Consider the following 72,089-nt stretch of genomic DNA (forward strand, 5'->3'; position numbering starts at 1 on the left):
CTCACCCGTCAACTGAGCTTTGGCCTTACATATCATTGTATTAGTCACAATCAATTCACCTCCTTCAACTTTTCATATTTTCAACATTTATAAAATTTCATGCATATATATATATCATTTTTCTTTTAAACCAAGCATGAAAATGTCTTTTGGCATTAACGTTTTATCATAAAATTTCATAAACATTTTAACATTTATTACAGCATTCAAGGCACTGCAGGGACGTCTAACATTTTACAGGTGTAAAATAACTGTATTGCCCCTGAAACCCTAACTTTCCAAATTTATCCTTAGACTTAAAACGACGACCCAATTCATTCCAAACTTATCATAAAACCTTAAAATACACCCATAAATATTTTTCAGACGTACTTAAGCTCTTCAGCTAATTTCTCAATTCGTATTTAGTACTTAGACGTACATCCGGTTTTAACCCGAATTGGCTCGAAACTTAACCAAACCTTACCAAACTTGAATGAAAGATTAATAACACCTAACCATACCATGTACAACCCAAACCAATCCCATTAAAGACTTTGAACAACCTAGAAGAGCTGCTGGAAAATTCTGCTCTAACATGACAAAACCTAACCATCATAACCATGCACCCTTCGGCCCTAGCCACTAACCATCCAAAGCAAACCCTAGCTGACCATCCTAGGACCGTGAACGAAACCTAGGGACCCTACAGGGCCGAGCTTAAAAGACCTAGAAGCCACATCTCCCAAACTCGTTCGCTCATGCCATGTGCGGCTCCATACCCTCACGCGATCACACAAGCCTTCGAGCCAAGCCTCATGCGACCACCCTATGACCATCCTGTCATCCCCTTAGGTCTCTTGGTCATGCCCTAACAGCAGCTAAGGTCGTTCCCTTGTAAAACTACGAGTCGTGCCCTAGCATGCCCTTAAACCCTAGGTTTTCCTTCAGCCTTTCCCTAGCTCTTGTCCAGCCCTTAGTCATGTCTCTTGTGACCTTTAAACCTATTGAAGAACGTTCCTTATGATTCCCCAACCATGGCAGCCCCTTTGTGCAATGTTATCATAAGTTTTGGATCACAAAAACACAAGTTTTATGCATGTATAGCCATAAAAAAGAAAATATACCATGTTTATCATGTTTTTGCATGCAAGCATATATCAAGCATATACTATGGTGTGAAGGATGAGAAAATGGAGATTAAGGCGTGTCTTTGCATTTATTACGTATGAAAACAACTTGCGATGCGAGCAACGTCGGCGGAGAAAAGGTCCTTGCTGAATTTTCTTCAACAAAACTCACGTGTTTTCCCTTGGATGTGCTGGTGTGCATGTATCATTGCTGATGAGGAGTCCTAGTATTTCTTTAAGGTGCGGGGCATGTGGTTATGGGGTTTGTGGGTGGGATTTTAGAGCTTTTATTTTAATTAAAACATATGGTGCAATCTTAGGCCCATTAGCCTAGTATATAAGCCCACTAAGCCAGTTAATGTTTAAAATATTTGTTTAGGAATGTTTGTGAAAATAATAGTCGAGTTCTCAAAAAGTCCATACTTTTCTCGTAAATCGATTACCAGCTTAAAATACGACTCAGCGTATAAAAACACCTCAAAACACCATATTTTCGAAAATTTCATTTAAAATACACCACAAATTTAACAAATAAAAAAATTATTTAATAAAATATTTTCCCTCACATGGTCCCCGGTCTCCGTTTTTCGATCGCGTCTCGAATCACTTTTAAAACATAGTTTATTGTATTCTAGTAGAAAACCCTATTTTAAACATGTAAACATGCATACCACATTTAATTAATACAGTTAAAATAAATTGATTAAAAAACATAAGAAATTTGACAAGTTGCATTCATGTGATTCATGTGGACCTTCAAATTTTCGAAACGTCACATTATTACTTGTTATTTACAGTTTATGTATGATGAGTCATTACACAAGACTTGATCGATGTGGATTGTAACGTCCCAAAAATTTAAAGGTTCACGCAAACCTCATGCATGCGATTATTAAATTCTCTTGGATTTTAATTATATGTTTTAATTGTATAAATTAATTATGTTGTGCATATTTGCATGTTTAAAATATATTCTTCTACATGGTTGCATTAAAATGTAATTTTTAAAGGTTATTCGAGTTGCGATCGAGGAACGGAAACCGATGGCTGAAAATAGAAAAAATATTTTTATTAAATAATTGTTTTTGATTATTTAAATATGGGTGATACTTTTTATTATTTTTGAAAATTAGGGGTTTTGAGGTGAATTTATACGTCGGGACGTAATTTTTATCGGTGTTGATTTTTCAACAAAAATACGAACGTTTTGGCAACCCGACTAATAAATTCACAAACTTTATTAAACAAAATTAATTTTTATGTTTTAATTAAACACTAATGGGTCAAATGGGCTTAATTAAGTTTGTTAATGGGCCTAAGCCTTGTTAAGGGATTAATTAAGTATATAATATACTAAACCTACCCTTAACCTCACAAAACCCCACGCCCACTTTCCCCAAACAATACAAACTCTTTTCCTCCCAAAAACACCACATGCACACACAAGAGCAAGAAGGATAAAGCATCAAGTTGCTAGAGTTTATCAAGCCATCGTCTCATCGTCATCGTTCTTCAATCGCCAACGTTAAATCGTGCGTTTAATACGCAAAGGCACGCCTTAATCTTTTTCTTCTCATCTTTCACACCATATTATGTGTTTGATACATGATTGCATGAAAAACATGATACAACTTTTATATTTTCGTTTTTATGGCTATACATGCACAAAACAAGAGTTTCTTTTTTAAAACTCCTCCTATTGATGCATAAAGGGGCTTCCATGGTAGGAAAACTTGAAGGGATGTTTTTCCATATGTTTGAGGGTCCATAGATGAAGGTTTAAGGGCTGGAAATTAGGGTGAAGTATGATGAACGAAAATTGGAGATGCATGGGCTTAGGGTTTCGATTTTTCTTACTAGGGGAACAAGGCTGCTGTTGGTGTGTTAGCGTCTGTCCAGGAGATTACCTAGGGTTCGCCGAGGGTCCTAAGAGGGTGGCCAAGGGTCTGGTCGTGCGGCTAAGGGGCTGGGGTCGAAGCTAGGCTAGGTTTGAATCACACTAGAACTAGGACTCTTTGTGCAGAAATTTCAGTTGCTGATAGGGGTGTGTTCAAGGGTTCTAATTAGCTTATTTTGGTTGAAAAAGGTTTAGTTATGTGTGAGGAAGCTTTGGTTCAAGTTTGGTAAAGTTTGGTTATGTTTTGAGTCCATACGAGTCAAAATCGGGAAGTATGTCCAAGTTTAAAAAAACGAATTGGGAAAAGCCTAGTTTTAAGCTCTATAAAATTATGGAAAATTATATTTAAGCTTAAATAACTATTAAAAGTTTAAGTTTTTAATTTGGGAATTTTATATTAAGGTTTGGTTTAATTCGAGATTAAAACGCATTAATATGTCACATTTAAAGATTAATTTACAAGTCCTCGATTTAAGCTAAATAAAAATATGGGAAAATTCATGTAGGTTTAAATAATTATTTGGGACATTTTAGAGTCATTGAATTCAAAAAAAAGTCAAAAACGTGAAATTTTACGTCCAGGGGTAAAATGGTCTTTTTATTCCTAAAAATTAGTAAACGTCATGGCAGTGCCCTGAATGCTGTTTTATGTGATAATATGATTATTTTCTATAGTTATGGATGTTTATTGAATTTTTTGTTAAAATGATATTTTAAACGTTTATGGGATTTTATATGTTAAAATGTCATTTTAAATGTTTATGAAATGTTCATGATTAAATTATGATTTTTAAATGTCCATTAAGATTTTTATGAATTAAGGAAGACATTTAAAAGACATGTTGCATGCTTGGTTTCAAAACAAAATGTTATGTTATGTATGATTTTTATAAAGTGATGAGAATGTAAATGTTGAAGGAAGTGAAGTGATTGTGACTAATTCGTTAATGTTGGCGACGTCGTGAGGGTTATGGTCCCAGTGGGAGCCCAACGATCGTGTTTCCCTCATTACGAATATGTGGTAACGGTTATGTGGTAACGATTTTGTGGTAACGGTAAAAATGGGTATATCGTGAGGGGAAAAGGCTCCAGAGGGAGCCCATTTATGGGAAAAGGCCCCAGAGGGAGCCCCGACGATCGTATTTATATTCGAAAAATGATAGGCCAGGGCCCAGTTGACCGGTGAGAGTGTTGCTGGTGTCCCCCGCCGCCCAGTACTGTGGTTACATATAGATGGATCCATCGATTTATGATCATGATCAAGAAAGTCACAATTAACGATCTGAATTCAACAAAGGAAAAAGAAAAGGAAAAGGAAAAACGTTTATGATCATGAAAAAATGTTTTATGTAATGTCATGTTGAGGCAAAAAAAAGAAAAAGGTTAAGGTTTATGTTATGCATGTCATAAAAATGTTTATGCTTAAAGTTGATGCATCATTTTGAAAATGTTTCTATCTAAAGTTCATGCATCATAAAAGGTTTACGAAAAATGATCATGTTTAAAGTTTATGCATCTTCATGAAAACGATATTTTAAGTACAAGAATTTTTCACTGTTATATGTTGACTGTATTACGTATTATTTGTTATAAATATTATGGTGTGTTGAGTCTTTAGACTCACTAGGTGTGATGGATGCAGGTGAGGTTGAGGGAGGTCTTGACGGATGATTTGACTGGACTGATGGCGCACACAACCCGAGGACCAGCGCTTCTATCTTTCCGCATTTACGATTATGACTCATGATTTATGTTAGAGATTTTTAAGATTATTTATTTATGCTTTTGAGAGATTTTTGAGAGGTTTAGTATGGGCTATTCTTTTCAAATTATTGCTTTCTTTAGGTTTGGTAAAACAGTAGACGATTTCATTTTGTGACTATTTCACTTGATTTTTAAATGCTAGTTGGCTGATGTTTTATTTTAAAAGGGGCAAAATATTTAAAAATATTTTCATGTGTTATATGTCAGGGCCGAAAATCGAGTGTTTATATAAAAAAAATTTTCTAGTACTTTTAAAGCAATTAAGAGGGTAGACGTTTCAGTTGGTATCAGAGCAAAGGTCCTGTAAAGTGTTGTGCCACCATCAGCGCCGGAAATATCATTCGTCAAGCCTCAGTCTGTAAGTTTACACGTTTTATATGATTTTATGATGCTACCTGCATAAGTACATGAATATTATGTTTACGCCACATGTTTAATAGCTTTATGATAATATATGATTTTTATGCTTTAGAATTTTTTATACGTGTTACGATATGAGTTAAGAAATTACTTTATTTCAACGCATGTTGTTTTGGTAGTGGAATTGGACGATGTTGATTTTCGGGTTTTAGTATTGACGTTCTACTTTTTGGGGTATAGGTTAATCGTGAATATTATGAATGCTTTATGGGACACGTAGATTTTCTAAGAAAATATTTATGATTCATGGTTACTAGTTGAATTAATTTTTGTGAATTACTCATAAGTAATAATGATTCGAGGATTTACAACGACATTGGGAGTATAGAAATGTATAAATTGGGATTTTGAGTTTTGACGAAAGGTAAGATTGAATATAGGAATTGATTTTTGGGTAAATAAGTTTGAATTTATCGAAATTATGCTATGGGAAACCTGTAGAAGAAAATTAAGAATGCCAAAAATTTATGGGTTAATTAAGGAATTTTTAAAATAAGGATCAATTAAGATAATTTTTGAGGAAATTAAGAAATGATTTTTGCAAATATTAAGGAATTTGGGGACTAATGTAGCAATAAGTGATAATTGAATGGGTTAAATGATAAGAATTTTGATAATTTAGATTGTTAAGAATATTTGAAACTTTGGGATATCTCGGTTATAATGTTATAAGGAATGTTAATCAAAGGTTTTTAAGATTGAATCAATATTAGGCTTGAAAATCTAAGCGTTAGCAGATGCGTTTGGGATTCTAGGATTAAAATATTATAAGTTGACGAACATTTTGGGTATAAATTAAGGAAAAGTAATATACGATAAGTATGGTCATCCATATTTTTATTGAGAATTATAAGAAAAGTTGAAATTCGAGATTATAATAGTAATAGTAATAAGTTATTGTGGGTCTTTTTAAGTTGCAATTCGAAAATAAGGATTTAGAAGGAAAATTTAATTGGGATCAAGGAGACGTAAGGACATTCTAGAACTTAAGTTTTATCAGAGTGGCGCAGCGGAAGCGTGGATTTTTGGAATACTAGAACTGAATCTAAACTTTGGGTTATTAAGGATAAGCGAATTTCGAGGACGAAATTCAATTTAAGGAGGGAAGATTGGAACGTCCCAAAAATTTAAAGGTTCACGCAAACCTCATGCATGCAATTATTAAATTCTCTTGGATTTTAATTATATAATTTAATTGCATAAATTAATTATGTTGTGCATATTTGCATATTTAAAATATATTCTTCTACATGGTTGCATTAAAATGTAATTTTTAAAGGTTATTCGAGTTGCGATCGAGGAACGGAGACCGATGGCTGAAAATAGAAAAAATGTTTTTATTAAATAATTGCTTTTGATTGTTTAAATATGAGTGATGCTTTTTATTATTTTTGAAAATTAGGGGTTTTGAGGTGAATTTATACGTCGAGACGTAATTTTTATCGGTGTTGGTTTTTCAACAAAAATACGAACGTTTTGGCAACCCGACTAATAAATTCACAAACTTTATTAAACAAAATTAATTTTTATGTTTTAATTAAACATTAATGGGTCAAATGAGCTTAATTAAGTTTGTTAATGGGCCTAAGCCTTGTTAAGGGATTAATTAAGTATATAATATACTAAACCTACCCTTAACCTCACAAAACCCCACGCCCACTTTCCCCAAACAATAAAAACTCTTTTCCTCCCAAAAACAGTACCACACGCACACACAAGAGCAAGAAGGATAAAGCATCAAGTTGCTAGAGTTTATCAAGCCATCGTCTCAATGTCATCATTCATCAATCGCCAACGTTAAATCGTGCGTTTAATACGCAAAGGCACGCCTTAATCTTTTTTTTCTCATCCTTCACACCATATTATGTGTTTGATACATGATTGCATGAAAAACATGATACAACTTTTATATTTTCGTTTTTATGGCTATACATGCACAAAACAAGAGTTTTTCTTTTTTAAAACTCCTCCTGTTGATGCATAAAGGGGCTGCCATGGTAGGAAAACTTGAAGGGATGTTTTTCCATATGTTTGAGGGTCCATAGATGAAGGTTTAAGGGCTGGAAATTAGGGTGAAGTATGATGAACGAAAATTGGAGATGCATGGGCTTAGGGTTTCGATTTTTCTTACTAGGGGAACACGGCTGCTGTTGGTGTGTTAGCGTCTGTCCAGGAGATTACCTAGGGTTCGCTGAGGGTCCTAAGAGGGTGGCCAAGGGTCTAGTCGTGCGGCTAAGGGGCTGGGGTCGAAGCTAGTCTAGGTTTGAATCACACTAGAACTAGAACTCTTTGTGCAGAAATTTCAGTAGCAGATAGGGGTATGTTCAAGGGTTCTAATTAGCTTATTTTGGTTGAAAAAGGTTTAGTTATGTGTGAGGAAGCTTTGGTTCAAGTTTGGTAAAGTTTGGTTATGTTTCGAGTCCATACGAGTCAAAATCGGGAAGTATGTCCAAGTTTAAAAAAACGAATTGGGAAAAGCCTAGTTTTAAGCTCTATAAAATTATGGAAAATTATATTTAAGCTTAAATAACTATTAAAAGTTTAAGTTTTTAATTTTGAAATTTTAATTAAGGTTTGGTTTAATTCGAGATTAAAACGCATTAATATGTCACATTTAAAGATTAATTTACAAGTCCTCGATTTAAGGTAAATAAAATTATGGGAAAATTCATGTATGCTTAAATAATTATTTGGGACATTTTAGAGTCAATGAATTCAAAAAAAAGTCAAAAATGTGAAATTTTACGTCCAGGGGTAAAACGGTCTTTTTACACCTAAAAATTAGTAAACGTCATGGCAGTGCCCTGAATGCTGTTTTATGTGCTAATATGATTATTTTCTATAGTTATGGATGTTTATGGAATTTTTATGTTAAAATGATATTTTAAACGTTTATGGGATTTTATATGTTAAAATGTCATTTTAAATGTTTATGAAATGTTCATGATTAAATTATGATTTTTAAATGTCCATTAAGATTTTTATGAATTAAGGAAGACATTTAAAAGACATGTTGCATGCTTGGTTTCAAAACAAAATGTTATGTTATGCATGATTTTTATAAAGTGACGAGAATGTAAATGTTGAAGGAAGTGAAGTGATTGTGACTAATTCATTAATGTTGGCGACGTCGTGAGGGTTATGGTCCCAGTGGGAGCCCGACGATCGTGTTTCCCTCATTACGAATATGTGGTAACGGTTTTGTGGTAACGGTAAGAATGGGAATATCGTGAGGGGAAAAGGCTCCAGAGGGAGCCCATTTATGGGAAAAGGCCCCAGAGGGAGCCCCGACGATCGTATTTCTATTCGAAAAATGATAGGCCAGGGCCCAGTTGACCGGTGAGAGTGTTGCTGGTGTCCCCCGCCGCCCAGTACTGTGGTTACATGTAGATGGATCCATCGATTTATGATCATGATCAAGAAAGTCACAATTAACGATCTGAATTCAACAAAGGAAAAAGAAAAGGAAAAGGAAAAACGTTTATGATCATGAAAAAATGTTATATGTCATGTCATGTTGAGGAAAAAAAAAGAAAAAGGTTAAGGTTTATGTTATGCATGTCATGAAAATGCTTATGCTTAAAGTTGATGCATAATTTTGAAAATGTTTCTATCTAAAGTTCATGCATCATAAAAGGTTTACGAAAATGTTCATGTTTAAAGTTTATGCATCTTCATGAAAATGATATTTTAAGTATAAATATTTTTCACTGTTATATGTTGACTGTATTACGTATTATTTGTTATAAATATTATGGTGTGTTGAGTCTTTAGACTCACTAGGTGTGATGGATGCAGGTGAGGTTGAGGGAGGTCTTGACGGATGATTTGACTGGACTGATGGCGCACACAACCCGAGGACCAGCGCTTCTATCTTTCCGCATTTACGATTATGACTCATGATTTATGTTAGAGATTTTTAAGATTATTTATTTATGCTTTTGAGAGATTTTTGAGAGGTTTAGTATGACTATTCTTTTCAAATTATTGCTTTCTTTAGGTTTTGTAAACAGTAGACGATTTCATTTTGTGACTATTTCACTTAATTTTTAAATGCTAGTTGGCTGATGTTTTATTTTAAAAGAGGCAAAATATTTTATAAAAATATTTTCATGTGTTATATGTCAGGGCCGAAAATCGAGTTTTTATATATAAAAAAAATTTCTAGTACTTTTAAAGCAATTAAGAGGGCAGAAGTTTCATGGATGATGTAGTTGAGGAGACGGGAGGCGCTGACCAGTGAGCAGGCTCGGACTAGTGACAGTGCAAACCCGAGGACCTTGTAGCTTACGAGATTTATTTATGCACGTTTTAAAAATTATTTACTCTGATTTTATTGCACTGGTTTCGGTGATTAGTAAGTGGATATATTTCTTAGTATGTTGGAATTTTCAAATTATGGTGAGTGTTTTTAACTTGGATTTTTTGTTGGGGTTTTCAAATGATGAAGGTTTAATATTAACTTGATTTTTAGTACGAGCGGTGATCGTGATTTATTTTACGAGTTATATTTATAAAAAATATTTAAATTTATGCAAATATTAAAGTAGTAGTATTTTAAGACATGGTTCCTCACACATCCGACATTGTTAATCAATTAAATTGAAAACTATAAGCCTCGAAGCAAATAGCCAAAATTAGTATAATTCATAAAAATTCAGCGTCTTTACATATAAAAATGCAAATAATGCGGAAGTTGTTTCTTACAAAATAAATCGCAAAATACGGAAACTAATACAAATAATTAGTATTCTTCCCCAAGGACTTGGTCTTCAAGTCTTTGTTGTTCTTAACCAGCCTCAGAATTTTCTCATGTTCCTTTTCTTCCACCAGTTCCTCATTATTATCTGGGGAGGGACGTAAAATGGGTGAGTGTTTTGAAAAAACACTTAGCAAGTGGGAGCCGATCGAGTACGATAATAACATATTATACATATTTTTGTAAATGATTTTTGGACATAACATAATCCAACAGAACTGAATAAACAGAATCAAGAACTAATTGAATCATACATAAAGAATGTAAAAAATCTTATCAGATCAGAACGTATTAGAACAGAAACTTATTAGATCTTATCAGACATATCTCATTATAATGATCATAGGCTATCCTTGATATTGGGCTCCCTCTGGGAATTTTCCTGTAAATTGGCTTTCTTTAGGACCTTTCCCATCATCCGAGCTCCCTTTGGAGCCTTCTTCCTTAGACAGGCTCCCTTTGGGGTTTTTCTCTCCTAGGCTTTCTCGATGCACCATTATTCAAATCATAAACTTATCATTTGGGACAAAGCAGAAAGATTGAACAAAGCGATTGGAACGAAAAAGGAAAAGATGGATAGTAAAAAAATTCATAATGGAGCATATAGCAATACATACATAAGCAAGCATAGAGCAATCGATCAAAATTTAAAACAGAAATAAATGTTTAAAACATATATATAAACTCACTTACACTTGGTTCAAATGTGCGGTTCGAACTTTATTGAAACTTGGACGAAACCTTAGCCGAACTTGGACAAAACTTGAGAACGGTTTAGATGGCAACTGGATATGGCCTTGGAATGTTGATCAAATACTGCTCAATTTTGAAGAGCATGGACCGAAGATGGCGTCTTGTTTTTTATAGGAAGAAGGCCGAGAATTCGGAAACTTGTGGAGAGATTTTGGAATGCAAATGTTGGAGCTTAGTGAGGTATTTATAGGCTAAGTTCTTGGAGCCCGAATAAGTGCATGAAGGTGGTCAAAACTCTATTCATAGTCAAAATCTATCCACACTCTATAGATGTAGAGCCCAAAATCAGTACACGTATAACCCATGCATTTATTTAATAGTTAAATTATTTATTTAAGTTTAAAATGATTTATAGCGATGCATGATCTATTTTAAATTATTTATGTTTCTGTGATGCACGCTAAATGTTTTCTTGAGTTTCATGTTTCAGGCGATTATTCGATGTGGGATCGAGGAAAAGATACCGGCGACGATTTTGGCAATTTTAAAACGTGGTATTCTATTTTAAGTTAATAATGGGGCATTTTAAAAGATTTATTAAGTTTTAGCATTTTTTAAAGCCTAATTTAATTTATTAGGTGATTTTAAGATTTTTAAACTTTTAAAGTTTAAGACATGTGCATTTTATTTCAAATTTAGGGATGCTAGTAATTTAGTGGAGAATTGGTATTTTAATTATCATGTAAATTGCTTATTATTTATTTAATTGAGCTAATTAGCCCCAATTAATCACACACACACATACGTTACACACACTCACACACACTTACATGTTTTTACACACACCATCAGCACACGCATTTCATTCCATCTTATTTCATATTTTTGAGAGCAAAATAAAACCTAGGGTTCTAAGAAAACTCAGCAGCCGCCCCCTCCCTTCACATATTTCAGCAATTCTCGCCACTTTTCTTCAAGAAAATCGTGTCACGTTCGTCCCGGATCGTCCCTCGCATCTTTCCCGCTTTGGTATCGTCGGTTCGGTAATTTTAAAGATCAAAGGCATGTATATTCTTTCATTCTTACATCGATCTTGTCATATTATTCATGTGATTGTTTATTATGCGTAAAAATCCATGTATGTTGTAAAAAGTTTGAGCAAAAATTTGTTGGATCGATTTTGAAACGATTTTAGATCTGAAAACACGAAATTTGCTGTCATTTTAAATACTGCGACTTTTCTGTCAATTTTCTGGAAAAACTTTCAACATATAAATCTTAGAACTTTTCGATATATTCGATTTGACAGTAAATTCAAAATATATCGATAAGAAATGAGTGAGTTATGATTGTTTTCGTGGGACTGCTCAAACTGCATTTTTTCAAATATGCGTTCTTGATGTGTTCTTGAAGTTTTTGAGTTGCAGGCTTCGTTGGGCACCGCCGGGCTTGTGCTACTGCATTTAGATATGTTATGGGATGTATTTAGGTGTTATTTGGTGGTCGTTTGGGTCGGGAATGGCTTGGGATATAATAGAAATCGTAGGAAGCGAAATGATATCGAATTACGGGTTATTGTTGTATTGAAGTTTCTTGTCGATTTTTGGGGACGTTTGTGGTTTTGTACGGGTTTGAATCAATGTAATAACATCCTAGGATGAGTCTCAAGGTGTAGGTTCATGGTCCCTAGGCTTGGATTGGAAGAATGAATCAATAAGTTAGTGAATTTTCACAAGTTTTCAAGTCCAGAGGCTACCCGGACCCCTTCTCGGACCCCTACACGGAGTTCGTGTCCATTTTTCCTTCAAAATGCGATTTTCCAGCTTCTACACGGACCCCGACACGGACCCTTACACGGAGTCCATGTCATTTCAAAAAAATTTTTTTTTTAAAAATTTATTTTTTTTATTTTTATTTTTTTGGATTGTTTTGGGGTTTGATGTTAAGATTTAGTACAATGATTAAAGGAGGTCTAGTCCCGAGAGATTTAGAACGTTTTGTCACTTTTGGGTGTAAGCATGACTATACGTCTAAGTTATGCAAGATAAGGGTTTGAATTCATGTTAGTATGTGCAGCAGTGGCCCCAAGCGAGATCCAACGAATCCCTAAACGCCAAGTATGTTCGACTTGCAAAAGAAAATATTTTTATGTTTTTGAGGTATGCTAAATGTCTTGTGACCAAATTATGAACGTGTTTGGAAGTCGGTGAACGTGGTCGAGGACCTTTTTACCCCGGTAAAGTATGACCGGGTTTATATCAGGATTGGGAAGCGGTAAAGTATGACCTGGGACCAATCCACCCGTTAAATTATGAACGGAGATCTCATTTATGTGGTAGTGGACTTTTCCTGCCAGCCCAGTACTGTGGTTTAGTCTGATCAGGCACATTTATGTATGGGTCACTTGCTTTAAAATATATCTCTACGCAAAATGATGTTATGTATGCTCAAGTATGTATGATACAAGTATGTTTAAGAAAAGTCTTATGGTGATGGCACGTCTACGTTTATGCTACTACGTTCAAGTTTCAAGTATGTTTATGCTTTTACGTTCAAGTTTCAAGTATGTAAGCCATACTTTAAAGATGCATGTGATTTTATTATGTAGTACTTGTTATCTCCAGTTTATACATGTTGAGTTTTTAGACTCACTAGACTTGATCGATGCAGGTGAGGATGAATTGGAGGAGGCGAGGGGTGGGGACCAGTGAGCCGTCTCGGACTGAGCGGGAGGCTAAACCCGAGGACCGCCAATGTTATAAGTTTTTATGCCATGTTTCAACTAATCTGATTTCACGTTTTATTTACAATGTTTAAACAAGTATTGTTCTTTAGCAAATTTTATTGGTGATCTCTTTTAACGGAAATATTATTGGATAAACAATTAATTTATGAACGAAAATTGAAAGTTTATTTTGTATTTAAGAAAATTTTTATTTTTCCGCAAATTTTAAATAGTTTAAAATACGGTACGTTACAGTTGGTATCAGAGCGGTGTTCTTGTAAAGGGTTATGCCTACCGCCAGTTGCGAGGAGCTCAAAAGTCACACCTCAAGTCTGTAAGTTTTAACGTTTTAAATTCATTCATCTAATATGTATCCAGTCACGATTTTAGCATGTGCATGTTTAAGTTCAAATTACGTGCATCTTATGATATTAGTAGTATGTTAATGAATGTTGGGTTTACGTGTTGGGTAAATGTTGGAAAAGTATGCCTCCCGGACGTCGGATTGTGCGTGAGGCGGGCGATGAGACTAGGGAAGCTCAGGATGGGGAGAGGATCACTCCTCCTCGTCCACCCCCAGATATGCAGGCTCAGATGCTTGCAGGGATGACCCAGTTCTTCGCACAGTTTGCGGGGAACCAGACTGCAGTAGACATAGGGGCGAGGCCCAAATCGGAGGCAGTCTATGAGAGGTTTAAGAGGATGGATCCGAAGGATTTCTCGGGGACTACTGACCCGATGATAGCGGACTGATGGATTAAGTCCATCGAAGTAATCTTTGCGTTTATGGAGCTGCAGGATGCAGACATAGTTAGATGTGCCACCTTCTTGTTGACTGGAGACGCCAGGATTTGGTGGGAAAGCGCGTTAGTGTCGGTGAACTTACAATCACTAGGGTTCAAGGAGGTTTTCTTGTAACGTCTACTCATTTTAAAAAGTGCGGAAATATTTTTTTTTAAAGCTCGCATTTTCGAAATATCATTTAAAATAATCGTCTTTATTTTACAATAAAAATATCACAAGTTAAAATGACCAACATCAAACGTAAACGTAAAGGAGTAAAAATCGTAATAGAAAAATATAACATTTAAAAAATGATCTTAAATATTTGTCAGTAAAAATAGCGCATGTTAAAATAACCCAACTCGTCTAAAATCATACTTAAACATAAATGTATAAAATTCTTAAAATCATCAACGTATGAAAATATTCATCTCCTCTCAATCTCATAAATCGTAATGCGGAAAACATGTGGTCCTCGGGTCGTGTAACCTTACCAGGTCTGCCTACTCAGAGTTCAGCACCTCTAGTCTCCTCATCATTAAGCTCACCTGCATCACACACGCCAAGTGAGTCTAAAGACTCAACACACCTGCACCGTTAATAACAAATACATATACCTAGCACGCAGCACTGAAAAATATCATACTCAACATATCTTTCATGAAATTAAAAGCATAATGTAAACGTGTTGTGTAAAATCATGTCATGTCAAATCATGTCATCTCATATCATCATATATGTAAACATATCTTTCATAAACTTTAAAAGCATGAACATCAACGTTTCGTGTAAAATCATGTCGTGTCAAAGCATGTCATCTCATATCATCATATACGTAAACATATATTTCATGAACTTTAAAAGCATAACGTAAACGTGTCATATGAAATCGTGGCGTGTCAACACATTTCATCGTTAATCATCGTTCATCATTCATCATTCATCCTTCATCATTCATCGTTCATCATTTATCATTCATCGTTCATCATTTATCATTGGTGAATTCAGTTCATTAGAGGTGACTATCGTACATCATTAATCATTTACGATGGATCCATCATAATAGAACCGCGGTACACGGCGGCTGTCGGACATCAGTGACAGGATTACCCATCCACTGTGCCTAGGCCTCATCATCATCATCAGCATTTACATATACGTCTTAAACATTTACATATACTTCGATAGCCACAACTAATTCCCGTCATTCAAAACATTATCATTTTCATCACTTATAAAAATCATGAATAAATGCATTTTTTCTTAAATCCAAGCATGCGACGTATATCTTCATAAAATCTTAAAATCGTGATCATGATGCATAAACATTTAAAATATAGTAAATTTGTGCTCAGGCGCTGCCAGGACCAACATCTCACCCCAGGTGCAAAATGACTATTTTGCCCCGGGATACCCAAAAATTACCATTTTGCCCAAAGACGTAAAATTTTACTTCTTTTACATTTTTTTTAATTCCATTGACTCTAATACGTCCCAAATAATTATTTAAGCTTACAAGAACTTTTTCATATTTTTATTTGGCTTAAATCTATGACTTTTAAATTAATCTTTAAATATAACCTATTAATGCGTTTTAATCTCGAATTAAACCAAACCTTAGCATAAAATTCCCAAATTAAAAACTTAGACTTCTCATAATTATTTGAGCTTAAATAAAGTTTTCCATAATTTTATTAAGTATAATCTATGCGTTTCAATTAATTCTTTAATTAACATTTCGTGCGGCGACTAAATCCCTGATAAATCTCAAAACTCATTATTTTGATCCGAAACTTACCAAACTCTTAAAAAATCCCAAAACATATTAAAAAGCATCTCTAGACATAAACTCGAGCTCATTTCAAAACATAACCGAATTGTTTTTAAATATTGGACCGGGTCTCGGTTTTAACCCGAACCGACCCGAAACTCAACCAAATTTTCCCAAACTTTTACCATACTTTCAACGCATCCTAACAGCTCCTAGACCACTCCTTCCAGCCCCCAAAGACCCACGAAAACAGCCCCAATAACCGCTGGAATTTCCAGCAGCTCCCTTCGAACCCTAAGCCTCATATTTTCCAATAATACACTCCTAGCCTTCAACCATCGGTTCCAGCCACGAACCGACCTCCCCTTGACCATCTTGGGACCCTACTTGACACCTTAGACTCACGGCCCCAGCCCCATACAAGCTGAACAAAGCCCACGACCGCTAGACACCAAGGAACACAACCGCAACCATTTCATCACCCACTAGCTCGATCGCGCTTGGGGGCTGTTCCAGCAGGTGCCGAGCCCTTCCAGGCCCTGTCTCAGACCCATCAGGGTCTAGTCCATGGCACGGTTTAGTCCTTGCACTGCTGGTCGAACCCTTGCACGCAATCTTCCCCAAAGCCGAACCAAAATGAGACACCACACTAGATCTACACCAATCTTCAACCAGCACCGACTCCAGCCTGATTTCCCTCTATATTATGACATGTCTCGGTCCTAAACACCAGCAACCGACAGTCCCCTTGCACAGAAACAAGAAAACCGTGAGGATTGAAGCACAAAAATGCAATGTTCACATGAAACCCGAAAATCTTACTCACACATGGTTGGATCGAAAGTTTCACAACAAATAAACATAATACAGCATGTATATAACGTGTATGATGCAGCAATAAAAGTACATGGCGTGCCTTGGTGTTATTCGAACGAAAACTTGAAGTATTCCAGGTCGGGAAGGCGCCGGGGAGCGGGGAAGAAGACTTGTTGCAAGAAGAATGAAGCACCGAAGCTTTCAGCTGGAATTCTCGTGAAAATGGATGATGAAGGAGAGGAATGTCGGCTGGTGGGTGCATAATTAAGTTTTGTGGGTCCTTAGTTATTTATTAAATAGTTAATTAATAGATAATTGGCTCGAAATTGCTAATTAAGAGTTTCAAAAGAATTTTAAGTCCAATAAGCTTAAAAGTAGGCCCATTAAATCCAAACATACTCCCGAAAAATATTTCGTGTTGTAAAATTTTTGAAAATAGTAGCCGAACCCCCAAAAAGTTCCCCGATTCGCTAAAATTTGCGTACCGGGTAAAAATAAAATCATGGGGGGTAAAAATACCCAATAAATCCCATTTTTGCAAAACACACTTAAAAACACCTTAAATTAATTAATAAAAATTAAACTTGTAATAAAATAATTTTCCTGATAATTCTCCGATCCCAGTTCCTCGTTCGAGCGCGAAATGCTACTTAAAAAAAAAATCTAATACATGAACTTATAAAATGTATGGAATAAATTATAACATGCATGAATTATGCATAAAATGCATAAAAATAATTAAACACAAATTAATGAAATAAAAATGGATTTAAAACTTTAAAACAATTTAATAAAATACCAAAGAAATTTAATAACTTGCATGTATGTGGTTGACATGGACCTTCAGACATTCGGAACGTTACAATCTTCCCCCCTTAAATTGAATTTCGTCCCCGAAATTCGCTTATCCTTGATAATCAAAAAGTTTAGATTTAGTTCTATTATCTCAATAATCCACGCTTCCGCTGCGCTACTCTGATAAAATAACTGTAAGTTGTCCTTACGTCTCTTCAGTCCTAATTAAATTGCCTACCAAAATCCTCGTTTGCGAATCTCAACTTATAACGATCCATGGTAACCTATTTTCATTTTTCTATAACCTCAAATTTCAACTTTTCTTAAATTTCCCAATATTAGAAATGACAGTCCGAATTTTATTGTGTCTTACTTTTCTTATATTATACCTATAATGTTCATTGACCTATTACATTTTTATTTATGCAGTTTGACCTAAGAAACCTTAGCACCAAAATTACTGATCGACTTCTAACCTCTGTAATACACTTAAAAATTAAACCTTATTTCAGCCCCATAATAATATTAGCCTAAGATCCTTGAATGGAATATTTATCTTACGGCACCATACTTACATAACCTAACTATTTAGAAGTACATCCCAATATAACGTTGTCGCAAATCTTAAGTTCGAGTATTGTTAATCCATAAAACCCAAGATATACGATACCGAACTTCTACCTAAATAATAAAATCATTCTAACACCAATTACATGCTTAAACTATTTCCTTTCCAATTACAATAAAGTTAAGACCTAAGACCTTTTGACTTTCCTCATTGAAGCGAATGTCTCATACTTGCGTATCCTCAATACTTAATTACTTCTAACGTATAAAACTTACTAAGTTATCTCATGTTAATGTTGGACTAACTCTAATAAATCAACTTTAATTATAACACATAGAATTCTAGAATTTCCATATTAAGGTTTTAGATTTCTTACTCGGTAAAAATCTTAATATTTGTTTATTGGCAACCTATGTTGAACACAACTAATTCCCTTTTTTTTTATTTTACCCAAAATTTTCGTATGAACATCTATCTCCTAAACTTGAAATTCAAGCTTACGCATCCCAAATGATAATAGATAACATAATTCTCACACACATAATCGCTTGTTCCCAAGTTTCTTAATGACTTCCAAGAATTCTCAAGACAAGATGTCTACCTCAATTCTTACATGCGTCTATCAAGTAACCTAACCATCAATCATACCCAACTTTCTAGAAAAATTTAAATTCCAACAAAGGTATAATCTTAACTGTTAAGATCATGATTAAAACTTATAACACATCAAACTTAAGTTCCCAAAAATTTTGCTAACTAAATGTTTATTCTTATAACTTAATCTAACCGATTAACTTTACCTTAAACCGTCATCACTTTAAATTCTCAATTTGCCACAATATTATTTCACCAACGCTTAAATTTTCAAGCACAATGTTGATTTATCTTACAATGTCCTTGATTATCATTTCTTATAACATTATAACTCAGATGTTTCAAGGTTCTAAATATCCCTTCAAGCCTAAATCATCGAAAATTCATATCCTTTAAACCATTCGATTCTCCCTTACTTCTGAACTAGTTCCCCCAAATTTCTTAAAAATTGTAAACTTAATTTTTACTTTCCTCAAATATTATCCAATTTGTCCTAAAGCTCTAAAATTCCACAATTACCCATAAGTTCTTGGCGTTCCTAATTCGATTTTATAGGTTTCTCGTAACATAAATTTCAATAATTTTAACTTTATTAGACCCAAAATTTATGCACATAACCTCGAATAATTACTGATTTTACCCAAGTGTTCCTCAAAAGTTCTAATTTAATCCTTAAAACTTTCGAGATTGACAACTTGGCCCTTAAAATTCTCGAAAATTACATTCTTGCCCCTACAACTCTTCGAAATTTGTGTTTTGGTCCCCATAAAATTTTCGATTTGACCTCATTAAACCTTAAAATTCTCAAAACTAAAAATTTAATCTCAAAGTTTGGTAAATTCGAAATAGTCCCTTATAATTTTATTGTTGCACTTAGGTCCTCAAATTATTGGTTAATACAGTTAGGTCCTTAAAATTCTCAATCCACGCAATTCAATCCTTAGGTCCCACTAGGTAGAGCATGCATCCTAAATAAATTCTACGTTTTTATACTTCCAAAGATCATCGTAGTTTTCGAATCATTAATCCTTACATGGAATCCTAAAAAATTAATTCAACTAGCAACCACGAACCATCAGTAATTTCTTAGAAATTCTACAAGTCCCAAAATCATTCATAATCTTCAAGATTAACTTATGACCCATAAGGAGGACATCAGTACTACTGACCTAAAAATCAATATAGTCAAATCATTAGCAACTTCTCCTAAAGCACAATATTCGAATTTTTAGACACGTCCAATTCCAAACGTAATCAACATGCAATTTAATCTGGTTTTTTTTTAAAAACAACAAATCCTTAAATCATAAAAGCAGTTAAACATATACCGTAGATCATTATAAAGCGTAAATCATGTTAACATGCAGGTGATAAGATTAAATCATTTAAAACATTTAAATAATAAAAGCTTACAGACTTGAGGCTTGAAGACTCAGCTGCAGAAACTGGCGGTGACACAACCCTATATAGGACCCTTGCTCTGATACCAACTGTAACGTCTACTCGTTTTAAAAAGTGCGGATATATTTTCTTTTAAAGCTCGCATTTTCGAAATATCATTTAAAATAATCGTCTTTATTTTACAATAAAAATATCACAGTTTAAAATGACCAACATCAAACGTAAACGTAAAGGAGTAAAAATCGTAATAGAAAAATATAACATTTAAAAAATGATCATAAATATTTGTCAATAAAAATAGCGCAGTTTAAAATAACTCAACTCGTCTAAAATCATACTTAAACATAAACGTATAAAATTCTTAAAATCATCAACGTATGAAAATATTCATCTCCTCTCAATCTCATAAATCGTAATGCAGAAAATATGTGGTCCTCGGGTCGTGTCACCTTACCAGGTCTGCCTACTCAGAGTTCAGCACCTCCAGTCTCCTCATCATTAAGCTCACCTGCATCACACACGCCTAGTGAGTTTAAAGACTCAACACACCTGCACCGTTAATAACAAGCACATATACCTAGCACACAGCAGTGAAAAATATCATACTCAACATATCTTTCATGAAATTAAAAGCATAATGTAAACGTGTTGTGTAAAATCATGTCATGTCAAATCATGTCATCTCATATCATCATATATGTAAACATATCTTTCATGAACTTCAAAAGCATGAACATCAACGTTTCGTGTAAAATCATGTCGTGTCAAAGCATGTCATCTCATATCATCATATACGTAAACATATCTTTCATGAACTTTAAAAGCATAACGTAAACGTGTCATATGAAATCGTGGCGTGTCAACACATTTCATCGTTAATCATCGTTCATCATTCATCATTCATCGTTCATCATTTATCATTCATCGTTTATCATTCATCGTTCATCATTTATCATTGGTGAATTCAGTTCATTAGAGGTGACTATCGTACATCATTCATCATTTACGATGGATCCATCATACATAGAACCGCGGTACACGGCGGCTGTCGGACATCAGTGACAGGATTACCCATCCACTGTGCCTAGGCCTCATCATCATCATCAGCATTTACATATACGTCTTAAACATTTACATATACTTCGATAGCCACAACTAATTCCCGTCATTCAAAACATTATCATTTTCATCACTTATAAAAATCATGAATAAATGCATTTTTTCTTAAATCCAAGCATGCGACGTATATCTTCATAAAATCTTAAAATCGTGATCATGATGCATAAACATTTAAAATATAGTAAATTTGTGCTCAAGGCGCTGCCAGGACCAACATCTCACCCTAGGTGCAAAATGACTATTTTGCCCCGGGATACCCAAAAATTACCATTTTGCCCAAAGACGTAAAATTTTACTTCTTTTACATTTTTTTTAATTCCATTGACTCTAATACGTCCCAAATAATTATTTAAGCTTACAAGAACTTTTTCATATTTTTATTTGGCTTAAATCTATGACTTTTAAATTAATCTTTAAATATAACCTATTAATGCGTTTTAATCTCGAATTAAACCAAACCTTAGCATAAAATTCCCAAATTAAAAACTTAGACTTCTCATAATTATTTGAGCTTAAATAAAGTTTTCCATAATTTTATTAAGTATAATCTATGCGTTTCAATTAATTCTTTAATTAACATTTCGTGCGGCGACTAAATCCCTGATAAATCTCAAAACTCATTATTTTGATCCGAAACTTACCAAACTCTTAAAAAATCCCAAAACATATTAAAAAGCATCTCTAGACATAAACTCGAGCTCATTTCAAAACATAACCGAATTGTTTTTAAATATTGGACCGGGTCTCGGTTTTAACCCGAACCGACCCGAAACTCAACCAAATTTTCCCAAACTTTTACCATACTTTCAACGCATCCTAACAGCTCCTAGACCACTCCTTCCAGCCCCCAAAGACCCACGAAAACAGCCCCAATAACCGCTGGAATTTCCAGCAGCTCCCTTCGAACCCTAAGCCTCATATTTTCCAATAATACACTCCTAGCCTTCAACCATCGGTTCCAGCCACGAACCGACATCCCCTTGACCATCTTGGGACCCTACTTGACACCTTAGACTCACGGCCCCAGCCCCATACAAGCTGAACAAAGCCCACGACCGCTAGACACCAAGGAACACAACCGCAACCATTTCATCACCCACTAGCTCGATCGCGCTTGGGGGCTGTTCCAGCAGGTGCCGAGCCCTTCCAGGCCCTGTCTCAGACCCATCAGGGTCTAGTCCATGGCACGGTTTAGTCCTTGCACTGCTGGTCGAACCCTTGCACGCAATCTTCCCCAAAGCCGAACCAAAATGAGACACCACACTAGATCTACACCAATCTTCAACCAGCACCGACTCCAGCCTGATTTCCCTCTATATTATGACATGTCTCGGTCCTAAACACCAGCAACCGACAGTCCCCTTGCACAGAAACAAGAAAACCGTGAGGATTGAAGCACAAAAATGCAATGTTCACATGAAACCCGAAAATCTTACTCACACATGGTTGGATCGAAAGTTTCACAACAAATAAACATAATACAGCATGTATATAACGTGTATGATGCAGCAATAAAAGTACATGGCGTGCCTTGGTGTTATTCGAACGAAAACTTGAAGTATTCCAGGTCGGGAAGGCGCCGGGGAGCGGGGAAGAAGACTTGTTGCAAGAAGAATGAAGCACCGAAGCTTTCAGCTGGAATTCTCGTGAAAATGGATGATGAAGGAGAGGAATGTCGGCTGGTGGGTGCATAATTAAGTTTTGTGGGTCCTTAGTTATTTATTAAATAGTTAATTAATAGATAATTGGCTCGAAATTGCTAATTAAGAGTTTCAAAAGAATTTTAAGTCCAATAAGCTTAAAAGTAGGCCCATTAAATCCAAACATACTCCCGAAAAATATTTCGTGTTGTAAAATTTTTGAAAATAGTAGCCGAACCCCCAAAAAGTTCCCCGATTCGCTAAAATTTGCGTACCGGGTAAAAATAAAATCATGGGGGGTAAAAATACCCAATAAATCCCATTTTTGCAAAACACACTTAAAAACACCTTAAATTAATTAATAAAAATTAAACTTGTAATAAAATAATTTTCCTGATAATTCTCCGATCCCAGTTCCTCGTTCGAGCGCGAAATGCTACTTAAAAAAAAAATCTAATACATGAACTTATAAAATGTATGGAATAAATTATAACATGCATGAATTATGCATAAAATGCATAAAAATAATTAAACACAAATTAATGAAATAAAAATGGATTTAAAACTTTAAAACAATTTAATAAAATACCAAAGAAATTTAATAACTTGCATGTATGTGGTTGACATGGACCTTCAGACATTCGGAACGTTACAATCTTCCCCCCTTAAATTGAATTTCGTCCCCGAAATTCGCTTATCCTTGATAATCAAAAAGTTTAGATTTAGTTCTATTATCTCAATAATCCACGCTTCCGCTGCGCTACTCTGATAAAATAACTGTAAGTTGTCCTTACGTCTCTTCAGTCCTAATTAAATTGCCTACCAAAATCCTCGTTTGCGAATCTCAACTTATAACGATCCATGGTAACCTATTTTCATTTTTCTATAACCTCAAATTTCAACTTTTCTTAAATTTCCCAATATTAGAAATGACAGTCCGAATTTTATTGTGTCTTACTTTTCTTATATTATACCTATAATGTTCATTGACCTATTACATTTTTATTTATGCAGTTTGACCTAAGAAACCTTAGCACCAAAATTACTGATCGACTTCTAACCTCTGTAATACACTTAAAAATTAAACCTTATTTCAGCCCCATAATAATATTAGCCTAAGATCCTTGAATGGAATATTTATCTTACGGCACCATACTTACATAACCTAACTATTTAGAAGTACATCCCAATATAACGTTGTCGCAAATCTTAAGTTCGAGTATTGTTAATCCATAAAACCCAAGATATACGATACCGAACTTCTACCTAAATAATAAAATCATTCTAACACCAATTACATACTTAAACTATTTCCTTTCCAATTACAATAAAGTTAAGACCTAAGACCTTTTGACTTTCCTCATTGAAGCGAATGTCTCATACTTGCGTATCCTCAATACTTAATTACTTCTAACGTATAAAACTTACTAAGTTATCTCATGTTAATGTTGGACTAACTCTAATAAATCAACTTTAATTATAACACATAGAATTCTAGAATTTCCATATTAAGGTTTTAGATTTCTTACTCGGTAAAAATCTTAATATTTGTTTATTGGCAACCTATGTTGAACACAACTAATTCCCTTTTTTTTTATTTTACCCAAAATTTTCGTATGAACATCTATCTCCTAAACTTGAAATTCAAGCTTACGCATCCCAAATGATAATAGATAACATAATTCTCACACACATAATCGCTTGTTCCCAAGTTTCTTAATGACTTCCAAGAATTCTCAAGACAAGATGTCTACCTCAATTCTTACATGCGTCTATCAAGTAACCTAACCATCAATCATACCCAACTTTCTAGAAAAATTTAAATTCCAACAAAGGTATAATCTTAACTGTTAAGATCATGATTAAAACTTATAACACATCAAACTTAAGTTCCCAAAAATTTTGCTAACTAAATCTTTATTCTTATAACTTAATCTAACCGATTAACTTTACCTTAAACCGTCATCACTTTAAATTCTCAATTTGCCACAATATTATTTCACCAACGCTTAAATTTTCAAGCACAATGTTGATTTATCTTACAATGTCCTTGATTATCATTCCTTATAACATTATAACTCAGATGTTTCAAGATTCTAAATATCCCTTCAAGCCTAAATCATCGAAAATTCATATCCTTTAAACCATTCGATTCTCCCTTACTTCTGAACTAGTTCCCCCAAATTTCTTAAAAATTGTAAACTTAATTTTTACTTTCCTCAAATATTATCCAATTTGTCCTAAAGCTCTAAAATTCCACAATTACCCATAAGTTCTTAGCGTTCCTAATTCGATTTTATAGGTTTCTCGTAACATAAATTTCAATAATTTTAACTTTATTAGACCCAAAATTTATGCACATAACCTCGAATAATTACTGATTTTACCCAAGTGTTCCTCAAAAGTTCTAATTTAATCCTTAAAACTTTCGAGATTGACAACTTGGCCCTTAAAATTCTCGAAAATTACATTCTTGCCCCTACAACTCTTCGAAATTTGTGTTTTGGTCCCCATAAAATTTTCGATTTGACCTCATTAAACCTTAAAATTCTCAAAACTAAAAATTTAATCTCAAAGTTTGGTAAATTCGAAATAGTCCCTTATAATTTTATTGTTGCACTTAGGTCCTCAAATTATTGGTTAATACAGTTAGGTCCTTAAAATTCTCAATCCACGCAATTCAATCCTTAGGTCCCACTAGGTAGAGCATGCATCCTAAATAAATTCTACGTTTTTATACTTCCAAAGATCATCGTAGTTTTCGAATCATTAATCCTTACATGGAATCCTAAAAAATTAATTCAACTAGCAACCACGAACCATCAGTAATTTCTTAGAAATTCTACAAGTCCCAAAATCATTCATAATCTTCAAGATTAACTTATGACCCATAAGGAGGACATCAGTACTACTGACCTAAAAATCAATATAGTCAAATCATTAGCAACTTCTCCTAAAGCCCAATATTCGAATTTTTAGACACGTCCAATTCCAAACGTAATCAACATGCAATTTAATCTGGTTTTTTTTTAAAAACAACAAATCCTTAAATCATAAAAGCAGTTAAACATATACCGTAGATCATTATAAAGCGTAAATCATGTTAACATGCAGGTGATAAGATTAAATCATTTAAAACATTTAAATAATAAAAGCTTACAGACTTGAGGCTTGAAGACTCAGCTGCAGAAACTGGCGGTGACACAACCCTATATAGGACCCTTGCTCTGATACCAACTGTAACGTCTACTCGTTTTAAAAAGTGCGGATATATTTTTTTTTAAAGCTCGCATTTTCGAAATATCATTTAAAATAATCGTCTTTATTTTACAATAAAAATATCACAGTTTAAAATGACCAACATCAAACGTAAACGTAAAGGAGTAAAAATCGTAATAGAAAAATATAACATTTAAAAAATGATCTTAAATATTTGTCAATAAAAATAGCGCAGTTTAAAATAACTCAACTCGTCTAAAATCATACTTAAACATAAACGTATAAAATTCTTAAAATCATCAACGTATGAAAATATTCATCTCCTCTCAATCTCATAAATCGTAATGCAGAAAATATGTGGTCCTCGGGTCGTGTCACCTTACCAGGTCTGCCTACTCAGAGTTCAGCACCTCCAGTCTCCTCATCATTAAGCTCACCTGCATCACACACGCCTAGTGAGTTTAAAGACTCAACACACCTGCACCGTTAATAACAAGCACATATACCTAGCACACAGCAGTGAAAAATATCATACTCAACATATCTTTCATGAAATTAAAAGCATAATGTAAACGTGTTGTGTAAAATCATGTCATGTCAAATCATGTCATCTCATATCATCATATATGTAAACATATCTTTCATGAACTTCAAAAGCATGAACATCAACGTTTCGTGTAAAATCATGTCGTGTCAAAGCATGTCATCTCATATCATCATATACGTAAACATATCTTTCATGAACTTTAAAAGCATAACGTAAACGTGTCATATGAAATCGTGGCGTGTCAACACATTTCATCGTTAATCATCGTTCATCATTCATCATTCATCATTCATCGTTCATCATTTATCATTCATCGTTTATCATTCATCGTTCATCATTTATCATTGGTGAATTCAGTTCATTAGAGGTGACTATCGTACATCATTCATCATTTACGATGGATCCATCATACATAGAACCGCGGTACACGGCGGCTGTCGGACATCAGTGACAGGATTACCCATCCACTGTGCCTAGGCCTCATCATCATCATCAGCATTTACATATACGTCTTAAACATTTACATATACTTCGATAGCCACAACTAATTCCCGTCATTCAAAACATTATCATTTTCATCACTTATAAAAATCATGAATAAATGCATTTTTTCTTAAATCCAAGCATGCGACGTATATCTTCATAAAATCTTAAAATCGTGATCATGATGCATAAACATTTAAAATATAGTAAATTTGTGCTCAGGGCGCTGCCAGGACCAACATCTCACCCCAGGTGCAAAATGACTATTTTGCCCCGGGATACCCAAAAATTACCATTTTGCCCAAAGACGTAAAATTTTACTTCTTTTACATTTTTTTAATTCCATTGACTCTAATACGTCCCAAATAATTATTTAAGCTTACAAGAACTTTTTCATATTTTTATTTGGCTTAAATCTATGACTTTTAAATTAATCTTTAAATATAACCTATTAATGCGTTTTAATCTCGAATTAAACCAAACCTTAGCATAAAATTCCCAAATTAAAAACTTAGACTTCTCATAATTATTTGAGCTTAAATAAAGTTTTTCATAATTTTATTAAGTATAATCTATGCGTTTCAATTAATTCTTTAATTAACATTTCGTGCGGCGACTAAATCCCTGATAAATCTCAAAGCTCATTATTTTGATCCGAAACTTACCAAACTCTTAAAAAATCCCAAAACATATTAAAAAGCATCTCTAGACATAAACTCGAGCTCATTTCAAAACATAACCGAATTGTTTTTAAATATTGGACCGGGTCTCGGTTTTAACCCGAACCGACCCGAAACTCAACCAAATTTTCCCAAACTTTTACCATACTTTCAACGCATCCTAACAGCTCCTAGACCACTCCTTCCAGCCCCCAAAGACCCACGAAAACAGCCCCAATAACCGCTGGAATTTCCAGCAGCTCCCTTCGAACCCTAAGCCTCATATTTTCCAATAATACACTCCTAGCCTTCAACCATCGGTTCCAGCCACGAACCGACATCCCCTTGACCATCTTGGGACCCTACTTGACACCTTAGACTCACGGCCCCAGCCCCATACAAGCTGAACAAAGCCCACGACCGCTAGACACCAAGGAACACAACCGCAACCATTTCATCACCCACTAGCTCGATCGCGCTTGGGGGCTGTTCCAGCAGGTGCCGAGCCCTTCCAGGCCCTGTCTCAGACCCATCAGGGTCTAGTCCATGGCACGGTTTAGTCCTTGCACTGCTGGTCGAACCCTTGCACGCAATCTTCCCCAAAGCCGAACCAAAATGAGACACCACACTAGATCTACACCAATCTTCAACCAGCACCGACTCCAGCCTGATTTCCCTCTATATTATGACATGTCTCGGTCCTAAACACCAGCAACCGACAGTCCCCTTGCACAGAAACAAGAAAACCGTGAGGATTGAAGCACAAAAATGCAATGTTCACATGAAACCCGAAAATCTTACTCACACATGGTTGGATCGAAAGTTTCACAACAAATAAACATAATACAGCATGTATATAACGTGTATGATGCAGCAATAAAAGTACATGGCGTGCCTTGGTGTTATTCGAACGAAAACTTGAAGTATTCCAGGTCGGGAAGGCGCCGGGGAGCGGGGAAGAAGACTTGTTGCAAGAAGAATGAAGCACCGAAGCTTTCAGCTGGAATTCTCGTGAAAATGGATGATGAAGGAGAGGAATGTCGGCTGGTGGGTGCATAATTAAGTTTTGTGGGTCCTTAGGTATTTATTAAATAGTTAATTAATAGATAATTGGCTCGAAATTGCTAATTAAGAGTTTCAAAAGAATTTTAAGTCCAATAAGCTTAAAAGTAGGCCCATTAAATCCAAACATACTCCCGAAAAATATTTCGTGTTGTAAAATTTTTGAAAATAGTAGCCGAACCCCCAAAAAGTTCCCCGATTCGCTAAAATTTGCGTACCGGGTAAAAATAAAATCATGGGGGGTAAAAATACCCAATAAATCCCATTTTTGCAAAACACACTTAAAAACACCTTAAATTAATTAATAAAAATTAAACTTGTAATAAAATAATTTTCCTGATAATTCTCCGATCCCAGTTCCTCGTTCGAGCGCGAAATGCTACTTAAAAAAAAAAATCTAATACATGAACTTATAAAATGTATGGAATAAATTATAACATGCATGAATTATGCATAAAATGCATAAAAATAATTAAACACAAATTAGTGAAATAAAAATGGATTTAAAACTTTAAAAAAATTTAATAAAATACCAAAAAAATTTAATAACTTGCATGTATGTGGTTGACATGGACCTTCAGACATTCGGAACGTTACAATCTTCCCCCCTTAAATTGAATTTCGTCCCCGAAATTCGCTTATCCTTGATAATCAAAAAGTTTAGATTTAGTTCTATTATCTCAATAATCCACGCTTCCGCTGCGCTACTCTGATAAAATAACTGTAAGTTGTCCTTACGTCTCTTCAGTCCTAATTAAATTGCCTACCAAAATCCTCGTTTGCGAATCTCAACTTATAACGATCCATGGTAACCTATTTTCATTTTTCTATAACCTCAAATTTCAACTTTTCTTAAATTTCCCAATATTAGAAATGACAGTCCGAATTTTATTGTGTCTTACTTTTCTTATATTATACCTATAATGTTCATTGACCTATTACATTTTTATTTATGCAGTTTGACCTAAGAAACCTTAGCACCAAAATTACTGATCGACTTCTAACCTCTGTAATACACTTAAAAATTAAACCTTATTTCAGCCCCATAATAATATTAGCCTAAGATCCTTGAATGGAATATTTATCTTACGGCACCATACTTACATAACCTAACTATTTAGAAGTACATCCCAATATAACGTTGCCGCAAATCTTAAGTTCGAGTATTGTTAATACATAAAACCCAATATATACGATACCGATTACATGCTTAAACTATTTCCTTTCCAATTACAATAAAGTTATGACCTAAGACCTTTTGACTTTCCTCATTGAAGCGAATGTCTCATACTTGCGTATCCTCAATACTTAATTACTTCTAACGTATAAGTTATCTCATGTTAATGTTTGACTAACTCTAATAAATCAACTTTAATTATAACACATAGAATTCTAGAATTTCCATATTAAGGTTTTAGATTTCTTACTCGGTAAAAATCTTAATATTTGTTTATTGGCAACCTATGTTGAACACAACTAATTCCCTTTTTTTTTTTTATTTTACCCAAAATTTTCGTATGAATATCTATCTCCTAAACTTGAAATTCAAGCTTACGCATCCCAAATGATAATAGATAACATAATTCTCACACACATAATCGCTTGTTCCCAGGTTTCTTAATGACTTCCAAGAATTCTCAAGACAAGATGTCTACCTCAATTCTTACATGCGTCTATCAAGTAACCTAACCATCAATCATACCCAACTTTCTAGAAAAATTTAAATTCCAACAAAGGTATAATCTTAACTGTTAAGATCATGATTAAAACTTATAACACATCAAACTTAAGTTCCCAAAAATTTTGCTAACTAAATCTTTATTCTTATAACTTAATCTAACCGATTAACTTTACCTTAAACCGTCATCACTTTAAATTCTCAATTTGCCACAATATTATTTCACCAACGCTTAAATTTTCAAGCACAATGTTGATTTATCTTACAATGTCCTTGATTACCATTCCTTATAACATTATAACTCAGATGTTTCAAGGTTCTAAATATCCCTTCAAGCCTAAATCATCGAAAATTCATATCCTTTAAACTATTCGATTCTCCCTTACTTCTGAACTAGTTCCCCCAAATTTCTTAAAAATTGTAAACTTAATTTTTACTTTCCTCAAATATTATCCAATTTGTCCTAAAGCTCTAAAATTCCACAATTACCCATAAGTTCTTGGCGTTCCTAATTCGATTTTATAGGTTTCTCGTAACATAAAGTTCAATAATTTTAACTTTATTAGACCCAAAATTTATGCACATAACCTCGAATAATTACTGATTTTACCCAAGTGTTCCTCAAAAGTTCTAATTTAATCCTTAAAACTTTCGAGATTGACAACTTGGCCCTTAAAGTCCTCGAAAATTACATTCTTGCCCCTACAACTCTTCGAAATTTGTATTTTGGTTCCCATAAAATTTTCGATTTGACCTCATTAAACCTTAAAATTCTCAAAACTAAAAATTTAATCTCAAAGTTTGGTAAATTCGAAATAGTCCCTTATAATTTTATTGTTGCACTTAGGTCCTCAAATTATTGGTTAATACAGTTAGGTCCTTAAAATTCTCAATCCACGCAATTCAATCCTTAGGTCCCACTAGGTAGAGCATGCATCCTAAATAAATTCTACGTTTTTATACTTCCAAAGATCATCGTAGTTTTCGAATCATTAATCCTTACATGGAATCCTAAAAAATTAATTCAACTAGCAACCACGAACCATCAGTAATTTCTTAGAAATTCTACAAGTCCCAAAATCATTCATAATCTTCAAGATTAACTTATGACCCATAAGGAGGACATCAGTACTACTGACCTAAAAATCAATATAGTCAAATCATTAGCAACTTCTCCTAAAGCCCAATATTCGAATTCTTAGACACGTCCAATTCCAAACGTAATCAACATGCAATTTAATCTGTTTTTTTTTTAAAAAACAACAAATCCTTAAATCATAAAAGCAGTTAAACATATACCGTAGATCATTATAAAGCGTAAATCATGTTAACATGCAGGTGATAAGATTAAATCATTTAAAACATTTAAATAATAAAAGCTTACAGACTTGAGGCTTGAAGACTCAGCTGCAGAAACTGGCGGTGGCACAACCCTATATAGGACCCTTGCTCTGATACCAACTGTAACGTCTACTCGTTTTAAAAAGTGCGGAAATATTTTTTTTTAAAGCTCGCATTTTCGAAATATCATTTAAAATAATCGTCTTTATTTTACAATAAAAATATCACAGTTTAAAATGACCAACATCAAACGTAAACGTAAAGGAGTAAAAATCGTAATAGAAAAATATAACATTTAAAAAATGATCTTAAATATTTGTCAGTAAAAATAGCGCAGTTTAAAATAACTCAACTCGTCTAAAATCATACTTAAACATAAACGTATAAAATTCTTAAAATCATCAACGTATGAAAATATTCATCTTCTCTCAATCTCATAAATCGTAATGCAGAAAACATGTGGTCCTCGGGTCGTGTCACCTTACCAGGTCTGCCTACTCAAAGTTCAGCACCTCCAGTCTCCTCATCATTAAGCTCACCTGCATCACACACGCCTAGTGAGTCTAAAGACTCAACACACCTGCACCGTTAATAACAAGTACATATACCTAGCACACAGCAGTGAAAAATATCATACTCAACATATCTTTCATGAAATTAAAAGCATAATGTAAACGTGTTGTGTAAAATCATGTCATGTCAAATCATGTCATCTCATATCATCATATATGTAAACATATCTTTCATGAACTTTAAAAGCATGAACATCAACGTTTCGTGTAAAATCATGCCTTGTCTAAGCATGTCATCTCATATCATCATATACGTAAACATATCTTTCATGAACTTTAAAAGCATGAACATCAACGTCTCGTGTAAAATCATGTCGTGTCAAAGCATGTCATCTCATATCATCATATACGTAAACATATCTTTCATGAACTTTAAAAGCATAACGTAAACGTGTCATATGAAATCGTGGCGTGTCAACACATTTCATCGTTAATCATCGTTCATCATTCATCATTCATCATTCATCATTCATCGTTCATCATTTATCATTCATCGTTTATCATTCATCGTTCATCATTTATCATTGGTGAATTCAGTTCATTAGAGGTGACTATCGTACATCATTCATCATTTACGATGGATCCATCATACATAGAACTGCGGTACACGGCGGCTGTCGGACATCAGTGACAGGATTACCCATCCACTGTGCCTAGGCCTCATCATCATCATCAGCATTTACATATACGTCTTAAACATTTACATATACTTCGATAGCCACAGCTAATTCCCGTCATTCAAAACATTACCATTTTCATCACTTATAAAAATCATGAATAAATGCATTTTTTCTTAAATCCAAGCATGCGACGTATATCTTCATAAAATCTTAAAATCGTGATCATGATGCATAAACATTTAAAATATAGTAAATTTGTGCTCAGGGCGCTGCCAGGACCAACATCTCACCCCAGGTGCAAAATGACTATTTTGCCCCGGGATACCCAAAAATTACCATTTTGCCCAAAGACGTAAAATTTTACTTCTTTTACATTTTTTTAATTCCATTGACTCTAATACGTACCAAATAATTATTTAAGCTTACAAGAACTTTTTCATATTTTTATTTGGCTTAAATCTATGACTTTTAAATTAATCTTTAAATATAACCTATTAATGCGTTTTAATCTCGAATTAAACCAAACCTTAGCATAAAATTCTCAAATTAAAAACTTAGACTTCTAATAATTATTTGAGCTTAAATAAAGTTTTCCATAATTTTATTAAGTTTAAATCTATGCGTTTCAATTAATTCTTTAATTAACATTTCGTGCGGCGACTAAATCCCTGATAAATCTCAAAGCTCATTATTTTGATCCGAAACTTACCAAACTCTTAAAAAATCCCAAAACATATTAAAAAGCATCTCTAGACATAAACTCGAGCCCATTTCAAAACTTAACCGAATTGTTTTTAAATATTGGACCGGGGTCTCGGTTTTAACCCGAACCGACCCGAAACTCAACCAAATTTTCCCAAACTTTTACCATACATTCAACGCATCCTAACAGCTCCCAGACCACTCCTTCCAGCCCCCAAAGACCCACGAAAACAGCCCCAATAACTGCTGGAATTTCCAGCAGCTCCCTTCGAACCCTAAGCCTCATATTTTCCAATAATACACTCCTAGCCTTCAACCATCGGTTCCAGTCACGAACCGACCTCCCCTTGACCATCTTGGGACCCTACTTGACACCTTAGACTCATGGCCCCAGCCCCATACAAGCTGCACAAAGCTCACGACCGCTAGACACCAAGGAACACAACCGCAACCATTTCATCACCCACTAGCTCGATCGCGCTTGGGGGCTGTTCCAGCAGGTGCCGAGCCCTTCCAGGCCCTGTCTCAGACCCATCAGGGTCTAGTCCATGGCACGGTTTAGTCCTTGCACTGCTGGTCGAAACCTTGCACGCAATCTTCCCCAAAGCCGAACCAAAATGAGACACCACACTAGATCTACACCAATCTTCAACCAGCACCGACTCCAGCCTGATTTCCCTCTATATTATGACATGTCTCGGTCCTAAACACCAGAAACCGACAGTCCCCTTGCACAGCAACAAGAAAACCGTGAGGATTGAAGCACAAAAATGCAATGTTCACATGAAACCCGTAAATCTTACTCACACAAGGTTGGATCGAAAGTTTCACAACAAATAAACATAATACAGCATGTATATAACGTGTATGATGCAGCAATAAAAGTACATGGCGTGCCTTGGTGTTATTCGAACGAAAACTTAAAGTATTCCACGTCGGGAAGACGCCGGGAAGGCGCCGGGGAGCGGGGAAGAAGACTTGTTGCAAGAAGAATGAAGCACCGAAGCTTTCAGCTGGAATTCTCGTGAAAATGGATGATGAAGGAGAGGAGTGTCGGCTGGTGGGTGCATAATTAAGTTTTGTGGATCCTTAGGTATTTATTAAATAGTTAATTAATAGATAATTGACTCTAAATTGCTAATTGAGAGTTTCAAAAGAATTTTAAGTCCAATAAGCTTAAAAGTAGGTCCATTAAATCCAAACATACTCCCGAAAAAAAAATTTCGTGTTGGAAAGTTTTTGAAAATAGTAGCCGAACCCTCAAAAAGTTCTCTGATTCGCTAAAATTTGCGTACCGGGTAAAAATAAAATCATGGGGGTAAAAATACTCAATAAATCCCATTTTTTCAAAACACGCTTAAAAACACCTTAAATTACTTAATAAAAATTAAACTTGTAATAAAATAAATTTCCTGATAATTCTCCGATCCCCGTTCCTCGTTCGAGCGCGAAATGCTACTTAAAAAAAATCTAATACATGAACTTATAAAATGCATGGAATAAATTATACCATGCATGAATTATGCATAAAATGCATAAAAATAATTAAACACAAATTAATGAAATAAAAATGGATTTAAAACTTTAAAACAATTTAATAAAATACCAAAGAAATTTAATAACTTGCATGTATGTGGTTGACATGGACCTTCAGACTTTCGGAACATTACATTTCTACTCCAAGTACTTCACTGAAGAAGTACGCACCCGCTTGATCATTTCGCTGCGACAGGGAGACAGCAGCGTGGCAGACTTCATCAGAAAGTTTGAGAGGGGGTGTCACTTTGTACCCCGATTGCGAATGATGCCCGAGAAAGCTGATGCATTTTATGGATGGGTTGCGGCCGATCTTGCGTCGTGATGTCAGGATTGCTGGTCCTACTACCTATGCCGTTGCCGTATCTAGAGCCTTGGCGTCAGAGCAGGACCAAAGTGATATCGAGAGTGATAAGCAGGGCAAGAGGCCCTTTCAGGCACCTTGTCTTGAGGAATCTTTGTAAGTCATTAAGAAACTTAGGATTAATTGGATATGAGTACTGGAATTAGGTTATCAAAGACTACTTAGGCTGTGTAAGTTTTAATTTCAAGTTTATGAAATAGGTGTTTATACGGGCATATTGGGTGAAATAAAAACAAAAGAGAATTAGTTTTATTCAACATAGGTTACCTGTGGGGACCCAGACGCTAATTCATGTCTTAATCATTATTAATGTCAAATATAATAATTAAAAAAAGTGGGACAAAATTTTTATTTTTAAATTATAAATGCGAAAACGTAATAGTAATCTATTTGATATACATGTCAATGTCAAAGTACAAGTCATGTACTACATGTCTCTATCTCAACTAGGTTCAACGACTATACATCCAATGCTGAATCCTATTCTACTTCTGGGCCCGGATCTCCACGCTAACTATAATCTCTCATCCTCTTCCTGATCCTGTCCCACCTGTTGTCATGCACACATACAAACAAGACAACAACCGGATAACTGCGGTGAGAATTACATTCCCAGTATAAATCATGTACACATGCATTTCATATATACAGATATAACAGTATGAACATATATTCATAACATGTATCAAAATCAGAAACATGAATCAATACCAACTCTGAATCACACTCTGTGACTCTTCGACTCACATGAATCAATGCAACTCTGAATCACACTCTGTGACTCTTAGACTCTGACTCGACTCATCCTAATCTAGGGATCCCGATCGGAATAAGAACATACACCCACCTACACTCCCGATCGGGGTTGTGGTACGTTCTTATTCACGGACTTTGGCTCTTTCCATATCGAATATCAGTAATAGAAGAAACTCCAATTCTATCCACTTCGATATAACCAAACATCCGGCGTCTTGGCGAATCAGCCACAGACTAGGGACATCCGCCCTGGCATATCGGCCAACCATCTAGGCACATCAGCCTTGGCATATCCTGCCAAACCTCTGTGACAATGTGCAATGGCCCAGTGACGATTCCATCACTATCTGGTACCTCTGTCACGAGATCAATCGTCTACGACTAGGCGCATCAGCCAATGACTCAGTACATAAATCAATAGACCAAAGATATCAATCACATCAATTGCAAATATCAATGCAATAAGATGAAGTATGTGATTTTGGGAAACTCAAGTCGAATCTAACTCGAGTTGTGCAATCCCGCATCAACATCAATTTATACCTTTTGTTTCATTCTGTCGATCTGGCTCTGTCGAAGTTAAGAAGTCGAAGCTATCAATGTCACTCAATCTGAAATGACGTATCGAGAAATACAATATCAATATGGCAACTCAATTCAAAATCTGTTCTGATCAATATCAAGTCAAGACATACTCTGATCAATGTCAATGATACACGATACAATCTCAATCAATACTGAATTTGATCAATACCAATCTACTGATGTTTCGACGGCATAATAATACAATCTCGATAACCCCGTCAATCTCAACATCACAAATATAATATCACAACTCATAATCGATATCAGTACAACTCATAATCTCAATAATAACAGATCATAATCTCAATTCTGTACAATCTCAATCATATCACTTCCGAAAATCATAACAATTACATACACAGTCTGTTCTTCGATCTGACTTCAATTATATACTGATCAGTATATCCAGAACACATAATATCAGTTAAATCACAATTCTCCCAATATCATAATCTCAAACGATATCAGAATTCGATAAAAATTACGTCCTGTTGTAGCTATCGTTGCTAGGATCTCGGTACTGAGCTCGGATTCAAAATCTGACGGACGGATCGTTCGCAATTCAAATTCTAGCATCAAGAACTTTGCAATTCTCCATAGCCTCTCTCCCGTTTCCTTTCTGCCGATTTGAAGGAATGAAATGGTTATATGTATATATATCTTGCATGAAGAAGGGCAAGTGGCTTCCCCTTTGTCCAACACGTCTCGCGTATATGCGCGACCTCAACCGGCTCATATGCGCGAGACCTACTGGTCTCGGTCCTTAGCTTCTCGGCAGCTCGCGCATATGCGCGCCCCATCGCCGTGCATATGCGCGAGGTTCTCTGGACATCACATTTAGCTTCTGCACAACTCGCGCTTATGCGCGAGGTCTTCTACCACTGTCGCGCATATTCGCGGCTCCTTTTCGTGCATATGCGCGAGGTGTTCTGTCCTCGCACCTCTTTCGTGTTTTCTTTCGTCCTTTCCGGTCTAATCCCTTTCCGTCTAAAATCACCTCAATTATCACCCAATCATTTCAGATTACGGTGATCAAATTCTCGGGCCTTACATTTCTCCCCCCCTAAGATACGATTTCGTCCCCGAAATCACAGCCAATCAAGTCAGATATCCAATCAGATACTAAAGGAGGTATATACAGAAGCTAAAAGAAAACGCATCTTGATGGAACAATTCTTGAATCTCTGTCTCATCTTGGATTCTGTCTTCCCAGTAGTTTCTTCAATATTCTAATAATTCCATTGAACTTTCAACAGCAGAATAGTCTTCATTCTGAATTTTCTTTCTTCTACTGATTCTGATTCCAATCTGGAATAATCATTTAAGAAGTATAATATCATAGTACCACTCGAAGTAATTCTGATAGAATCGATCTCAGAGTACTGGCTATACAATATCCGTGTATACCAATCAACAGCTCATAACAAATCAACATCGTCATCTGCAATCAAATCTGTTTAGGCTAAATCAATTTAATATTCAATCTCCTATATCAAATACCATTGGTCGTCGTCTGATGTTGGCATATTCAGTCTTTCTATTCAGAGCTGTCTTCATTCTCTTCTGAATCAGCTTTACTTCTTCAGTCATATCTCTGATCATATCAGGTCCAATCTCAGGAACCTCAGAGATATTATATCGATTACAGAAGGGAATCTGCCCTTCTCATCGTACAATACCTCGAATGGAGCTATCTCGATATTCATTTGATAGCTGTTGTGGTACGAAACTCTCAAAGTGGCAAAATTTCTTGCCCACTAGTGCTAAATCAAGCACTATAGCTCAAGCTATATCTTCCAGTATCTGGATAGTCCGCTCTGACTATTCATCAGTCTGTGGATAATATATGGAAGAACCTGCTACACACTCTGCCAAACGTGCAAAGTTAACCGAAATCATGGTCTGATATAATCAACTCTCGGCACTCTGTGTAATCTGATCACTTTTTCTGACAAATATCTCAGTAATCTAGCCATATCTGTACATTTTCATGTACGAAATCAAACTTGCAGACTTGATCAGTCTGTTACTCTCAACTCAAATCGATACTCAGTCTCGGGAGTATTGTGGTAGCTTCGTCACGATATCCTTGGAAATGTGATCCCATTTCCATTCAGGAATCGATAAGCTATATAACCAATCTCCTGGTTTCATTCTTTCTGTCTTCATCTGTCGGAAATTCAGACATTTTAGTACAAACTCAGCCACATCTGATCTCATCCGTTTCTATCAAAAGTGTCTTTTCAAATTATCATATATATTTCAGTCATTAGTAAGAATGTTGAATTGATTATTGTACACTTCTGACAATCTCTTGTCCTTTCAAATCCGAAATATCTGGCACAACCCATCGGTTATTCCTATACATTACAGTATCACATACATGATATTCTAATCGATACTTTGCTCTGACTATCGATAATCAAGTTTTGCCCATTCTTATCAACTTTCTGAACTGTTTTAACTCTCAAAATCAGCTCTGGTTCGGCTTGAACGGTATCGAGTCTCAACTGTATACAATCTGTATCAAATACTGCTTCCAAAAAATAATAATTCTCAATCAGATTTAAAACAACAGTCAGATATAATAGCCTGCTAAACTCATGCAACTACCAATTTCTGACACTGATATCAATCTCAGCCAACTAATCACGGCTTCACTGTGCTAGATCAACAGATATATCATTTTCAAATATAACAAGCCTTTAATATAATTTGTCTTAATCAAGATTCACATCTCAACAGTTTCTGTATACCACTTTCCAATTCTCAGAATGTTCAATACAATACTCAAATATTCAACAAAATCAGTCATATTTTTCAAATATACCGGAATATCATAGATCAACTAATTAAAGAATCATCAAAATATTCTGAACACAGAGTTTATCAACTCACAACATATCTGATACATTCCAAAGAGAAACACTCAATCAGATGTAACTCTCGGCTAGTAATCTTCTATCTGATTTTTCAAATCCTTCAATTCAATCGGTATCATTCAGTACTGTGTTTTGAAATAAAACAGTACCTGGTATCAAGTCAAGGCTGAAATCAATCTCCCTGGCTGGAATTAAACCCGGAGTCTCATCTGGGGAAAACATCAGTAACTCTCATGTCACTGGCAATTCAGCCAATGAGTCAACTGAATACCTAAGGAGTCCCTCTGTTCCTTTCTGTAATGATCGAGTCATAGATAATATAAATATCAAAGGAATTTTAAATCTAGAATCCTTATCGTACAGTATTCCATCTTCGGTCATTTCAGGTCCGAATCTTACCATCTTCTGGAATCAGTCTATGGTAACTCTATACTTGATCAGTATATCAATATCAATAATGCACTAATATTCAAACAACACAAGTACAATACAAGCTAACTCAGTCTCATTCTCATCTCAATGTAGTATACGATGTTTCACAGAGTTCACTGATATCAAACCGCTCCCCAAAACTGAAGAGATAAAATACTACAGTAGACACTGATTCAACAGATAAAGCATACATCAATGCAGTTTATTCAGAAATCATGTGTAGGATGTACGAGAATCTCTCAATACATACACGGAATAATCATAAAAGAACAGTTACCTGCCACTATATCATCAAGTGCATCCTGGGTCTGTTCCTCGGTCACTGCCACTACTCTGCCTTCTTTCTGGCCCTGGTTGTGTCTGAGTAGGGGGTGGTTGGAAAGAGCGAACAACAGATGAAGGTTTATCAGTCTGAGTCACTGATCCAGATGATTCTGCTCCCTAGAATCTTCGGGAACCTCTCTGTGGACATACTCTTGCAAAATGTCCTGATCGTTTGCAGATACGGCAACTACCAGTTACTCCTTGGCATTGCTCAGTGGGATGTCTCCCTCCGCAAGTGCTACAATAGACCCCGGTGTTGTGGGGACCCGGGCTCTAACTCCATTTTTTTCGGGATTAATTGGATCTTTATTCAAAATATGGGTCAAATTTTCGCTTTTTAACATTAATTCAAATGTACATACTAAGCATAATATCTTTCTTTATTTAATTACAACACATATAATATACATGTCATGTTCTACTACCAACACATCACTAGTGTTTAATACAAATCATAAACTACAAGTAGTACAAATCTAGTACAACATCACTAGTGATCTTCTGCGTCCGTAGTCACCACGCTATGTCCATCCCTCATCTCTGTCGCTTCCCTGATCCTGCCCCACCTGTTGTTATGCACACATACAGACATAACAACAGCCGGAAACTCCGGTGAGAACAAATCCCAGTATAAAACATGTATACATGCTCATACATAATCATAAATCATGAATCAACGCAATAATAATGGGCTCCATAGTCTATGAAACCGATCTATCTAAACATGCAATTCAAATCAAATCATGTCTTGACTCGACTCGACTCTACTCTAGAGATCCCGGTGTGAATAAGACGTCACTGTCTGTCACCTACCCTCCCAATCGGGGTAACTGTACGTCTTATTCCTAGACTTCGGTCATATCTGTATCGAATGTCTACAATCGGAGTGAATCTGATCCGAAGCGTCGATACCACCGAACATCTAGTTTAGCAAGTCTGCCAATGACTCTCCTATCTCAAAGGCTTGAATATAAATCTATAAAAAAACAGCATCCTATCAAGAGATTTGAATATAGATCTATAAACAAATCAAATTCATATCAAAAGATAAACAACAATTCTAGTATGTGATTTGGTTGGGAAACTCAAATTGAATCTCATTTGAGTTGTGTCTTCCCCAAACAAAACATGCATTATACCTTTCGTCGCACAATGTCTGTCGATGTCGAAGTCTCGATGACGAATCTGTCACTATCAAATCTGAAATGGAAATGTTGATACATATTCTATCAATCTCTAATCTCAATCAACACATATCCAATTCAATACTTGATCTCGGTACAATTTGACGGCATAACGACGTAATTTCTCGATACCGGTCAATCCAACTCTCAACATATATCACCAATTCATAAGTCTCAACTCATAATCATCATTATAAGCACATGATAGTACTCAAAATCTGCATATTTAACTCTAAATATGCTGGAAAATCATAACAATTGCATATGATATCCGATAATCGATCCGTTTACGAATATATAGTCACTAACTTCACAAGAACACATAATCTAGTGTAATTCACAATTTCCCCAACATCAATATTTCAAATCATGCAGGAAATGAATGAAACTTACATCCCCTTAAAGCCTTTGATGAGAGGAGTTCAGAACCGAAATCGGATTAACGTTTGGATGTAAAATTCTTGTACAAACTAGCTTCAAAAGTGAAAGAACTTTCCTTTTCCTTGATCCCTTCTCCCTCTCGATTCTCAGCTGTCCAGGAGAGGAAATGAAGACACATAATATATATATCTTGCATGTTGAGGGGCAAGTGTCATATTTTTCAAGTAACACGCATGACCGCGGGTGCAGTAGCTCAAGAACCGCGGGTGCGCTCAAGCTTCGGCGGTCCATCCACTTTCCAAAATCGACGACCGCGGGTGTGCTACATATAAAACCACGGGTGCGGTGACATTAACGCGGGTGTGGTTACGTTTGAACCGCGGGTGCGGTGTCATTTCTGTAAATACTTTCCAACTCTCTGTCCATGCACCGCGGGTGCGGTGCTTCTCTAGGCGCGGGTGCGGTCCCTTTCTTCAAGCAACACTTCATCTTTTCATTTTATCCACATACAATCTAGGGCATTACAGGTGTAACTCTGACTAGAACCACTGGAACTAGACGAACCGCTTCCTAACTTCTTGAACTGTTTCTTTCGGGCTTTCAAATAGTCTTTCTTTCCACCATTGCTACTACCAGTCTCAAATCCGAGAGGTGGTTGCTGTGGTCTCGATGCTGGAGGCACAAACGATACCACCTGCTGTGGGGACCCGGACGCTAATTCATGTCTTAATTATTATTAATGTCAAATATAACAATTAAGAAAATTGGGACTAAATTTTTTTCTTTTTAAATTATAAATGCGGAAACGTAATAGTAATCTATTTGATATACATGTCAATATCAAAGTACAAGTCATGTACTACATGTCTCTATCTAAACTAGGTTCAACGACCATACATCCAGTGCTGAATCCTATTCTGCTTCTGGGCCCGGATCTCCACGCTAACTATAATCTCTCATCCTCTTCCAAATCCTGATCATGTCCCACCTGTTGTTATGCACACATACAAACAAAACAACACCCGGCTAACTCCGGTGAGAATTACATTCCCAGTATAAATCATGTATACATGCATTTCATATAAACAGATATAACAGCATGAACATATATTCATAACATGTATCAAAATCAGAAACATGAATCAATACAAACTCTGAATCACACTCTGTGACTCTTTGACTCACATGAATCAATGCAACTCTGAATCACACTCTGTGACTCTTAGACTCTGACTCGACTCATCCTAATCTAGGGATCCCGATCGGAATAAGAACATACACCCACCTACACTCCCGATCGGGGTGGTCGTACGTTCTTATTCACGGACTTTGGCTCTTTCCATATCGAATATCAGTAATAGAAGAAACTCCAATTCTATCCACTTCGATATAACTAAACATTCGGCGTCTTGGCGAATCAGCCACAGACTAGGCACATTCGCCCTGGCATATCGGCCAACCATCTAGGCACATTAGCCTTGGCATATCCTACCAAACCTCTGTGACAATGTGCAATGGCCCAGCGACGATTCCATCACTATCTGGTACCTCTGTCACGAGATCAATCGTCTACGACTAGGCGCATCAGCCTATGACTCAATACATAAATCAATAGACCAAAGATATCAATCACATCACTTGCAAATATCAATTCAATAATATGAAGTATGTGATTTTGGGAAACTCAAGTCGAATCTAACTCTAGTTGTGCAATCCCGCATCAACATCAATTTATACCTTTCGTTTCGTTCTGTCGATCTGGCTCTGTCGAAGTTTAGAAGTCGAAGCTATCAATGTCAATCAATCTGAAATGACGTGTCGAGAAATACAATATCAATATGCAACTCAATTCAAAATCTGTTCTGATCAATATCAAGTCAAGACATACTCTGATCAATGTCAATGATACACGATACAATCTCAATCAATACTGAATCTGATCAATACCAATCTACTGATGTTTCGACGGCATAATAATACAATCTCGATAACCCCGTCAATCTCAACATCACAAATATAATATCACAACTCATAATCGATATCAGTACAACTCATAATCTCAACAATAACATATCATAATCTCAATTCTGTACAATCTCAATCATATCACTTCCGAAAATCATAACAATTACATACACAGTCTGTTCTTCGATCTGACTTCAATTATTTACTGATCAGTATATCCAGAACACATAATATCATTCAAATCACAATTTCTCCAATATCATAATCTCAAACGATATCAGAATTCGATAAAACTTACGTCCTGTTGTAGCTATCGTTGCTAGGAACTCGGTACTGAGCTCGGATTCAAAATCTGACGAACGGATCGTTCGCAGTTCAAATTCTAGCATCAAGAACTTTGCAATTCTCCCTAGCCTCTCTCCCGTTTCCTTTCTGCCGATTTGAAGGAATGAAATGGTTATATGTATATATATCTTGCATGAAGAAGGGCAAGTGGCTTCCCCTTTGTCCAACACGTTTCGCGCATATGCGCGACCTCAATCGGCGCATATGCGCGAGACCTACTAGTCTCCGTCCTTAGCTTCTCGGCAGCTCGCGCATATGTGCGCCCCATCGCCGCGCATATGCGCGAGGTTCTCTGGACATCACATTTAGCTTCTGCACAACTCGCGCATATGCGCGCACACTTCTCGCACATATGCGCGAGGTCTTCTGCCACTGTCGCGCATATGCGCGGCTCCTTGTCGCGCATATGCGCGAGGTGTTCTTTCCTCGCACCTCTTTCATGTTTTCTTTCGTCATTTTCGGTCTAATCCCTTTCCGTCTAAAATCACCTCAATTATCACCCAATCATTTCAGATTACGGTGATCAAATTCTCGGGCCTTACATTACCAATGGTCGAATATTAAGATTTTTATCGAGTAAGAAATCTAAAATCTTTATATGAGGATTCTAGAATTCTATGGGTTATAAATGAAGTTGATTTATTAGAATTAGTCCGTCATTAACATGGAGAAACTTATTAAGTTTTTTTCGTTAGAATGAATTAAGTATTGAGGCTCTGTCAAAGTGGAACATTCGTTCCAATGTGAAAGGTATAAGTGTCTTAGGCCTCAACTATAATGTAATTGGGAAGTAAATAGTTTAAGCATGTATTTGATGCAAGGAATGTTTTATTATCTAAGCAAAATATCGATATTGTATATTTTGGGGTTTTATGGATTAATGTTACTCAAATTTAAGATTAACAACAATCTTTATTCGGGATGTACTTGTAAATAGCTAAGTTACGTAAGTTTGGTGTCGTAAGGTAAAGATTCGATTCAAGGATCGTAGATCATTATTATTATGGGGTTAAGATAAGGTTTAACTTTTGAGTGTAGTATCAAGGATAGAAGTTGATCAGTAACTTTTGGTGCTTAGATTTCTTAGGTTGAACTGCATAAATGCTAATGTAATAGATCGACGAACATTACAGGTATAGTATAAGGAAAGTAAGATACAATAAGTTTGAACCTCCATTTCTGATATTGGGAATTGTGATAAAAGTCAGAATTCGAGGTCATAGTAAAGTAAAACAAAGACAGCCTTCAACACTAGATATGGTCATTACGAGTTCTTAGTGATGCCGTTTGGACATACAAATGCTCCAGCAATTTTATGGACCTCATGAACCGAGTATTTCAGCCCTACCTAGATCAGTTTGTCATAGTGTTCATTGACGACATTCTCATATACTCGAAGAGCCATGAGGAGCACCATCAGCATTTGGGTACAGTTTTGCAGATTTTGCGAAGTCGCAAGTTGTTTGCAAAATTCAGTAAGTGTGAATTTTGGTTGGGGAAGGTAGCATTTTTGGGTCATGTAATTTCTAGCAGTGGCATTGAGGTGGATCCATATAAGGTAACAGCGGTTAAGGAATGGGTTAAGCCGAAGAATGTGTCAGAGCAAGGCGATCCAGTTTTAGCCATGCCATCAGGGCAAGGCGATTTTGTGTTGTAGCAGTGGCATTGAGGTGGATCCAGTTTTAGCCATGCCATCAGGGCAAGGCAATTTTGTGTTGTACACAGATGCTTCTAAGCTCGGGTTAGGCGTAGTTTTGATGCAACATGGTCGGATTATAGCTTATGCTTCCAGGTAGTTGAAAGTGCATGAGAAAAACTACCCGACTCATGATCTTGAGTTAGCTGCCGTTGTCTTTGCGTTGAATATATGGAGACATTATTTGTACGGCGAGAAATGCCAGATATTCACAGATCACAATAGTCTCAAGTATTTCTTCACGCAGAAAGAGCTGAATATGAGACAAAGACAGTGGTTAGAGTTAGTGAAAGACTAAGATTGCGAAATTAGCAACCATCCGGGGAAAGCTAATGTTGTGGCAGATGCCTTGAGCAGGAAAGTTGCAGTTGTAGCACAGTTGTCAGTGCAGAGACCTCTTCAGTCAGAGATTCAAAGATTTGGATTAGGGGTTTATCCTAAGGGCAGAGCTCCTAAGCTGTCTAATCTGACAGTGCAGTCTTCTTTTCTAGACCGAATCTGTGCAGGTCAGTCTTCAGATGAGCAGTTGCAGAAATAGAGACTGTAGGATGAGGCCAAGGGCAGTGTACTCTACATAGTGTCTGATGGTATTGTGAGATACAGAGGTAGAATGTGGATTCCTAGTGTTGATTCGATCAGAAATGATATTCTTACAGAGGCACATGCATCTCTGTATTGTATCCATCCAGGAGGTACCAAGATGTACAAGGATTTGCAGATCCTGTATTGGTGGCCAGGTATGAAGCGAGACATCCGCCGATTTGTCTCTGAATGCCTCACTTGTCAACAAGTGAAGGCAGAGCATCAGAGGCCAGCAGGAATGCTCAAGCCACTCCCTATCCCTGAGTGGAAATGAGAGAATATAACCATGGATTTCGTTGTTGGTTTTCCGAGGTCAGTCAGAGGATCCAATACTATTTTGGTTATAGTGGATCGACTTACCAAGTCAGCGGACTTATTGCCAGTGAAGATGACTTTCTACATGACGCAGTATACGGAGCTCTATATCAGGGAGATAGTTCGATTGCACGGAATCCCAGTTTCTATTGTGTCCGACAGGGACCCGAGATTTACATCGTCCTTTTGGAAGAGTTTGCATGCAGCCATGGGGACAAAGTTGCTATTCAGTACAGCATTTCACCCTCAGACAAATGGCCAGTATTAGTGAGTAATTCAGATTTTGGAGGATTTATTGGGAGCCTGTATGATCGATTTCCATGGTACTTGGGAATCTAAGCTACCTCTAGTGGAGTTTACCTAAAACAACAGTTTCCAATCATCTATAGGTATAGCTCCCTACGAGGCATTGTATGGAAGGAAGTACAGATCGCCGATTCATTGGGATGAAGTCGGTGAGAGATCAGAACTTGGTCCAGAGATCGTTTAGCAGACTACAGATGTGGTGGTCAAGATCTGAGACAGGATGAAAACCGCCCAGAGTCGTGAAAAAAAAAGTTATGCTGACAAGAGAAGAAGGGATCTCGAGTTTGTCGTAGGTTGTAATGCCCGAGATTTTATATCGTGTTAAATTACGATTATTGATTTTTAATCGAGATAATTATTAAAGGGCTAATCGAGACACGAAATGAGATCGCGTGTGAAAATTGTTGTGCGAGGACAGTAGCATCGGTGCACATGCGCGACCGAATGCGCGCACATGCGCCAAACAGACAGAAGACCTCGCGCATATGCGCGGAAGATGTCGCGCATATGCGCGAAGCCTATGCGAGGAACTCCAGAGAGTCTCGCGCATATGCGCGGAGATGAGTCGCGCATATGCGCGAGGCGATGTGCAGGATACGCGCGGAGAACGAGTGTCTCGCGCATATGCGCGAGACGTGTGCTACAAAGATTGAGCCACTCGTCCATTTGCATGTGCGTATATGTATATATATATATACATACATGCAACTTTTTCCTCAGAAGAAAGAAGAAACGAAAGTTGGGGGGGAATTGCTCGTTGATTTCAGAATTTGATTTGCGATCAATCCGTCTGTTCAAATTTGAATCCGAGTACGGCACCGTGTTCCTAGCAACGACAGCTACAACAGGACGTAAGTTTTGTTACGTTTTGTTAAGATTTGAAATTATGCTATGTCTAGAATCAGATACGATTCATATATAGTTTTCTTGACATAGTAGACATCATAGAATCGAAGTCAGATTAAGAAACGGATTGATTATGGAATTGTTATGAATTTCAGAGTTAAATTTACTGAGATGTGATGTCAGATTGGTACGGTGGTTGATTATAAGTTATTGGAATTAGTATATACTGGTGTGGTATCACCGATATCGCAGAATTATACGGTTGTACCGTCAGAATTTAATAAGACAGAGATGTCTTGATTTGAATAGAATATTGATACAGTATATTGATATTGTCATTGCCAGATTGAACATTGACAGACTTTGAGTCGAGACTTCGATTGTATCAGAGCGACTGCAAGAAAGGTATAAATAAATGTTGATTCGGAATTGCACAACTCGAGTTAGGTTTGACTTGAGTTTCCCAAAATCACATATTTTATTTTATTGCATTGATATTTGCAGATTATCAGACTGATATGTTTAGTCTATTGAATTATAGCAGAGCCAGAGTTTGAGTCTAGGGCAGATCAGCCTAGCTAGGTCAGAACCGCCGAGTCTTTGTCAGAACCGCGTAGACTCTAGACTTACGGTGTATCGATGAGCTTAGATGTAAATCGACGTCTATTGTAGACATTCGATACAGCATACCAAAGTCTAAATTAGATCGGGATCCCTAGATTAGAAATAAGTTAAGAGAAGATAATAAGTCATTGACTTAAATACAGATTCGTATTGGTGCATGTAGTCATATTGGATACATGTTTTAATGATTGTTTATGCTTTTATATATGTTTTATATGATTGCATTGATACATTGTTTATACTGGGATATTTATATCTCACCGGAGTTATCCGGCTGTTGTCTTGTCTGTATGTGTGCATGGCAACAGGTGGGACAGGTTCAGGGTCACAGAGGTAAAGAGAGATCGAGTTAGAGTGGAGACTACGGACTTGGACTAGAATTAGGGTTTAAACACTTGTTATATAGTTGTTAAACCTTAGTTGAGACTGATTGTATATAGTGCAAGATTTATACTTTTAATACTGACGTGTATGTTAAGATGTATGTCACTACGTTCCGCATTATTTAAAAAAAAAAATTTAGACCCTGTTTATTATAATTTATTAAATTTGTCCCAATGACGATTAGTAAGATGATTAGCGTCCGGGTCCCCACAACAGGTGGTATCAGAGCGATAGATCCTTTAGATTGAGATAGAAGAGGCTAGTGAGCGGGGTAGATTGAGGATTTCTTTCCTGCTTTTGAATGCTAGCATGTCTTACTGCTTTAATACATGTTACTTGCTTATCTGATTTGATATAGTAATATGTTTTATTGAGAATGGATCAGCACCGATTCTAGATCAGCAGTAAGATGATCAGAGGAGGACTGAAGTTGGTTGTTGTATTTGAGTTACTAATTCTGTTGATAACCAGATATGCCTCCCAGAAGAATCCCAGAACAGGGTAGTACATCAAATCCTCCAATGGATGTAACACCGACTCCAATGGAAACGTTACTGAAAAGATTTCAGTCATTTCACCCGCCAACTTTGAAAGGAACAGAGAACGCTGTGGAGTGCGAGAGTTGGCTTGACGATATTGAAATGCTGTTTGATTCATTGGAATATACAGATGAACGGCGAGTTCGATTGATTGGACACCAGTTACATGATGTTGCTAAGGACTGGGGGATTACTAGAAAGAGAGCCATGGAGCATAGAGGTACGACTATTACCTGGAATATATTTAGAACTGAATTTTACCAACGATTCTTTCCAGTGTCATACCGGAAGGACAAAGGGGCAGAGTTTGCTAATCAAAGGCAGGGACAGATGAACATAGAAGCATACGTGTCCAAGTTCTCCACCTTGTTGAAATTTGCTCCACATGTGGCTGACAGCGAGGAAGCTACTACTGATCAGTTCATCAATGGCTTGAACCCAGATATTTTCACATTGGTGAACACAGGGCGATCGAATAACTTTACTGACGTCCTGAATAGAGCTAAGGGAGCAGAAGCCGGTCTGATGAAACAGAAAGGGGCTTCATTTGTGCCTCCAGCACCGAGACCACAGCAACCACCTCCCAAATTTGAGGGTGGCAGCAGAAGTGGAGGGAGGAAAGAATTTTTGAAAGCCAGAGGAAAGCAATTTAAGAAATCTGGCAGTAGTTCTTTCAGCTCCGGTGGTTCCAGACAGAGCCAGAGTTACACTGGAGTTTATTGTAAGACTTGCGGAGGAAGACATGCAACTGAGCAATGCCAGGGAGTGATTGGTAGTTGCAACATCTGTAAACAGCCGGGACACTTTGCTAAAGTGTGTCCACAGAGAGGGTCCCAAAGATCTCAGGGAGCCGAGTCATCGGGATTAGGAGCACAGACTGAGAGACTATCAGCTGCCGTTCATACATTCCAGCCAGCGCCAGCTCAGTCACAGCAGAGGCCAGGAGGTAGCCAGACTGTTAGCCAGCCTCCTAGACAGCAGGCCAGAGTATTCGCTTTGACCGAGGAGCAGGCCCAGGAAGCACCAGATGACGTCGTGGCAGGTAACTGTTCTTTATGTGGATACCCTGCTTATGTATTGATTGATACCGGTGCTTCACATACTTTTATTTCCAAACGATTTGCATTAAGTCATGCATTGCCTGTAGAATCTTTAGCTACTGTAGTGTCTGTCTCTTCTCCTTTAGGGACAGGTTTGATATCCGTAAATTCTGTAAAACATGGTGTACTACAGTATGACGGGCATGAAATTGAATTAGATTGCATCGTACTTGGGTTGTCAGATTTTGATTGTATTATCGGTATTGATGTGCTGACCAAGTACAGAGCTACAGTTGATTGTTTCCACAAGATAGTGAGATTCAGACCAGATATGACGGAAGAGTGGAAATTCTATGGTAAGGGTTCTAGATCGAGAATTCCTTTAATATCCGTATTATCTATGACTCGATTATTACAGAAAGGAGCAGAGGGATTCCTTGTATATTCAGTAGATTTACTGAAGTCGAGTCCAGCATTGGCAGACCTGCCAGTGGTACGTGAGTTTGCTGACGTTTTCCCAGATGAGATCCCGGGATTACCTCCAGTTAGAGAGATAGACTTCAGCATTGAATTGATGCCAGGTACAGTTTCGATTTCTAGAGCCCCGTACAGAATGGCACCAATTGAATTAAAAGAATTGAAAGAACAGTTGGAGGATTTACTGGCCAAGGGATATATCAGACCGAGTGTATCTCCTTGGGGTGCTCCAGTATTATTTGTAAGAAAGAAAGACGGTTCAATGAGACTCTGCATCGACTATCGGCAACTGAACAAGGCAACGATAAAGAATAAATATCATTTGCCTCGTATTGATGATTTTTTTGATCAGTTGCAGGGTTCTTCAGTATATTCCAAGATCGATTTGAGATATGGATATCATCAGCTGAGAGTCAGAGATTATGATATCTCAAAGACAGCATTCAGAACCAGGTATGGACACTATGAATTTATTGCCATGCCGTTTGGTCTGACGAATGCTCCAGCTGTATTTATGGGATTGATGAACCGTATATTCCAGAAATATCTCGATGATTTTGTGATTATTTTCATCGATGATATTTTGATTTATTCAAAGAATATGAGTGAGCATGCTGAGCATCTACGAACTGTGTTGCGAATTTTAAGGACTGAGAAATTATATGCTAAACTGTCGAAATGCGAGTTTTGGTTGAGACAGGTAGTATTTCTGGGGCATATTATATCCGGAGATGGGATATCAGTGGATCCCAGCAAAGTTGAGGCCGTGATTTCTTGGCCAAGACCGACGTCAGTGCCCGAAATTCGCAGTTTCATGGGTTTAGCGGGATATTACCGTCGTTTTATTAAAGATTTCTCAAGTATTGCTAAACCAATTACTCAGCTGACTCAGAAGAATGCTCCATTTGTTTGGTCTGAAGAATGCGAGACCGGTTTTCTGGAGTTGAAAATGAGATTAACTAGTGCTCCGGTGTTGACTATCCCATCCGGTACTGGTGATTTTGTGGTTTATTGCGACGCCTCTCACAGAGGGTTGGGATGTGTTCTGATGCAGCGAGGGCATGTTATTGCTTATGCCTCAAGAAAGCTTAAACCACATGAGACCCATTATCCAATTCATGACCTGGAATTGGCAGCCATTGTCTTTGCATTAAAGATATGGCGACACTATCTTTATGGTGAGAAGTTTGAGATATATTCTGATCATAAGAGTTTGAAATATCTGTTTTCACAATCTGAATTGAATATGAGGCAACGAAGATGGCTTGATTTGCTTAAAGTCTTTGATTGTGAAATCAAATACTATCCAGGAAAATATAATGCAGCAGCTGATGCACTAAGTCGAAAGGTATGTTCTTTATTCTTGTCGACGATCGGTGTTTCAAATTTGATAGAAGACTGCTGTTTGTCTGGATTAGCATTTGAAACAGATTATAGACCGTTGAAACTTTATACGGTGCAAGTAGAACCAGAGCTGATTATGAGGATTAAAGCGGCTCAGAAAGTTGATCAGAATGTACAGAAATCAGTATCGATGATCAGAACAGGACATCGATCGGAATATCAGGTACGTGATAACGTCTTGTATATAAATAATCGTTTGGTTGTGCCGAATGTTTCAGATTTGAGACGACAGATATTGTTAGAAGCGCACAACAGTCGATTCAGTATTCATCCTGGTGGCAGAAAGATGTATAATGATTTGAAAAGACAGTTCTGGTGGAAACAAATGAAGACTGACATTGCCGAATTTGTTTCCAAATGTCTGAATTTCCAGCAGGTGAAAGCAGAAAGAAAGAAACCAGGAGGTTTATTACAGAGTTTGTCCATTCCTGAATGGAAATGGGATCACATTTCCATGGATTTTGTGACGCAGCTACCGCATTCCTCCCGAGGTTGTGATGCGATTTGGGTCGTGATTGACAGATTGACCAAATCCGCATGTTTTATCAAGTGTTGAAAGCCAATCTACTTCTAAGTCCGGATCTCCATGCTAATCTTGATCTCTCATCCTCTTCTTGACACTAATCATGTCCCACCTTTTGTCATGCACACATACAAACACAACAACAGCTGGATAACTCCGGTGAGAAATATATTCCCAGTATAAACAACGTATACATGCAATCATATAAACATATATAAAAGCATGAGACATATATAAATAACATGTATCATAATCTGAAAGACATTAATCGATATAAAACTGTAAATCAAACTCTTGACTCATAATCTCATACTCGACTCTTCTCTATTCTAGGTATCCCGGTTCCTGGACATTGGCACACTATATCGAATCTCAGCAACAGAAGTCGATCTGCTCCTAAGCAACATCGATATAAACCATACATCCAGTGTCTTGGCACATCCGCCAAAGACTTGGCACCTCAGCCCATGACTCAATACATGCTTTGCCATAAATCAATAGACTAAGCATATCAATCTCATGAATTGCAAACATCAATGCAATAAAATAAAGTATGTGGTTTTGGGAAACTCAAGTCGGATCTAACTCGAGTCGTATCTTCCCGATTCGACATTGATTTATACCTTTCTTTTCGTAGTTCTGACGAAGTCGAAGTCTGAAAGTCGAAGCTTTCAATACTCAATCTGGCAATGACATTATTGAGGAGTACAATATAAATATACAACTCAGATCAATACTGGATATAATCAGAACACAATCTAATTCTGTTTCAACGGCATAACCGCATAATCTCGATATACCCAGCAATACAAATCAACAGATATCAATCTCAACTCATAATCAATCAACAACCATAATCTGATATCAAATCTGTATAATCTCAATCAAATCAATTCTGAAAAATCATAACAATTTCATACGGTATCTGTTCTTCGATCTGATTTCAATTATACAATGACAACAATCTCAAAACAGATAATAATAGTCATATCATGATTTCTCCCATATCATATTTTCAAATCATAAAAGAAAATAACAAAACTGACGTCCTGTCGAAGCTCTTGACAAGAGAAGTACCTTACTGAAGTCGGATTGAAATTCTGACGGATGGATCTTGTAAAATCTCAACAATTCAGTCTAAGAAAAGTTCAAGCCTTTTCTCTGAAGCTCTCGTTCTTCCTTGCTGAATTCTGAGGGAATTGAATGAAAGTTATATATATATATATATATATATTGCATGCCAAGGACCAAGTGGCTTATCCTTTGTGCTGCACGTCTCGCGCATATGCGCGACCTTCCTCGGCACATATACGCGACTTTCCTCGGCACATATGCGCTAGACACTCTGTATCGGCATTCTTTGTTTCCTCAGCTCGCGCATATGCGCGTCCTCTCTTCGCGCATATGTGCGTCCTCTCTTCGCGCATATGCGCGAGGTTCTCTGCCATGCTCGTGCATATGCACGGTCTTGGTCGCGCATATGCGCGAGGTTCTCTGCCATGCTCGTGCATATGCACGGTCTTGGTCGCGCATATGCGCGAGGTTCTCTGCCTGTCTCGCGCATATGCACCCTGCTTGGTCGTGCATATGCGCGAGGTGTTCTGTCCTTGCAAATAATTCATGTCTTCTTTTGTCTTCGCCGGTCTGTTCTTTTCCGTCTATAATCACATCAATTATCAATTAATCATTTCAGATGATAGTAATAAAATCTCGGGCATCACATTTCTCCCCCTCTAAAATCTTATTTCGTCCTCGAAATCGCAAGCAATCAAATCAGATAGCAAATCAGATATAATAAGAAATGGAGAATAGAAGCTAAACAAGAAAACTCACATTAGTGAAATAACTATGGGAATTTCTGTCTCATGTCTGATTCTGTCTCCCAGGTAGCTTCTTCAATGCCATGACGGCTCCACTGAACTTTCACAAGCGGAATAGTCTTCGTTCTGAGTTTCTTTTCTTTACGATCAAGAATCTTAATCGGCTTCTCAAAATAGCTCAGATTCTCATCAAGTTCGGCCTCGTCTGGCTGAAGAATATGAGATGCATCAGGAAGATACTTCAGCAATAAAGATACATGAAAGACATCATGTATTCCAGATAGAGAAGGCGGTAAGGCGAGTCGATAGACACGATCTCCTATCTTCTAGAGAATCTCATAGGAGACAACTTCCCTTTCTTGCCAAATCTGACAACACCTCTGAAAGGAGAAATATTCAGGAATACTCTGTCTCTTGCCTCAAATACCAACGGTCGACGATGAACATTGGCATATTTGGCCTGTCTGTCTTGAGCTGTCTTCATTCTTTTCTGAATCAGCTTCACTTTCTCAGTCATATCTCTAATCATATCAGGCCCAATTTCAGGTACCTTAGAGATATTATCCCAAAAAAGAGGGGATATGCACTTCTTGCCATACAACGCTTCAAATGAAGCCATCTCTATACTCGTCTGATAGCTGTTGTTGTTCGAAAATTCACAAAGTGGCAAAGAATCTTGCCAACTAGTGCCAAAATCTAGCACTACAGCTCTAAGCATATCTTCCAATGTCTGGATAGTTCGCTCTGACTGTTCGTCTGTCTATGGATGATATGCGGTACTCAGATGTAACTTCATACCTAGAGCTTGCTGCAATCTGTGCCAAAAGTGCGAAGTAAACCGAGGATCACGGTCTGAAACAATCGACTTCGGCACTCCATGCAATCTGACCACTTCTCTGACATAAATATCTGTCATCTGGTCATGTCTGTACGTCATCTTATACGGAATAAAACATGCTGATTTGTTCAATCTGTCAATCACGACCCAAATCGCATCACAACCTCGGGAGGAACGTGGTAGCTTTGTCACAAAATCCATAGAAATGTGATCCCATTTCCATTATGGAATAGACAAGCTGTGTAACAAACCTCCTGGTTTCTTTTTTTCTGCTTTCACCTGTTGGTAATTCAGACATTTTGATACAAACTATGCGATATCTGCTTTCATCTGTTTCCACCAAAACTGTCTTTTCAAATCATTATACATCTTTCTTCCACCAGGATGAATACTAAATCGACTACTGTGCGCTTCTGACAATATCTGTCATTTCAAATCTAAAACATTTGGCACAACAAGACGATTATTCACATATAATACATTCTCACGAACCTGATATTCTGATCGATGCCCTGCTCTGACCATCGATATCGAGTTCTGAACATTCTAATCAACTTTCTGGGCTTCTTTAATTCTCAAAATCAGCTCTGGTTCGATTTGAATAGCATACAATTTCAACGGTTTACAATCTGTTGTAAATGATAATCCAGAAAAACAGCAATCTTCAACCAAATTTGAAACACCAATCGTCGATAAGGATAAAGAACATACCTTTCGACTCAGTGCATCAGCTGCTGCATTAGATTTTCCCGGATTGTATTTGATTTCACAATCAAAATCTTTCAGTAACTCAAGCCATCTTCGCTGTCTCATATTCAATTCTGACTGCGAAAACAGATATTTAAGACTCTTGTGATCAGAATAAATCTCAAACTTCTCACCATATAGATAGTGTCGCCAAATTTTCAGTGCCAAGACGATGGCTGCCAATTCAAGATCATGAATTGGGTAGCGAGTGTCATGTGTCTTCAATTGTCTCGAGGCATAGGCAATCACATGTCCCCGCTGCATCAAAACACAACCCAATCCTCTGTGAGAAGCATCACAATATACAACAAAATCACCAGTACCTGAAGGAATATTCAACACCGGAGCACTGGTCAATCTCATCTTAAAATTTAAGAAACTAGATTCACACTCTTCTGACCAAACAAATGGTGCATTCTTCTGAGTCATTGAGTAATCGGCTTTGCAATACTGGAAAAATCTTGAATAAATCGACGATAGTACCCTCCTAAACCCATAAAACTGCGTATCTCTGGCACTGAAGTCGGTCTAGGCCAACTGATCACTGCCTCAACCTTGCTAAGATCAACAGAAATACCATCTCCAGATATAATGTGACCCAGAAACACAACCTGTCAGCTTTGCTTATAATTTCTCAGTTCTCAGAATTCTCAATACAGTTCTCAAATGTTCAGCATGATCAATCATATTCTTCGAATAAATCAAGATATCATCGAGAAAAATAACCACAAAATCATCGAGATACTTCTGAAACACACGGTTCATCAAACCCATAAATACAGCTGGATCATTCGTTAACCCAAACGGCATGATTATAAACTCATAATGACCATATCTTGTTCTGAAAGATGTCTTCGATATATCAGAATCTCTGACTCTTAGTTGATGATATTCAGATCTCAGATCGATCTCGGAATAAACAGAATAACCCTGCAACTGATCAAATAAATCATCAATACGAGGCAAAGGATATTTGTTCTTTATCGTAGCCTTGTTTAGTTGCCGGTAGTCAATGCAGAGTCTCATTGAACCGTCCTTCTTTCTAACAAATAATACTGGAGCACCCCAAGGAGAAACACTCGGTCTGATGTAGACCTTGGCCAGTAAATCTTCTAACTGATCCTTCATTTCTTTCAATTCAATCGATGCCATTCTGTACGGAGCTCTAGAAATCGGAACTGTACCTGGTACCAATTCGATGCTGAATTCTATCTCTCGAACTGGAGGCAAACCCGGAATCTCATCTAGGAATACATCAGCAAACTCACATACACTGGAAAATCTGCCAATGATGGGCTCGATTTCAGTACGTCTACCGAATATACAAGGAATCCCTCTGCTCTTTTCTGTAATAATCGAGTAATAGATAATGCAGATATCAAAGAAATTCTCGATCTAGAACCCTTACCGTAAAATTTCCATTCATCAGCCATCTCAGGTCTGAATCTTACAATCTTCTGGAAACAATCTACGGTAGGTTTGTACTTGGTCAGCATATCAATACCAATAATGCAGTCAAAATCAGACAACCCAAGTATAATACAATCTAACTCAATCTCATGCCCGTCATACTGTAGCATACAATGTTTCACATAATTCATTGATATAAGGCCTCTCCCCAAAGGCGAAGAGACAGATACTACAGCAGATAAAGACTCAACAAGAAATGCATGAATCAATGCAAATCGTTCAGAAATAAAAGTATGGGATGCACCCGTATCAATCAATACATAAGCAGGATAACCACAAAGAGAACAGTTACCTGCAACAACATCATCTGGTGCTTCCTGTGCCTGTTCTTCAGTCAATGCAAACACTCTGTCCTGTTGTCTCGGAGGCTGACTAACCGTCTGGCTTCCTCCTGGCCTCGGCTGTGATTGAGTAGTCGATGGTGGCTGGAAAGAGTGAACAGCTGATGATTGTCTATCAGTCTGAGCCACTGATCCAGATGATTCTGCTCCCTGGGATTTTTGGGAACCTCTCTGTGGACATACTCTGGCAAAGTGTCACTGCTGTCTGCAGATGTGGCAACTACCAAATACTCCTTGACATTGCTCTGTGGGGTGTCTCCCTCGACAAGTTCTACAATAGACCCTTGTATTACTCTGGCTCTGTCGAGAACTACTGGAGCTAGATGAACTGCTCTCTGACTTCTTGAACTATTTTCCTCGGGCTTTCAAATAATCTTTCTTCCCACTGCTGCTACTGTCACTCTCAAATCTGGGAGGGGGCTGTTGGAATGGGACTGAAGATTGTTGCTGTTTCGGTGCTGGGGGAACATACGAAGCTCCTTTCTGCCTAATCAGGCCAGCATCAGCTTCTTTTGCTCTGTTCAGGGCGTCAGCAAAATTATTCGGTCTCCCAATGTTTACCAATGTAAAAATCTCAGGATTCAGTCCATTGATAAAATGATCAGCAACAGCTTCATCATTCTCGGCAACGTGTGGAGCAAATCATAACAAGGTAGAGAACTTGGCCGCATACTCTTCAATATTCAATTGACCCTCTCTCAAGTTGGAAAACTCTGCTCCCTTGTCTTTCCTGTACGATACTGGGAAAAATCTTTGATAAATTTCAGTCTTAAAGATTTTCCAAGTAATAGCTGTACCTCGGTGTTCCAAAGCCCTCTTAGTCGTGATCCACCAATTCTTTGCAACGTCATGCAATTGGTGTCCAATCAGTCTAACCCTGCGCTCGTCTGTATAATCAAAGGAATCAAACAACATCTCAATGTCATCGAGCCATCTCTCACACTCAACAAAATTCTCTGTACCCTTCAAAGTTGGCGATTTGAACGACTGAAATCTCTTTAGCATTGTTTCTATAGGAGCTGCTCTGACATCCATTGGATTAGTAGAAGTACTACCCTGTTCTGGGATTCTTCGAGGAGGCATATCTGATTATCAAAAGGATTAGTAGCCAAATATAACAAATTTGTTTCAGTCATCCTCTGATCATCTTACTGCTGATTCAGAATCGGTTCTGATTCATTTCTCAATAACACATGTTTCTAATCAAATCAGATAATCAGGTAAACATGTATTAAAGCAGTAAAACATGCTGTCATGCTAGCACATAAAAGCAGGAAAGAAAACTCAATCTACCCCGCTCACTAGCTTCTATCTCAGTCTAAGGAACCTACTGCTCTGATACCACTTGTTGTGGGGACCCGAACCTAATTCCTCTCCTTAATCATCATTAGGATCAATTAATTAATCTGGGTCTAAATTTTTTTAAAAAAAATACATAAGTGCGGAACATATGATAATCAGTCTGATATAAACATCGAAAGTAAAGTACAAGTCTTGTACAAAATACATTTATCTCAAACTAAGGTTCAACAACTATAAATCAAGTGTTGAAAGCCAATCTACTTCTAAGTCTGGATCTCCACGCTAATCTTGATCTCTCATCCTCTTCTTGACCCGGATCCTGTCCCACCTGTTGTCCTGCACACATACAAACACAACAACAGCCGAATAACTCCGGTGAGAAATATATTCCCAGCATAAACAACGTATACATGCAATCATATAAATAGATATAAAAGCATGAGATAGATATCAATAACATGTATCATAATCTGAAAGACATGAATCGATATAAAACTGTAAATCAAACTCTTGACTCATAATCTCAGACTCGACTCTTCTCTAATCTAGGGATCCCGGTTCCTGGACATTGGCACACTATATCAAATCTCAGCAATAGAAGTTGATCTGCTCCTAAGCAACATCGATATAAACCAAACATTCAGTGTATTGGCACATCCGCCAAAGACTTGGCACCTCAGCCAATGACTAGGCACATCAGCTCATGACTCAATACATGCTTTGCTATAAATCAATAGACTAAGCATATCAATCTCATGAATTTCAAACATCAATGCAATAAAATAAAGTATGTGGTTTTGGGAAACTCATGTCGGATCTAACTCGAGTCGTATCTTCCCGATTAGACATTGATTTATACCTTTCTTTTCGTAGTTCTGACGAAGTCGAAGTCTGAAAGTTGATGCTGTCAATACTCAATCTGGCAATGACATTATTGAGGAGTACAATATCAATATACAACTCCGATCAATACTGGATATAATCAGAACTCAATCTAATTCTGTTTCAACGGCATAACCGCACAATCTCGATATACCCAGCAATACAAATCAACATATATCAATCTCAACTCATAATCAATCAACAACCATAATCTGATATCAAATCTATATAATCTCAATCAAATCACTTCTGAAAAATCATAACAATTTCATACGCTATCCGTTCTTCGATCTGATTTCAATTATACAATGACAACAATCTCAGGAACAGATAATAACAGTCATATCATGATTTCTCCCATATCAGATTTTCAAATCATAAAAGAAAGTAAAAAAACTTACGTCATGTCGAAGCTCTTGACAAGAGAAGTATAGTACTGAAGTCGGATTGAAATTCTGACGGATGGATCTTGTAAAATCTCAACAATTCAGTCTAAGAAAAGTTCAAGCCTTTTCTCTGAAGCTCTCGTTCTTCGTTGCTGAATTCTGAGGGAATTGAATGAAAGTTATATATATATTGCATGCCAAGGACCAAGTGGCTTATCCTTTGTGCTGCACGTCTCGCGCATATGCGCGACTTTCCTCGGCACATATGCGCGAGACACTCTGTCTCGGCATTCTTCCTTTCCTCAGCTCGCGCATATGCTCGTCCTCTCTTCGCTCATATACGCGAGGTTCTCTGCCATGCTCGCGCATATGCGCGGTCCTGGTCGTGCATATGCGCGAGGTTCTCTGCCTGCCTCGCGCATATGCGCCCTGCTTGGTCGCGCATATGCGCGAGGGGTTCTGTCCTCGCACATAATTCATGTCTTCCTTTGTCTTCCGCGGTCTGTTTCATTCCGTCTATAATCACATCAATTATCAATTAATCATTTCAGATTATAGTAATAAAATCTCAGGCATCACATGTATATTATTTCATTCTTGCATTGATCTTGTCATATTATTCGTGTGGTTGTTTATTATGCGTAAAAATCCATGTATGCTGTAAAAAATTTGAGCAAAAATTTGTTGGATCGATTTTGAAACGATTTTAGATCTGAAAACTCAAAATTTGTTGTAATTTTAAATACTGATACTTTTTTGTCGATTTTATGGAAAACTTTCAACATATAAATCATAGAACTTTTTGATACCTTCGATTTGACAGTAAATTCAAAATATATCGATAAGAAATGAGTGAGTTATGATTGTTTTCGTGGGACTGCTCAAACTGCATTTATTTTAAAAATGCGTTCTTAATGTGTTCTTGAAGTTTTTGAGTTACAAGCTTCGTTGGGCACCGTCGGGCTTGTGCTACTATATTTAAATATGTTATGGGATGTATTTAGGTGTTATTTGGTGGTCGTTTGGGTCGGGAATGGCTTGGGATATAATAGAAATCGTAGGAAGCGAAATGATGTCGAATTAAGGGTTATTGTTGTATTGAAGTTTCTTGTCGACGCTTGGGGACGTTTGGGGGTTTGTACGGGTTTGAATCAATGTAATAGCATCCTAGGATGAGTCTCGAGTGTAGGTTCATGATCCCTAGGCTTGGATTGGAAGAATGAATCAATAAGTTAGTGAAATTTCGCGAGTTTGCAAGTCCAGAGGCTACCCGGACCCCTACACGGAGTCTGTGTCCATTTTCCTTCAAAATGCGATTTTCCAGCATCTACACTGACCCCGAAACGGACCCTTACACGGAGTCCTTGTCCTTATAAAAAAAATTTAAAAATTTTTTTTAATTTTTTTTGGATTGTTTTGGGGTTTGATGTTAAGATTTAGTACAATGATTAAACGAGATCTAATCCCGAGAGATTTAAAACGTTTCGTCACTTTTAGGTGTAAGCATGACTATACGTCTAAGTTATGCAAGATAAGGGTTTGAATACATGTTAGTATGTGCAGCAGTGGCCCCAAGCGAGATCCAACGAATCCCTCAACGCCAAGTAAGTATGTTCGACGTGCAAAAGAAAATATTTTTATGTTTTTGAGGTATGATAAATGTCTTGTGACCAAATTATGAATGGGTTTGGAAGTCGGTGAACGTGACAGAGGACCTCTCCACCCCGGTAAAGTATAACCGGGTTTAGATCAGGATTGGGAAGTGATAGACGTGGTTTTTACATTTTTATTGCATTAGTTTGTATGTGTTTGAATGGTACATGCGTTCATTTCATTTACATTTTGTTCACTTTAGAGTAAACATTTGCATTTGATCATCTCTCACTTGTGTGTGACAAATTTGCAGAAAAAATGACCGGAAAATCGAACCTGGAGCAAAGTGCACAAGTCAAGAAGAAAATGAAAAAAGAAGGCCGGCGCCCGAGCGGTGAAATTATGCCGCTCGAGCGCGAGAGATGATCCGAGCTGCAGATTAACAGAAGACTCGGCGCTCGGGCGGTAATATGCCACCGCACGAGCGCGAGAGATGCTTTCCAAGAAGTATTTTACATAAGACTCGGCGCTCGGGCGGTAATTTCCCACCGCCCGAGCGTGACTGCCGCATGTCCCAAGAAAAATTATAGAAGGTGTGGCGCTCGAGCGGTAATAGTCTACCGCCCGAGCGCCACTTATTTTTGGGAAGATTTCTTGTATGATTCCTTACCTTATTTTGGGGAGAGGGATGAGATGGAAAGGTAGAGGGGACGTTTTGGAGTCATTATTCAGACTTTATTGGAGAGCTACCACAAGCCTTGGAGAGGAATTCGCGCTTGGATCGAAGATTCGAAGATTTTCGGGCGTCGTTCCTCGCAATTTTCGTCAAATCTAGTATTTCCAACTTAGTTTTTATCTTTGAACGTTGTTGCTTTTATTTTCATTATGAATTCGAGTAGCTAAACTTTATTATTTGTTGGGATTTAAGGGGATCCTACCCCGAACTTTTATTTAAATTAATTCATATATCGATTTCTGATTTATTCTTGATTATACTATTGTTTTATCGTGTTGTTAAGGAGTAGCTAACTTTAACAACGTTTTTATATTTCGAGTGAGTTCGAGAGAATAACTTGTGGTAGAAAGGAGTAGTATAATCCGTGGATCTACAATTTACATAGATATATGAAATTGGATACGCGCCGATAGTTATAGTCCTAAGGGTCGAAAACTAGGGGGTTTCATAGATCGACATGCAATTCACTCTTGATAAATAATTAAAGACATTTAATTACTTCATTGAGTAGAATTAGTTTGGCATAGCTCGAGAGAGTGTGTTCAATTGAATAGGAAATCCTGTCGGAAGCATATGATCATTATCGAACGAATTAATGAATTCACGAGGGGTAGGTGAACCGAAATTCCCAAAAAATTCATTTTTCATTGAATTTTAAATCAACTATTTTTAATATCATATTTCATTATTTAATTATTGAGTCATTTTATATGTGCATTTATTTGAGCATAGTGGTAATAATCATTCAATCAATTTTCGTTGCTAAAGATTTAATAACTGAAGATAATAATTTTCAAATACAGTCTCCAGTGGAACGATACTCGTACTCACGTACATTATACTATTACTTGACATCGTGCACTTGCGATTAATTTTTGAGCATACAATATCATATTTTTATTAAGGATTCCACAGTGCAAGTTTTGCTCGACCAAGTTTTTGGCGCCGTTGCCGGGGACTGTTAATCTACAATTTTATTTTCAATTATTTACTTTAGCATTCTCTATTTTACTTTGTTTGGAAACTTCGATTTCTTCGCAGGTATCTCTCTTATGCATGCCAAGGTCTCTAGAGTCTGAACTAGAGATATTCGATCCCGAGATTGAAAGAACCTTACGCAGGAGACGACAACAGCAGAGAATTAAAGACATAATGAACAGGAACGAACGTGAGGAGGAGCATCACGAAGATCTAAGGGTCGAAGAGCCAAGGCGCATACCCATTCTTGAGTATGCGCAGCCGTCATTTGATGGAGCACGTCCAAGCATAGTGCGACCAACTATCAGGGCAAATCAGTTTGAGATCAAGCAAGCCATAATTCAAATGATCCAGAACACTGTCCAATTCGGGGGGAATGCGCTGGATGATCCGAACACTCACATCGCCAATTTTTAGAAATTTGCTATACTTTTAAATTTAATGGAGTTTCAGATGATGCTGTTAGACTACGTTTATTTCCATTCTCTTTGCGTGATAAAGCTAAATCTTGGTTGAATTGTTTGCCTTTAGGATCAATCACAACTTGGGAAGACATGGCTAAGGCATTCCTCTTGAAATATTTTCCTCCATCGAAAACCATGAATCTGCTAGCGGACATAACCACCTTCTCTCAATTTGAGCAGGAGTCAATCTATGAGGCGTGGGAATGTTACAAAGATTTATTGCGGAGATGCCCACACCATGAGTTACCTCTTGGGTTAGTTGTCCAAACTTTTTACTATGGGTTAATTTCCTCTAACTGTACCATGATAGATGTTGCGGCCTGTGGAAATCTGTTGAGGAAAACGGCCGAGGAAGGATACGTGTTACTGGAGGAGATGGCTGCTAGCAGCTATCACCCTCAATCTAAGAGGAACACTCAGCGAAGGAATGCAGGAGTACACCAGGTAACTGATTTTTCAGCTGTCACTGCACAATTAGAAGCACTTAACAGGAAAATAGACAGCATGAACGTAAACGGGACAGCGATGCGCCTGCAAGAAATATTTTTTGAAAAATGCGGAGGAGAACACTATGTTAAGGACTGTCAAGACAGTGGTCCTTTCTATGTGAATGAGGAGGCACCAGTGAATCAAGTGGGGATTCAAAACCGTCCGAGGCATGATCCTTTTTCAAATACATACAATCCTGGATGGAGATAACACCCCAACTTCTCATGGGGCGGTCAAGGCAGTCAGACTCGACCACAAGGAGGACAGCAGTACAGTAAGCAACCGATGTATCGACATGAACCTCGAGAAGAAAAGTCCAATTTGGAGCAGATGATGTCTAAGTTCATTTCAGCCACCGAGACTAGACTACAGAATCAGGATGCATCGATAAAGGGGCTAGAGAATCAGATTGGGCAGTTAGCGAAGATGATAGCAAGTAGAGAGCCAGGCACCTTGCCAAGCAACACTGAGACTAACCCGAAAGAGCAAGTGAAAGCCATAGCAGTGAGGAGTGGAAAAGTGCTTGAACAAGAGGAAAAAGAAAAAGAGGATCAAGGAAAAGAAGCGGTTGGTACGCACACAGGTAAGTCCTCAAACTCTACACCAACACCCACTGCAAAATCCAAAATTGTTATACCTCCTCCTTTTCCTGCAGCATTGAAAAAAGCAAAACTTGATGCGCAATTCGATAAGTTTCTTGAGGTATTTAAAAAATTTCACATCAATATTCCTTTTGCTAATGCCTTGATGCAAATGCCGAGTTATGCTAAATTTCTGAAAGATATCTTAGCTAATAAGAGGAAGTTGGAGGATCACATGACGGTAAAATTGACTAAGAATTGCTCTGCATTGGTACAAAACCAGATCCCACCAAAGTTAAAAGATCCAGGGAGTTTTTATATCCCTTGCATGATTGGTGATGTTGCTTTTCCTAAAGCTTTATGTGATCTTGGTGCGAGCATTAATCTTATGCCTTTATCTGTATTCAGGAAACTTTGATTGAGCGAGCCTAAACCGACACAGATGTCCTTGCAACTAGCCGACGGGTCCTTCAAACATCCACGAGGAGTCAAAGAAGATGTATTGGTGAAAGTGGGAAAGTTTACATTTCCTACAGATTTTGTGGTGCTTGACATGGAAGAGGATAGGGAGATGCCTTTGATTTTAGGGAGACCGTTCCTTGCAAACCGGCAAGGCCGTGATTGAAGTGCAAGCAGGGAAGTTTAGATTGAGAGTGAGGAAGGAAGAAATCACTTTTAATGTTTTTAACGCTCTTAAGCACACATTGCACACTAATGATTGTTTTATTGTTGATTCATCGGATTCACTTGCGTGTCAATTTGTGCAGGATGCTATGAAGGACCCATTGGAAGCCACGCTCACCACTGAATTGAAGGGGGATGAACTTGATGAAGAAAAATCTGCAAGATTGGCGTACTGTAATGCCAAACATCAATGGAAGAAGCCAGAAAGGATGAAATTGGAGGACATGGGGGATCGAAGAGATTTGACCACTCAGAAGTCAAGCGTTGAGGAACCGCCGACATGTGAGTTCAAACCACTGCCTCCACACCTGAAGTATGTGTATGTAGAGCGTAAAAAGCTAGCACCCGACAAGCGCATTACACCAAAAGAATTTAAAGAAGGCGAAGCGGTGCCCCTGCACAACTCCAATTTACGCTTATTTCCTGGCAAGCGCAAGTCAAGATGGACGGGCCCTTACAAGATCACCAAAGTATTCCCCTCGGGAGTATTAACTTTGCGAGATGGGAAAAATGAGCCGTTCACAGTCCATGCTCAACGACTGAAGCATTATTTGGGTGGTGCAGTGGAGCCACAAATTGGAGGTACTCGATTCCAAAACAGTCAGAGCTGAGAGGAACCGACAGTCAAGCTCTCGACTATAAATTGAGAACTACCCCTCTCTCCCTTATCTTGCATTTAATTAGATTTTATAATTTTTTTTTAGAGTTAGTCAGTCTTCTTATTTTAATGTTAGTTTTAGGCATCATCACCACCGGAGCACGATGAGAGGAGCCTTGATCAGGGGAGTTCACTGTTTCCCCTTCTTTACATTTTTATTGTCTATTGCATTAATTTTTTTTCTAATTGTTGCTGCATTCGTGTTTATTTTTGCATTTGTTTTTGTGTCCCCTTTCGTGTTTGCATGTTTGGGTTACGGATTTTTTGTGCAATGGGGACATTGCACACCGTTAGTATGAGGGGGTCGTTTTTCGTAGTTGTCTTGCATGAGTGTCAGATGATGGTAAAACTAGTAAATTGGTAGCCAATGATGATTGTGGGATAAATGAACTGCATGTTGCTTAGTCTTATCACTCGTTATGAATCCCCAGGTGAATTGAAATCTTTTTATGCACACATAGTGGATTTTGATAGTGGTGTCGATGTCAGTTAAGTTCAAAATAATCTGTGAGGGGAACTGGAGAAACATAAGATGCGAGTAGAACTTGAATGATTTTTTGTTGAAATAAGTGACTGACCAATAGCATGAACTCGTGTAGAAAATCAAACATATACCTCAAATACCCTTCATCCCAATCGTGCATAGGACCTAAAAATTCATCCCTAGGTCAGATAAATGGACATACCCTATATCCCAATCCTAGGGAGTACGCATGAGAAAACTATGCACCAAAAAAAAAATATAAATAAATAAAGAAAAAGGGGAATGTAAGGTTTGGGGGAGCCAAAAAGGGATGAAATCCTATCCTAAGGCTAAAAAGATGGAGATGTAAGGCGTTGAGGAATGTCAGAGAAAAAATTCTGATAAGTGCATAGTGAAAATTATCTACGTACTCCCAATCTTTCTAAACCACTTGAGCACTTGTGGCTATTGACTCCCTAAGTTTTGTTGTTCAACTATGAAACTCTACCGCTTTATGTGTTTACTGGTTGGTCGCGAAGAGAAACAAAACTCAGGAGAGAGAAACTTGCGTTGACTTGTTGATTCGGCGACCCACATGATTTGCAAATAATACTGTCTGAAACACAAGCTCGAAAAATCTACAGCACACACGACCATACTTTGTGGAAAAATACCGATGTTTTGTGATATTTCAAAAGGGGTATTAATGGATGTGTGTTTTGACTAATTGGTTGTGGTTCACAAACCCGCTGAGGCAGGCGATGTCTGTTTGCTACTTCACCATCAATCTATTTATGTTAATACGTTCACTTTGTATTTATTGCATTAGTTTGTGTGTTTTTGCATGGTGCATGCGTTCATTTCATTTACATTTTGTTCACTTTAGAGTAAACATTTGCATTTGATCATGTCTCACTTGTGTGTGACAAATTTGCAAAAAAAATGACCGGAAAATCGAACCTGGAGCAAAGTGCACAAGTCAAGAAGAAAATGAAAAAAGAAGGCCGGCGCCCGAGCGGTGAAATTATACCGCTCGGGCGCGAGAGGTGATCCGAGCTGCAGATTAACAAGAGATTCGGCGCTCGGGCGGCAATATTCCACTGCTCGAGCGTGAGAGATGCTTTCCAAGAAGTATTTTACAGAAGACTCGGCGCTCGGGCGGTAATTTCCCACCGCCCGAGCGCAAGTGCCGCATGTCCCAAGCAAAATTACAGAAGGTGTGGCGCTAGAGCGGTAATAGTCTACCGCCCGAGCGCCACTTATTTTTGGGAAGATTTCTTGTATGATTCCTTACCTTATTTTGGGGAGAGGGATGAGATGGAAAGGTAGAGGGGACATTTTGGAGTCATTATTCAGACTTTATTGGAGAGCTACCACAAGCCTTGGAGAGGAATTCGCGCTTAGATCGAAGATTCGAAGATTTTCGGGCGTCGTTCCTCGCAATTTTCGTCAAATCTAGTATTTCCAACTTAGTTTTTATCTTTGAACGTTGTTGCTTTTATTTTCATTATGAATTCGAGTAGCTAAATTTTATTATTTGTTGGGATTTAAGGGGATCCTACTCCGAACTTTGATTTAAATTAATTCATATAACGATTTCTGATTTATTCTTGATTATACTATTGTTTTATCGTGTTGTTAAAGAGTAGCTAACTTTAAAAACGTTTTTATATTGCGAGTGAGTTCGAGAGAATAACTTGTGATAGGAACGAGTAGTATAATCCGTGGATATACAATTTACATAGATATATGAAATTGGATACGCGCCTATAGTTATAGTTCTAAGGGTCGAAAACTAGGGGGTTTCATAGATCGACATGCAATTCACTCTTGATAAATAATTAAAGACATTTAATTACTTCATTGAGTAGAATTATTTTTGCATAGCTCGAGAGAGTGTGTTCAGTTGAATAGGAAATCATGTCGGAAGCATATGATCATTATCGAACGAATTAATTAATTCACGAGGGGTAGGTGAACCGAAATTCCCAACAAATCCATTTTTCATTGAATTTTAAATCAACCATTTTTAATATCATATTTCATTATTAAATTATTGAGTCATTTTATTTGTGCATTTATTTGAGCATAGTAGTAATAATCATTCAATCAATTTTCGTTGCTAAAGATTTAATAACTGAAGATAATAATTGTCAAATACAGTCTCCAGTGGAACGATACTCGTACTCACGTACATTATACTATTACTTGACAACGTGCACTTGCGATTAATTTTTGAGCATACAAAATCATATTTTTAATAAGGATTCCACAGTGCAAGTTTTGCTCGACCAGGAAGCGGTAAAGTATGACCAATGACCAATCCACCCGTTAAATTATGAACGAATATCTCATGTATGTGGTAGTGGACTTTCCCTGCCAGCCCAGTACTGTGGTTTAGTCTGATGAGGCACATTTATGTATGGGTCACTTTTTTTTAAACATATCTCTACGCAAAATGATATTATGTATGCTCAAGTATGTATGATGCAAGTATGTTTAAGAAAAGTCTTATGATGATGACACATCTACGTTTATGCTACTACGTTCAAGTTTCAAGTATGTTTATGCTTACGTTCAAGCTAGTTTCAAGTATGTAAGCCCTACTTTAAAGATGCATGTGGTTTTATTTATACATGTTGAGTCTTTAGACTCACTAGACTTGATCGATGAAGGTGAGGATAAATTTGAGGAGGCGAGGGGTGGGGACCAGTGAGCTGGCTCAGACTGAGCGGGAGGCTAAATCCGAAGACCGCCCATGTTTTATGTTTTTATGCCATGTTTCAATTACTCTGATTTCACGTTTAGTTTACAATGTTTAAATGAGTATTGTTCTTTAGCAAATTTTATTGGTGATCTCTTTTAATGCAAATATTTTGGATGAACAATTGATTTATGAACGAAAATTGAAAGTTAATTTTGTATTTAAGAAAGTTCTTATTTTTCTGCAAATTTTAAATAGTTTAAAAGTACGGTACGTTACAATTGACACCTTCGTTTATTAAAGGGACAATTTTTGCATCATGATTATGTCCAACTCCTAACTTCTCCCATGGTTGTATTTTTGGCTTCAGGACATGAATCAATGAGCTTCCTTGAGCTAAAATCTTGAGATCATGAGCTAGGGGTTTCTTCCTCCAGTGAAGACACTTTGATTATTGTGGTACCACATCGCATAGATTTCTTTTGAGCTAATATCCTTTGAGATTTTTGAGATGATTTGCTTCAAAAATCCGGTTCTCACATAGGAAATAATAGGACCATATTAGTTACAAAGGAAGACATATATATGAAAGAGGAGGAGGCTCATATATATATATATATATATATATATATATATATATATATATAGGGTGTAATCTCGAGTGAGACGGTCTCACGAATACATATCGGTTAGACAAGTTGATTCAGTCCATATCTTCCATGAAAAATCTTTTTTTTTTTTACATAAAAATTTACATTTTTTCATGGATCGGGTTTCTTTCTCACAAAATTGACGCATTATATATTGGTATAAGATTTTTCGGTATACGTATATCTAATCCACATATATATGGTTCCTAAAAAGTTTAATAATTTGCGATATGATAGATTTTGCTTCAAAATATCCGAAAAACTTTTGATATATTAAGCCGTTCAAATAAGACTAGACATTTGAAGTAAAAACAAATGGAATATGAAATTTCAAAGGGTTGAAATAGAAGGGATAAGAACCAACCATCCTTTTTCTCCTCTTTTATCGATTGATCATTAAATGTATCTGAATACTTCTAATATTAGTCCCAAAATGAGTATCACCAAAAAAATATATCACCTTATTTCTTCATGAATGAACACTTGGCTTTTCTCGCCTTTTCTTGTCCCTCCGTCAAGATACCATGCAAATACAAACACCAAAAGGAGAGGAGATCAAGAAAAGTTGAGACAAGCCACCCATCATTTCCGCCGCCGTAACACCACCCTTTTTCACAAGAAAAGAGCTTTTCACACCACCACAGAGGCGGCGTAAAGATGAACGACCTCTTCTCACAATCTTTCAAGAAATACCAGGACCTCAGGACCGCTGATCTCGAGTCCGGCGGAGCAAATGGGACGGAAACCATCGACCTAAACCGGTTTTTCGACGATGTCGAAAAAGTCAAACAAGACATGGACCAAGTGGAGAAGCTCTATAAACGGCTCCAGGAATCCAATGAAGAGAGCAAAACTGTCCATAACGCCATGACGATGAAACAGCTCCGAGCCCGGATGGATTCCGACGTCTCCCAAGTCTTGAAACTTGTGAAAACAATCAAAGGGAAACTGGAAGCCTTAGAGCAATCAAATGCCGCTCAACGGCGAGTCCCGGGCTGCGGACCTGGATCTTCCGCCGACAGGACTCGGACCTCCGTGGTCAGTGGACTCGGTAAAAAACTCAAAGGCATAATGGA

General features: G+C 37.1%; 1 protein-coding gene and 2 long non-coding RNA genes across 4 annotated transcripts in view; 1 reads left to right on the top strand and 2 right to left on the bottom strand.

Moving 5' to 3' along the window:
* Nucleotides 1–14,482: 14,482 nt before the first annotated feature.
* LOC142519514 (uncharacterized) lies at nt 14,483–25,053 on the bottom strand. 2 transcript variants are annotated; one of them, XR_012813783.1, is made up of 3 exons: nt 22,745–25,053; nt 16,838–20,603; nt 14,483–14,698 (listed from the first exon to the last, which is right to left on the bottom strand). It is a non-coding gene; the product is annotated as an uncharacterized LOC142519514 (long non-coding RNA). The 2 variants fall into 2 exon arrangements; XR_012813782.1 differs by having other exon boundaries at nt 22,736–25,053.
* A 6,684-nt stretch (nt 25,054–31,737) lies between these two features.
* Nucleotides 31,738–33,909, bottom strand: LOC142517647 (uncharacterized). The gene is made up of 2 exons (XR_012813353.1): nt 32,670–33,909; nt 31,738–32,479 (listed from the first exon to the last, which is right to left on the bottom strand). It is a non-coding gene; the product is annotated as an uncharacterized LOC142517647 (long non-coding RNA).
* Nucleotides 33,910–71,464: 37,555 nt separating this feature from the next.
* LOC142518641 (syntaxin-125-like) overlaps nt 71,465–72,089 on the top strand; it is a 1,343-nt gene continuing 718 nt past the window's right edge. The window contains exon 1 of the mRNA XM_075621433.1: nt 71,465–72,089. This exon is cut by the window's right edge and continues 718 nt beyond it. Coding sequence (XP_075477548.1) covers nt 71,671–72,089 — 419 coding nt within the window. The 5' untranslated portion in view covers nt 71,465–71,670.

This window comes from Primulina tabacum, chromosome 11 (genome assembly GCF_025594145.1).
Source record: "Primulina tabacum isolate GXHZ01 chromosome 11, ASM2559414v2, whole genome shotgun sequence".
NCBI classification, from domain to species: Eukaryota; Viridiplantae; Streptophyta; class Magnoliopsida; order Lamiales; family Gesneriaceae; genus Primulina; species Primulina tabacum.